The sequence below is a fragment of the Gymnodraco acuticeps genome, unplaced genomic scaffold (genome assembly GCF_902827175.1).
Source record: "Gymnodraco acuticeps unplaced genomic scaffold, fGymAcu1.1, whole genome shotgun sequence".
Classification (NCBI taxonomy): Eukaryota; Metazoa; Chordata; class Actinopteri; order Perciformes; family Bathydraconidae; genus Gymnodraco; species Gymnodraco acuticeps.
Window position 1 is genome coordinate 1 of NW_022990951.1, and position 72,089 is coordinate 72,089.

General features: G+C 41.5%; 1 protein-coding gene and 1 long non-coding RNA gene across 3 annotated transcripts; both read left to right on the forward strand.

The window, feature by feature from the left end:
* Positions 1-2,780: 2,780 nt before the first annotated feature.
* Positions 2,781-40,291, forward strand: LOC117558721 (contactin-associated protein-like 4). Of its 2 annotated transcripts, XM_034235080.1 has the most exons (11): positions 2,781-2,924; positions 3,292-3,421; positions 7,484-7,654; positions 10,889-11,107; positions 23,149-23,388; positions 24,353-24,577; positions 26,118-26,251; positions 27,596-27,683; positions 31,541-31,759; positions 34,587-34,658; positions 39,342-40,289. In XM_034235080.1, the coding sequence occupies exons 2-11, from the start codon at positions 3,412-3,414 to the stop codon at positions 39,536-39,538; spliced, it is 1,575 nt and encodes a 524-aa protein (XP_034090971.1). In that variant the 5' UTR covers positions 2,781-2,924; positions 3,292-3,411; the 3' UTR covers positions 39,539-40,289. The 2 variants fall into 2 exon arrangements, with proteins under 2 accessions (XP_034090971.1, XP_034090972.1); XM_034235081.1 differs by lacking the exon at positions 34,587-34,658 and having other exon boundaries at positions 39,342-40,291.
* A 19,968-nt stretch (positions 40,292-60,259) lies between these two features.
* LOC117558724 lies at positions 60,260-68,025 on the forward strand. Its single transcript, XR_004570857.1, has 4 exons — positions 60,260-60,432; positions 61,204-61,365; positions 66,334-66,447; positions 67,717-68,025. It is a non-coding gene; the product is annotated as an uncharacterized LOC117558724 (long non-coding RNA).
* Positions 68,026-72,089: the final 4,064 nt, after the last annotated feature.

Below are 72,089 nucleotides of genomic sequence, written 5' to 3' on the forward strand. Positions count from 1 at the left end.
CGGAAGTCGGGAGTTGGGGACTGGCTTCAGTAGAAGCTGCTGGGACTCCCAGCAGCTTCTACTGAAGCCTTCCGAGTAAATCGCCAGAACGCCGGCACCTCCTCATCTCCACCACTCCCATGTTATTTTGTTTGTTGCCATAAGAGTTCTCTCTCCGTTGGTGCGCGGGGCTAATGCTAATAATGCTAATGCCAGCAAATAAAATGGCAGCTTCACAAAAACTTTTCTGAGTTTTATGGGGCGTGGTTTGTAATTCGCCCAGCCAATCAGAAATTGTAACTTTTTTCTCCCCAGGAAAGTACCACCTCTCTAGCAGGCACTGAACAGGGGGGAAAGTCCTCATGAACTAATTCTCTTTTTGGTGTGAACGCAAAATCCCAGGAACTATCGGAACTGGGAACGGGAAAAGTACTCCGGTGTGTAAGCGCCTATGAAACTCTTTGCAGATATGATCCTCTTACTCTTCCTTTAGCGCCACCATGTGGTTGCTTTTAAATGAAATTGCTCTACGTCTATCAGATGGATTGCCATGAAATAAGGATTTATTTGTCGGAATTATATTATAATCTTTATTGAACAAGGACCATCCATAAACACATTAATGTCAAAAAGAGAAGAGATGCTATATGCCAGATTATAGCTAACAGCTCATTTCCATGTGAAATCGGAATGGGAAGGATTTGGAAAACATCGTAATTTACATAATTTGACCAATACTTTTATGATTAATACCTGAAAACCAATGATATTTAACCTCGGCTTTAGTTTGTATTTAGTGCTCATTTTTACATTTCAATGGGCTTACAGTACATTCTTATGTTAAAGATGGTTAACATGGTGTAGACAGTATACCTGCCAAATATCGGCATTTTACTTATTTCATTGCGAGCAAATTAGCATGCTGACATTAGCATTTAGCTTAAAGCACTGCTATGTTGTAGCTTCTTTCTTGTAGGTTGTAGGTGTTGCTGTTATTTGTATTTGAGCAGAAATTGTGTGTAAATAATTGATATTAGTCAGAAGAAAATCCCCCATAACTGGTTCAACCAATAATGATTTACAGAAATGTGTCTGACCTAAAGTTATCCATGCAATATTTATTAAACATCCTCAAACTTCTCTCTCTCCTGTGAAACTACTAAGACTACACACACAAAAGAAAATGTGTGGCTAAGCAACTTTTTTTGGGGGGTGGGTAATAAACTGATGGATGAAAATACTGGATGTGGTAGCAAATGAAGAATGGGAGGAGAGATAGTTTCCATTATAAACCCCCTGCTGCTCTCTGGGAAAATAAAAAAAGTGCTGACTCAACAAGAAACCTTTACAATCACCTTCTCTCACTCCTGTGCACCGACGCTCTCTCACAAAAATATACTGTCACTGTATACCATCATACCCTCCACTCAAAAACAATGTATGCAGCGTTGGGGTACGAGCTGGCAAACGTCCCCTTCCTCAAACTCTGGATTCATCTCTGGAGGATGAGAGATGGGAACTCTTTCCAAGCAGCAAGAGTTTTCTTTGTTCACAACATTGTTCATCTGAGGTCACCAATAGGGCTTACAGTGTTTCCATAGAGAGTCTCTGTGTTGCTTTTGTCTCCTGCAAGCATCTTTTGTGTGATTACAACCGAGGGCAGGAGGCTGCCGTTTTATTAGCAATGCTCTGGTTTGGACCAGTACAAAATAAATGAGCAGCATCCCCCCCCAGATACTTTCTGTTGCTTTAGTTTCACTTTTATTAACTCGTTTATTTTTGAAAAATCAAGCTAGCTGGTGTGCAGCAATTGCATTTCATTTGTTACCAGAGTGAACGGTCATATTTGACTGACTTCAAAGATACGGGAGGCTGTGGCTCAGTGGGTGAGTGTGCTGGACTTCGAATCGGGGGGTAGCAAGTTCGAGTCCCACTGCAGTCAGCATGTCGTTGTGTCCCTGAGGACACTTCACCCCAAATTGCTCCTGTGGGGATTGTCCACAGTACTGAATGTTATGGTAAGTCGCTTTGGATAAAGCGTCTAAACAAATGACATGTAATAATGTAAATACCAACAGCTGATGAAGCCTTTCTCTGGGTTTCATTTTTACTTGGCTGTAATCAATTATTGTAAACACTTTCAGAGAGACCATGGAAACTAAATAGCTACATTCGTTCCCTCATTTGTGGGAGGCTGTGGCTCAGTGGATAGTGTGCTGGACGTGGAATCAGGGGGTAGCAAGTTCGAGTCCCACTGCAGTCAGCATGTCGTTGTGTCCCTGAGACACTTCATTGCTCCTGTGGGGACTGCCCACAATACTGAATGTTTGTAAGTCGCTTTGGATAAAAGCGTCTAACAAGTGACATGTAATGTAATTTGATTTCCATTTAAAGTGGAAATATAATGCTGGTGTATTGAGTCAGGTTCATATCAGTATGTAGTGTCTCTACATGTCTCCATGCCTCAATGTTCACAAAGCTCTTTATTGTTCTCATCCTGCCTGTGCTGCAGCACCTCTTTTCACCCTCTGTCTGAAACCAGAGCCCAGTCCGCTCTGATTGGTTAGCTGGTCGGCTCTGTTGTGATTGGTCAACCGCTTAAAGATGTCCCGCCCCTTAGCCTATCACGTACAATGTGTTGGAGCGCTAGCCAATAGAACCGCGAGTGTTATGTTATCAAAGGAACAAACTACAGGAAAGGGAGAGCCCCAAAAAGCAAGGCCACATGCTTACATTGTGGGACATAGAAAGGTTAAGTGTGTGTTTACTGTGTGTGTTTCAGAGGGCTCTCCGTTCAGCTGGTGGCTCGGGGGTCCCGCTCCCGGTCGTGTCCAGTCTTATTGGGGGGGGGCTCAGCCGGGCAGCCAGCAGTGTGTGTGCGGGCTGCAGGGAGACTGTGTGGATCCTCAGCACTACTGCAACTGTGACGCTGACCGCACCGAGTGGTACTGAGACACAGCAATACTTACAGACGTGGTTATTAATACTGAAATGTTCCCCCTCTCTATAATGCCTCACCTTGGGTTTGTTTCTTCATCCTCTCCTTATTATCTCTCCTTATTGTTCTACCCTCCTTTGCCCTTTGCTTCCTAATCTTTCGCCCTCCTCCTTATTGCCATTTTCTTCCTACTCCTCCCCTTCTATTTCTTCTTCTTCCTTCTCCTTTCTGTCTTCCTCCTCATTCCTCCTTCTCTTTTCCTCCTCTATCCTCAAATTATTTCTAATTCTTTCTTTAATCCTCCAAATCCTAATTCTTCTTCCTCCTCCTCCTCTTCCTCCTCTTCCTCCTCTTCCTCCTCTTCCCTCCTGCAGGACTGAGGACTCTGGGCTGCTCACCCATAAGGAGAGCCTCCCTGTCCGGTCTTTGTTGCTAGGTGACGTCAGGAGGCCGGGGTCAGAGGCCGTCTACAGGGTGGGAACCGCTCAGTTGTCATGGGAGACAGTAGAGTCAAAGCTTTAATTGCCTGGTTACATCATGACAGAATTCTCTCCATTCTGGAAAATTACAATTTGTATTAAAGGTCACCTATCAGACAAAATCCACTTCTTCATGTCTCTTCTACATCAACATGTGTCCCCTCTTCTTCACGTCTCTTCTACATCAATATGTGTCTCCTCTTCTTCATGTCTCTTCTACATCAACATGTGTCCCCTCTTCTTCATGTCTCTTCTACATCAACATGTGTCCCCTCTTCTTCATGTCTCTTCTACATCAACATGTGTCCCCTCTTCTTCACGTCTCTTCTACATCAACATGTGTCTCCTCTTCTTCATGTCTCTTCTACATCAACATGTGTCCCCTCTTCTTCATGTCTCTTCTACATCAACATGTGTCCCCTCTTCTTCACGTCTCTTCTACATCAACATGTGTCCCCTCTTCTTCATGTCTCTGCTACATCAACATGTGTCCCCTCTTCTTCATGTCTCTTCTACATCACCATGTGTCCCCTCTTCTTCATGTCTCTTCTACATCACCATGTGTCTCCTCTTCTTCATGTCTCTTCTACATCAACATGTGTCCCCTCTTCTTCATGTCTCTTCTACATCACCATGTGTCCCCTCTTCTTCATGTCTCTTCTACATCACCATGTGTCTCCTCTTCTTCATGTCTCTTCTACATCACCATGTGTCTCCTCTTCTTCATGTCTCTTCTACATCACCATGTGTCCCCTCTTCTTCATGTCTCTTCTACATCAACATGTGTCCCCTCTTCTTGATGTCTCTTCTACATCAACATGTGTCCCCTCTTCTTCATGTCTCTTCTACATCAACATGTGTCCCCTCTTCTTCATGTCTCTTCTACATCAACATGTGTCCCCTCTTCTTCATGTCTCTTCTACATCAACATGTGTCCCCTCTTCTTCATGTCTCTTCTACATCAACATGTGTCCCCTCTTCTTCATGTCCTCTTCTACATCAACATGTGTCCCCTCTTCTTCATGTCTCTTCTACATCAACATGTGTCCCCTCTTCTTCATGTCTCTGCTACATCAACATGTGTCCCCTCTTCTTCATGTCTCTTCTACATCAACATGTGTCCCCTCTTCTTCATGTGTCTTCTACATCAACATGTGTCCCCTCTTCTTCATGTCTCTTCTACATCAACATGTGTCCCCTCTTCTCCATGTCTCTTCTTCATCAACATGTGTCCCCTCTTCTTCACGTCTCCTCTACATCAACATGTGTCCCCTCTTCTTCATGTCTCTTCTACATCAACATGTGTCCCCTCTTCTTCATGTCTCTTCTACATCAACATGTGTCCCCTCTTCTTCATGTCTCTTCTACATCACCATGTGTCCCCTCTTCTTCATGTCTCTTCTACATCAACATGTGTCCCCTCTTCTACATGTCTCTTCTACTTCAACATGTGTCCCCTCTTCTTCATGTCTCTTCTACATCAACATGTGTCCCCTCTGTGTAAAGAGACTCTGAAAGTTCCAGGAAAAAAGATTCTCTCTTTTTGTCCTGATCCATTTCTATAAAAACCTGTCTGAAAATGAGCTGATCAGATTTTGGCCACTTTATGATGTCATAACGATGTTTTGTCTTGTGTAACCATTAGCCAATCAGCAACCAAGGTAACCCCCCCCCCCCACCTTATCACCTGCATCTCCTCCTAGAGCACCATTGAGTTCTTTGTAACCAAATGTCTCTCAGAGGGGCGTGGGGAGGGGCTCCTTATTTTCATCTAAAGTCACAGACAGAGAATCAGCACTTTGGAAACAGGGCTGAAACAGAGGGGGTTATGGGTAATGCTGCCATGATCTGTTTGGTGTTTGGAGCCAATCAGAGACAGGTTCTGTAGACCTATAATATATTGATGAGAAACAGTATAATATGAGACCTTTAAAGTTTATTATGCATCGTTTTGCCCAGGGACACAATGACATGCTGACTGCAGTAGGGTTTGAACCTGTTCTCCCCTGATCCTTTGATCCGAACACCAACGCACTAGGCCACTGCGCCACAGCCCAGCCTATACAAACGTACTCACACCGTTGCCTACTGTTTTTTCCCCACTTTCTTTCAGCTGTATCCACATTGTTTGTAAACAGAAAATATATAAGAATTTAACCTTGACTTACATTTAATACATAATAATAATAATCATGTCCTGTTCCCTGTTTCGTCGAACTTACAGAAGGACACAAACTAACAAACTTATTTTGACATTCAAACCAATAAGCCAGCGTTTATTTCTTCAAGCAGCAAATAATTAGCTCATTATTTCTGAGGGATGAATTGTTCTCAGGTCTATTGAAATGGAAATACAGGATTAGGTGTTTAATGCGATGAATAAATTATCCTGGGTACAAAACCCAAACATCTAGAAGCTATTTATCATTAGCAGAACTGCTGCTAATGCGCATTTCCGTCTCAAATTTCACACTCTGATTCTTATATCTAATGAAAATGAAAAAAGCAAGTTTCCAATTATTCACAATTACAGCCGTTCTATATACCGGAGTAGATGTTTGGCATGATAAATCAAACGAGACCACGTAACAGTAAACCAAAAGATACATTTGTTGTATCATTTGTTTCCCTGTGATTTCCATTTAAAGAGGAAATATTATGTTCATATTCAGGTGTATATTATAATGTAGTGTCTCTACTTTAAAGAGTCCTCTCCTGCTGATGTTCAGGTGTATATTATAATGTAGTGTCTCTACTTTAAAGAGTCCTCTCCTGCTGATGTTCAGGTGTATATCAGTAGGTAGTGTCTCTACTTTAAAGAGTCCTCTCCTGCTGATGTTCAGGTGTATATCAGTATGTAGTGTCCCTACTTTAAAGAGTCCTCTCCTGCTGATGTTCAGGTGTATATCAGTATGTAGTGTCTCTACTTTAAAGAGTCCTCTCCTGCTGATGTTCAGGTGTATATCAGTATGTAGTGTCCCTACTTTAAAGAGTCCTCTCCTGCTGATGTTCAGGTGTATATCAGTATGTAGTGTCTCTACTTTAAAGAGTCCTCTCCTGCTGATGTTCAGGTGTATATCAGCATGTAGTGTCTCTACTTTAAAGAGTCCTCTCCTGCTGATGTTCAGGGTGTATATCAGTATGTAGTGTCTCTACTTTAAAGAGTCCTCTCCTGCTGATGTTCAGGTATCAGTATGTAGTGTCTCTACTTTAAAGAGTCCTCTTCTGCTGATGTTCAGGTGTATATCAGTATGTAGTGTCTCTACTTTAAAGAGTCCTCTCCTGCTGATGTTCAGGTGTATATCAGTATGTAGTGTCTACTTTAAAGAGTCCTCTCCTGCTGATGTTCAGGTATCAGTATGTAGTTTCTCTACTTTAAAGAGTCCTCTCCTGCTGATGTTCAGGTATCAGTATGTAGTGTCTCTACTTTAAAGAGTCCTCTCCTGCTGATGTTCAGGTATCAGTATGTAGTGTCTCTACTTTAAAGAGTCCTCTCCTGCTGATGTTCAGGTGTATATCAGTATGTAGTGTCTCTACTTTAAAGAGTCCTCTCCTGCTGATGTTCAGGTATCAGTATGTAGTGTCTCTACTTTAAAGAGTCCTCTCCTGCTGATGTTCAGGTGTATATCAGTATGTAGTGTCTGTACTTTAAAGAGTCCTCTCCTGCTGATGTTCAGGTGTATATCAGTATAGAGTGTCTCTACTTTAAAGAGTCCTCTCCTGCTGATGTTCAGGTATCAGTATGTAGTGTCTCTACTTTAAAGAGTCCTCTCCTGCTGATGTTCAGGTGTATATCAGTATGTAGTGTCTCTACTTTAAAGAGTCCTCTCCTGCTGATGTTCAGGTGTATATCAGTATGTAGTGTCTCTACTTTAAAGAGTCCTCTCCTGCTGATGTTCAGGTGTATATCAGTATGTAGTGTCTGTACTTTAAAGAGTCCTCTCCTGCTGATGTTCAGGTGTATATCAGTATGTAGTGTGACATGCACAAAAATCGATATAACACACTACAGGAAATGGAAACCCCATCAAATAAAATAGGGCCCATTCATAGATGATGACGAGCATTTTTCATTTCCTTTTCTCAGAGAACTTCTGGAACGCTGCGTTTTTCGACAAGGAGACGTCGTACCTCCACTTCCCGACCTTCCACGGAGAGCTGAGCGCGGATATCTCCTTCCTGTTCAAAACCACCGCCTCCTCCGGTGTGTTCCTGGAGAACCTGGGCATCAAAGACTTCATCCGGATCGAACTGAGCTGTGAGTAAGAGCTGAAGGGCGAGGATTTAATCCGGATTAGAGTGATGTGTCAGTGAAACCTGGGAGTCAAAGTCTTAATCTGGATCTGTGTAATACCTGGAGGTTAGAGACTTAATCTGTTTCAAAGTATTCTGAAGGTAGAAATTGTTTATTGAAGGTTGAACTCGGCTGTCTTGACCTTCCTGTCCTGACATCAACTGTGAATGCTACACAAAGTTTAACAGCTCAGGGAAACCGAGAAGCCTTTTCAAAATGTTTTAAATCTGGCTGCAGGGATTTGACCCAATTTATCCACAAGAGCGTCGATGGATGGTTCAGTTTCATCTAAAATGTATTGCATGAGGTCAAGCTCAGGGCTCTGTGCAGGCAGGTCTTCCACACCACGCTTTGAAAAAACTGTTTTAATAGAGCGTGCTCTGCAGCTAAAAGTCAGGAAAGGGTCTTCCCAAACGGTTGCCACACAAAGCCTGTGAAAACCCGCTTTTAAACTAAATCTATAAATATCAATTATTAAATAAGCGATCATTTAATTGAAGTTAAGAAAGAAACATTCATACATCTATATGTGTTATTTATGAAATGTTTAAACTCATCTCTTTGTTACTGTGGTGTGATCTGATTGGATCTCATCTATCATCACACATGGATTCAAACAATGCTTAATTCTGATGGTGATACCACCTTTTACCCACCCATCCATTGCCACTCGCCCTATACGGTGGCCCAGCTGGGACATTTTACTGTTGTTTGAATAGCTTAACATAAGGACTGATAGCTACGGAAACAACTGGGCTGTTCAAATAGAAGAAAATACAAACTAATTGGGTATAGTAAACACTCTTATGCTGCGGCGTTAACCTGAACACAGAAATAAACACATTTCTTTCCTCAGAGTTATTTGCTTGAAAATCTGACCACATCTAAAGGGCCTGCAGCAACGGGAGACTTTTATTTTGCTCTGCTTCTACTATGGTTTAGTTTCCCAAAATGCGAGCGCACATATTAGTCTTCTTTAACTTCACTTGAGCTTTCTGTTTTCATTGCTCGGACGATATTTTCTGTCTCTGCTCTGTGTTCTGCTTTCTAGCCGCCGCCTCACTGCATATTATTCAATATGACAGCAATAACCAAGAGGGTGTTTTATACGTTATGGGTACAACAGTGCAGTGCGTATGTGTTATACCTTTACAGCCCTCATTGGTGTGTTTGCATTTAAAACATGGCAGAAACACCTAGGAGGACCTTAACTCCCAGCGGCTCAGGAAGAAATCCCTCAGGATTATAAAAGACCCCCATCACCCCAGCCACAAACTGTTCAGTCTGCTGCCGTCTGGCAGGCGGTACCGCAGCATCCGGACTAATGCCAACAGGGACAGGGACAGCTTCATCCCGCAGACAATAAGACTGTTAACCAACTGAACTGCTGAAAACAATTTCATAACATTCATCTGCTACTTAGTAATTATCTATCTATTATCTAATATATATTCCAATAACTTCTATATAGACTCGTATTGCACTATTGCACTTTCTCACTTTTTTTAGAACTATTTTTCATTTTGTATTACTTTTAATATAATATACTTTAATAGTGCTTCAATATTGTCTTCAATATCTGTATTATTGTATTGCATTGTTGGAGAAGCCTGTGACCTAAGATTTTCAACGACATAATTACTCTGTAGCTATGTTAGTTTGACAATAAAGAACCTTGAACCTACAGGTCTGTACTCTATGGTTATGCAGCTAGGTGTCATATTTGTGTAAATGGGAAAACAATCTTCCAGGTATCAGAGCCTGCCTTTTGAAGCTCAATCAGCCCCGTTTATTTTTGCCGTGTTGTTTCGTGCTGCATTTGGCATTGGGATTTGACGGGACACACAGAATCAGATGCAGGGACACTGCTGCTCCAACAGCCTCGCCCCTCGGGGAAATCATCGTCAGTGTTGGTTGTTCCCGCTCCGAATACTGCTGCTTCCTCTGAGAACAGTTTCTTAATGAAGTTACCCGTGTGATGCTGGGTTATTGTTTCATCTTGTTCTGTGCTCTCGGAGTGATACATCTTCTCCTTGGAAAACACAAAGGATGAGATGTCTTTAGGCTCCAAAATCGACTCCTTCTCTTGAAAGGGGGGCAGTGGATCTGGTCCGTTCCATAACTAAGAAAACCTCATTCAAAGTCTCATTATTATGTGTTACAGTGCTTGTAACTATAAATCCAGAGCCTTTCTCAGCACTATGTTGTGTGGCTCGCCTTATATGTCTAGCACGGACTGTAGATTGTTTTGTCTATTCAATATTTAAAAAATGTTGCTGTCTTTTGCAAACGCAATTCTCCATAAGTTTTAGTAGTTCAAGAGCAAAAACATCAGGGCTTGACAAAGTAAGCAAGTTCATGGCGCATCAAGGGTTTGCAGTTAGTTTAAGTTAGTTAGTAGTTTTGTTGTTATATGTTGGTAGTTTGAATGCTGGTGAGTTTTTTTAGCTAGCTGCGAGATTACAGCTAAAAAGTTGGAAATAGCCATTTTAAGAGAGAGAATTGGTTCATGTTATTGATATGGATGAGTCTTTGCCTTTCCTTCTTTTTCATAGGAGCTGTTGTTACATTTTTGTAAAATCACAAAGGATTAATTTTCTCAATTGCTATAACAGATGTGGCAAGACACAAATTAGGAGGACAAATTGCTTAAAACAACCTAAATAAATAAACCATATTTAAAGTGGGAAATATCTCCGACATTTAATGCAGTTGCAGTTTTGTTTACAAGTGACAAATGTAAGTTGAAATTGTCATATTTATATAAATATGAGGAGCAACTTTAATGGATTATATTCAAGTTAATGTTGAAAAACCTCTACAGAATTAGAGACCAGTATATACAATTACAAAAATGCTAACATAAGGCAATTGATATATATATTTACTTATTACACTACACTACGTCAGTCTGAATCTGAATCTGAGAAAGTGTGAGATTATTTACGTGATGCAAAAACATGTTTCATAATGAGTTTTTCTGAAATGATGTTCAAAGTGTTGTCAAATTGTCTCCAGGATTTTCTCTTTCAACCCTGACCCATATTTCTAATCTGTTCATTCTTCCGTTTGCATTTGTCTTCCCCATGACCGCTATCCTGTCCATAAATCTTACCTTTACCCCTCCCTCTCTCCCCCTCTCCCCCTCTCTCCCTCTCTCCCCCTCTCCCTCTCTCCCCCTCTCTCCCTCTCCATCAGCCTCCACTCGGGTGGTTTTCTCCTTCGACGTCGGTAACGGGCCTCTGGAGGTTCATGTGGAGTCGATGGTGCCGCTGAACGACAACCGGTGGCATCGAGTTCGAGCCGAGAGGAACGTCAAAGAGGCGTCGCTGCGGCTGGACGGACTTCCTGTCGCCACACAGGAAGCTCCGGCTGACGGACACCTCCACCTGCAGCTCAACAGCCAGCTGTTCATAGGTGAGGAGGAGACACATGGGCCAAACATATATTCATATAACGTTTATGCAAAATAAGAATATGCTTGATTGGCCAGGTGTGTGTTCAATCAAAGGAGTTTGACTCAGGTTTGAACTGCTATCAATTTACTCACACAAAAAAGACCAATAGCTTATAAGAAGGACAATAACGAAGATAACACATAAACATTTGACAACTAAGGAATAACTAACATACTAAACAGTAATGTATATAGTTACTACACAATTTAAGTGTCAACAGTAAGACAATGGTTCAGAGTGAAAAGAAGTGCTGAAATAAATGTGGATAAATAATGTAAAAGAGGTAGGTGGATATTTCAATATGCACAGTATGACATAGTTAGGGTTATATTTAACAATTATTTTAAAAAAATGTAACCCAAAGTATAGATTAAAAACGATGTTATTGATTTAAATAATGATTTAATTGCTACTTTTTTTTAAAGTAGTCCACTAGCTGTGTTTTGGGATCACTATGAAGTCCTTGTCAGCGGTCTGATACACAGAAATAACGGACTGTGGAATGCAACAATTGACCAATCAGAATTGAGGCTATTCAACAAAGCTTTGCATTAATAATATATCATGAATTTGTTAAGAGGATAGTGCAGAGAGATTGTTCCTCACACTTTGTTCCGGTGTTTAATGTTCATCAGAGTGACGGCTGTTTTTGTGTCGGATTCTTTGGGTGTAGTTTTCTGCAGCGCCTCTCATGTTGATACGTGTTGATAAGTGTCCAGTGACTGTTTTGTCTTTCCTTCTGCAATTTGCCGTGGTTTGACATATTTGTTCATTATTTCTGCATGTGTCATCGATGCTCCAACAGTTCAGGCAGCAGCGCTCTGGGCTGTGCATAACAATGGAGTCATTTTCATTTGACAGCCAATTAGCATCATGTGTCAGCTTTAACAGAGCTCTGACTTCAAACTAACTCTAACAATTTGTATTACGTGTTTGCACATTGTCATTTAAATAATTCAAATAGGTACTTTCATATAAATACTTAGGTGTAATGATAACTCTACCATCCTAAAAAGAGCACAGTAAATCAGGGTGTTTCTCAATGTCGAGGAAGGATGCTCCAGAGCCACTATTTCAAGGATGTCATCGAGTCCCGCCGAAGGACTGTTCCAATGTCCAGGATACTTGGAATTCTACCGAGGCTGGCGTCCTTCGTAGCGAGACATTTCGAAGCTGCACATGTGTATCCTCCGCGGTCTTAAAATCCCCACAATGCTTTGCGCACGGACCAATTTCCAAATCTTTGGCGGAAATCGCGCTCCATTTAAGGCGGGGCCTCGCATATGACCTGTTTCACCATTCTTCGTTTTCCGAGGCTAGGAAGGATTCTTGCCTCGCTTCTGAAGCAAGTGACTCGGAGGTACACGTGCTACCAAGGAAGCGTCCTCGACATTGAGAAACACCCAGTGAGAATGGGAGAGAAATAGAGAAGGACAAACCCAAAAAGCAGAATAGGGCCTCTTTAATATTTGCTCTTGTTGATGTTGTAAACGGAGCTGCTGCAATGCGACAACAAATTCAAACTAGGAACTGACAACAAAGAATTATCGTAAGGTTAAATCTGTTAAAGTGTATTAGACAACAATAGCTTTTAGTTCATTAATTACTCTTACATGCTAACTGGCTTTCCAGAAGAAAAGTACAATCCTGCTTTTTATATCACAGCCTACAGTCTGCTAAACTGTTATTGATTCAAGTGCTGCTAGATATAGAAGACACCGACCCGACATGTATCCTCTCCCTCCACAGCTAAAGCACCCAACGTGAGGAATCAGTGGCAGGATGTGCATCCTCAGATAAATGCTAAAAATATTCTCTCTTCTTCCACGCAGGCTTATCTGGTATTGGCTAAACCCTACTCTTTTATCAGCAGTATTGGATGTAAAATGTGCCGAGGAAGCACATCCATTCAACACTGCTTCCACTTCCTCTTTGTACAGATGCCTACCATGTTACTCCTGATAGACCATAATCCACTATACAGTTATCCGGTCTGATCTCCTTGAGTCCTACTTACTCTAAAATAAGAAATATACTGTTTAAATGCTAACTTGCTGTTCTGCTATCCGCTGCTCGGCACTTTTGAATATGAAAGTGCCGAGTCGACAGCATGCGAGCATGAACAATGATCATGTTTAATAAATACAGCATGCATCAGGGAGAATATCGTGGAATGGGATTTCCTCCGGTGAAGGTCTTTAAATAATCTGTAAAAGAAGTTTATTCTGTAAATGATTCATCAGGCGACCTTGTAATTAACCGAACGTCCAATAGAAACGTCATCAATACTCTGATTATCTGAACTCTAATCAATACCACAATCTGAGATCTCCACGTCGAGCTAACGGGGAACATAATAATGAAAATCCTTCATATAAGGCGTTGTGCAAATATCATGAATGTCATCTCACATCAGTGAACACACAGTGAGGGAAAACAAACACACAGTGTTGGGATTGGATGCAGTGAATGGAGGGAAATATTGATTAGAGGAATAATCCACTCTAAGTCACCAGCATCAGACTATGTTTGTTTGCCTCTGAATTACCATAACACACACTGGAATACGTCTGTGTGTTGGGATGGTCCAGGACTTGCCTCCAGATTGTTTCTGTAATGAATGTTTGTCGTACAATTTTCGGACTTATCTGGCTTTTCTGTTTTGAGAGGAGCAGTGACTTGCTTGTTGTCGTTTATTTGATCTTCATCAGCACTATTTTTCTGTGACAGTGACAGTGTCCTCGAGTGAAACACTAAGTCCTGAAGGTTTGAAATCCGAAAAAGCAGGCACCAGTTGGCGGTGTGAGTGGCCTGACAGGATGATAATTAGGGAGCAGAAACAACACTGGTTTTGTGTGAATATATCAATGTGTAATTAATTTGCAAATTAAACCTCTTGATGAATATTTACAAACTATCTTAATTATCTCTGCAACCAAATTGAAAAAACTACACACACTAAGTGATCGCTAAAGGTAGAAATCAAATTTGCAAGTATAACACAGTAAAAAAAAATAATAGTTCTTGTACTCTTTGTTGAATGCAGTTGTGGAGTATAATTAAGTACATTTACTCAAGTCATACCTAAGTACAAAGAGCGGACAGTGTGAGCTGGATTACTGGTGTGGTTTCCTGGTTGCTGCGTGGGGACAGCGAGACACCGCGGAGCTCAGCCTGAGCACACACAGGTGAGTGTGTGGCGAACTGTGAGTGGAGAGCTCCATGGAGCCGCGGCTGAGAAAAGATAAGGCGGAGAGTGTGTGTGTGTGTGTGTTGTGTGTGTGTGTGTGTGTGTGTGTGTGTGTGTGTGTGTGTGTGTGTGTGTGTGTGTGTGTGTGTGTGTGTGTGTGTGTGTGTGTGTGTGTGTGTGTGTGTGTGTGTGTGTGTGTGTGTGTGTGTGTGTGTGTGTGTGTGTTGTGTGCGTGACCTAGGTATGGTCACGTCACTATAGGAAGAAAACAATGGAAAGAGAGAAATGTCCAACGAGGCGTTCTGGGGCAGCACAGACAGGTCTTCTCTGTGTTAGAGTTGTACTCGCTGCAGGGTGTACTTTGAGGGTTTGTGATTCTGCAGACCGTTTACATGCAGAAAAAGCTTCATAACACAAGGGGACGGGTGATAACCGGAAAAGCATGACATGTCACCTTTAAGGTACTCAATCATTTCCACATTCTGCTACATTATACCTGTAGGAGCCATATGTTAAAATTAGGGCCGGGACTTTAACGCGTTAATTAAGATTAATTAATTACACAAAAATTAACGCGTTAAAAAAATGAACGCATTTTAATCGCACTTATTTTTGCACCGCGGAACGTTTCTCACTGGATGAGTTTCAGGCGTACCGATTATACTGGAGCACCAACTAACGTTCATGACTTCAGACAACAACAAACCACAGTGAACAACAGTGGGAAATGTTGTTTTAAAAAACGGACGGATGGAAGCGTCGATAAGAGCACGGTTGTGTGCAAATTATGCAAAAGGAATTCGCATATCACCGCAGCACATCAAGCCTCAAGTATCACCTCAATGCAAAACATATAGCAGCTAGCGTGGAAGCTAGCGTGGACGTTAGCCTCTTTTATCGCGTTCACACCAAAAAGAGCCGGTACTAAAATTAGTTCATGAGAACCTTTTTACCCCCACGAAAGTCCCTGCTAGAGAGCAGAGAGCTGCTAGAGAGCAGGGACTTTCGTACGGCTCTCTTGTGAGAAAAGAGCTATATTTCTGATTGGCTGGGCGGATTGCAAACCACGCCCCGTAAAACTCGCAAAAAGTTTTGTGAAGCCGCCATTTTATTATCCTCGCATTAGCATTATTAGCATTAGCCCAGCGCAGAAACGCAGAGAGACTAACTTATGGCAACACAAAATAAAACATGGGAGCGGTGGAGATGAGGAGGTGTCGGCGTTCTGGCGATTTACTCGGAAGGCTTCAGTAGAAGCTGCTGGGAGTCCCAGCAGCTTCTACTGAAGCCTTCCCCAACTCCGGGGACCTCCGGCCGGGGACTTTGGGCGGCAGTATACGCCGTGAAGTGGTTTGCGGCCTGCCAGTAAACCCAAAGCAGAAGAAGAAGAAGTGACGTCAGCGGCTTCATTTGCCTAATCCACCCCCAGGTTCAAAGAGTTCTCATGAACTAAATTCTCATGAACCTTTGTGGGAAAAGTACTGCGGTGTGAATGCGCCTAATGGTATACTAAAATCCATGTGAAAAAAAAATTGCTTCTCACTGTTCTTAGGTCAAATATTTATATGTGATTAAAAATGCGATTAATTTCAATTAATTAATTACAAAGCCTCTAATTAATTAGATTAATTTTTTTAATCGAGTCCCGGCCCTAGTTAAAATGTATAGTTTGATATATTTGAATATTATAATCCTTTGTTGTTAGTGCTATCATATCATTTATTTGAACCAGCCGTGTGAAATTGACGGCACAGACGACCGCAGCTGCTTGTGATTACGAGACGTTATAGCCGACGGCAGCTGCTGGTGATTGTGTGTGAGAAGGAGAAAGAAGCACAGAGCAACATCGTTTTTGACCTGCGAAAATATGTGTTTGTATTTGATACCTTTTTGCTGAAGTAAAGAGTCAAGCAAACTATCCTGAGACGTATCTTGTCCGAGTCAAGCTTATTTGCTATCTGTCAATCGAATTTTGGATTACTGGAACTACAATACCTTTACTCATCGACATCTCATTTATTTAACTGATTGAATGACTTTACAGACCAGATTATTTATTCAAAAGTAAAATCCACTTTTGAATTAGAATGTATTATGGCTGATTAAACTACCCAAGATTTGATAAAATAGTTGAAATGAAAGTTAATGATATGAATACCACTGGTTTTGAGCTCATTTGCACATGTTGACACGATAAGCTAACATGGTGCTTAGATGCTAAATATTCCCTGGTTAACATCAACATGTTGTTATATTTATGATTAACATCTAATGTTAGCAGTTCTCTCACACCATAAACACAGTGTTTTAAATCATGGAACATGGATGAGGACTTGTTTTCATTCGGCCCCCTGATTGGTTAATGCTCATGTCAATCAAATACCCTCGTTTGTATCACCATTTTTTGTAGTTTCTAAACCCGACATTAGATATTTTCTGTTCCTCCAGAGCAACAGAAGATATCATTTCAGTAACTAAACAAACGTTATATGTTTACGTAGGAGTTACATGTCTGTGTCTGGGTGTTGTTGGCTCTGCAGGACGCACATGTCCAACATCTTTCTGTGTTCAGTTAATTCATGAGCACACGCTCCCTCCCCACAGTGTTGTTCAACATAGTATTGAATGATTATAGTTAAAATTCATGACGCATCTTCCAACATGCATTGTATTTACGAGTCTTGATTTGTTAAGCAAACTGTTCCATTGTTTGAATTACAAGCCGCTGCGTTGGTTTCTATAAACCATATTTCAATATACACATTGTATTTATGAGCCATAACCCTGCCTTGGCGCTGAGTCACATTGTTCTGATTAATAAGCCGTGTTATTGCCTCGCATGGATTTATAATCCACACCATTGTTCATTTTCCACTTCCTTTATTGCTGTTTGTATTGTAAGTGCTTAAAGTCCATACGCAGCCATTTGGAGTGAGCTCAGCGATGAAAGCAGAAATCACTTTCTTTAGTGCAGGTTTATAAGTGATTGTTTTGCCTTGTTTGGGTAGTTATGCCTTTGTTTATTTGGGCTGCAGTGTCGTCTGAGTACACAGATTTGATTCCTCTCTGTGAGAATGAGGCGACAGCGCCCTCCTGTTCGAGGATTTTGAAGATTCCTTTGATCTCCGCTTCAGGTATTCCTGGAAATGCAGCCGTACCGACGTCAGATTATTCTGTAGTATGTGATGTAAGCTGTAACCTGACACGTCAAACATTAGCTGGTTGTCTGTGTTACTTTATGTGTTCTCTAGTTGTCTTTGCAGTGGCACTAATCACAGTGTAGCTGTTTAAATGTCGAGGTTTAAACATCACCAATTAGTCTAACTTTATCTCCCGGTTTAAGCATTGTCCATAAAATAATGACGTGGTCCAAAATGATTGAGAAGACAGTATAGATACTTTTTTTTTAAAGGTATGCGTCCTTCCTTCAAAGTTTCTTTTTGATTTGAAGTTCACAAGTCCTTCATATCCTACATTAGACATCATGTGGAAATAGTGTATGTTATTTAAACTGCTTGATGCACAGATGTGTGCTGCATCAGCAAACCTCACTCTCCGTATCACACACATCTCACATCTCCTCCTATAAGCCCCTGTCACACTGTCCCGAAATTGACACCCGATGGACACACGATAAAGGAAATGTTCAAATTCGGCTGTGATCGTAGCAACATCGGGCCATTCGTGAGGGCATCTAAGCCGTCGTATGACCGCCGGTGGAGTTTCTCAGGCTCCGGCAGCAACTTCGTGAGCGGCAACTTCGTAAGGCACTCGTGAGGGCATCTTGTCAAATCGTGTCATCTTCGTGTTATCATCGGTGCATTCACCCTCACTCTGATCGGGGCGAATGCCCGATGGCACCGATGATAACACGATGCCCTCACGATGGCCTTACGAAGGGCACAATTGACACACGAATTCAACACGAAAATGAACCTTCTCAAGGTCCTTCGGCAATTTTTTGGCATGCCAAAGATTTTGCCACCGCTCACGAAGTTGCTGCCGGAGCCTGAGAAACTCCACCGGCGGTCATACGAAGGCTTAAGATGCCCTCACGAATGGCCCGATGTTGCTATGATCACAGCCGAATTTGAACATTTCCTTTATCGTGTGTCATCGGGTTGTTTTTATTGCACAACAAAATCATGTAAACATATTATGTAAATAACCCAATTTGTGTTCTGTGAAACTGAAAAGGATATAATATATTATTTTGAAGGACAGTTGACAGGAAGTTGTTGTTGCTATGGAAACAACAACATTACGGAGAAAACGTAATATTTTCTACATATAACGACGGATAAAGTAAAGAACAAAGTCTGAAGATATCAGTACAGTATCATAGTACTGTAACATAATTGTTTTTGGTACTTTCGTTGCAGTTGTATGTCTTAAATGTAATGTAAATGTTGCCTTCGTGTGTGGTTCGGGCCATCTTCGTACGAAATTCACAATTCCATATTCGTGTGTCCATCGAGTGTCAACTTCGGGACAGTGTGACAGGGGCTATACTGTTTAATCTGCCATATTTTATTATTTCATGTTGAGATTCGTACTTCTTATCCAAGCTTTGGCTGTTCTGTCGGACGTGTGTTTGAATCTCACACATCGCTCCTGACTTTTAAATTCATTATTTATATGTCTTGCTCGCCAAGCATGATGTAGAGGCGTGCGCATGCTAAACTTTGATGATAACTGATATTAATTGTTTCCCACTCGTGTGCAGATTTCACGCTGAGACATTAGAGGTTGTGCTGTTTTGATATGATGTCTTGAGGGTGGAGTCTTTCTGTGTTTGAACTCTTTGATGTTATCTTTGATGCCCACGCCTTTACTTTACTTCCTGGAAGCATTAAGTCTCCATTTGATGTGCAGAGAGCGTAATCCTGGTGGCTGAAGAACAGCAGGGTGTGTGGTTAAACCCTCACCCCTCTGATAGCCTCTCTGTTAGAAGAGTTTGTTCTCTAATAACCTTTCCTTGCCACTGTTGTGTTGCTTTGATCAGCCGTGGTGTTCCTCAGGGATCTGACTTTGATCCCTGCTCGTATTACAACTTTTACGCAAGCTGCCATGTTACCCTTTACATGTACGAAGCAAATTGTTTCTCCCTGTTGTTGCCATAGAGATGCAAAGGAGTTCTCTCAAAAGTCTTCAATATTATTTTTTTTCTATTAAAATTTTTATTACATTTTTCACATTTTATACATAAATGCAGAACAAACAATTATTCTCTCACACACAAATGCCTGCATACACCCGCGCACACATTCATATATACATCAACGTAAAGCATGTAGATACACATTTACAACAAATGCATCATATACACGCACATGTACATTACACATATACAAATATACTTCCTGTCCCTCCCTAGGACAGTGTCCCTTTGATATAGGCCAAGAAGATGTGCCACACTCCATTAGATTTGCTTGGGACATTATTTACCCTGGCGATCATAATTTCAACGGCTGCAGTCTCTGTCATGAGTTTAAGCCATTCTGTAAACTCTTGCTTACAGTGTGTGGGCTCTTCCAGTTGCACAGAATAAGCCTGGCAGCTACAATAAAACCTGTTAAAGTCAGTCTAAGTCCTGCTTTAGTCAGGCCTGGTGGCACAAGAGATTTGTCCCCCAGCGAACAGAGCTGTGGCGATTCTGGTAGAGGTTTTCTGAGCCACCCTTCAAGATTTTTTAATACCACCTTCCAAAAAGGCAGTACCCTTGGGCAATCCCATAGACTCTAGAGCAGTGGTTCCCAACCTGGGGGGTCGCCAGGCCTCAGATGATTTGAGGCCAAATATCATATTTAGACTTTTTTAAAAAAAAAAATATTATAAATGTACATATAATTGTAACCCAATACATGATTGTCACTAAAAGCCTTGTCTCTACATTACAATATAAAAAATTATTGATTAATTAATTTTAATAAAAATTCAAGTTAGTATTAAAGGCATAAAAAGACAGAAATGTATAATTCTTTCTATAGAAAAGTTTCTTCTGCCCGTAAAGTGTCCAAGCCGGGCTTTTCTGGATAAGCGCATTTTTAAAACATAGTCATTGTCCATGCCGGTTTCAGTTGGATTATTTGTCAGTTGCTCCGATCGGATCGGTCTCCTCCATTTTGTAGATTATTTACGACTTTTGAATCCACATAAACACATCGGCAAAATCCGGCTTACTTTGAGCATGTGTTTTAAACAGTTTAATCCCGTTGTGAATTGTTTTCCACTTGCGCCGTCCTTTAATTTCTTCATACAGCGGGAATCCAAATGAATTCATCCTGAGTCCAATAACCATCAAAGTCACTCCAATAGTGCTCCTTAATTACGCTTTCATCCTCCTTTAACAAAATACTTCACATTCATCCAGTTTGTGACAGTAGTTGTAGCATTTTTGAGACTGTTAAACTTTAATTACCGCTATTGTGCTCCCCCCCCCCCCCCCCCCCCTTGTGTGTGTGTGGGGGGGGGGCGCAACTTCCAACAGGAGTCATTTGGGGGGGCTCTTGGGAAAAAAGGTTGGGAACCCCTGCTCTAGAGCATGAAGAGATGTGCCCATTTCTCTATTACATTTCCGAAAAAGTCTTCAATATTAATAATATAAAACATTTCTACAATATAACAGTAGATTTGGCATACTTCCAAGGCCGTAGAGAAGGATGAAATATCAAGACATCTGATATCTAAATAAGAAATGTCAACGATGCAAGCATACAGTATATAGAACAAAACCTAAGGAAAGAATCAACCATGAGTCCAGTAGATAATTACAGACAGCGACATTCAACCACCTAGCTCAAAATGATCTTCTGTGGGGTGCTAAAGTCTAGCTTAAGCTAACATTTGCACTTTGTAGAAATCCCCATGACATGTTGAGAAGTTTATCCTTTGCCTGGAGGTATTAACCGTCCTTATTATACTCTTTACATTTTCAGTAGAGGGCGTCTCAATGATATTCAGTCCCACCGGTGAGGCTAAATGTTTCCTTTGGGTTACCCGAATTAAGATGTAAATTGTATTTGAAAAGTAAAAAGATGAAGAGCTCTTGTGTTCTCTTCTTGTGGCGCCACCTACTGCTTATCTCAATAAACCCACCCCCTTTTTTTCACTGATTACCGTGTATTAAAATGACATGACAAACAATCCACTAATAACTACATAACAATACTAGACACAAATATACTTTTATTACATTTCCTTTAGATAGTGTTCTACGATATCCGGTTAAAATGTGTCCTACGTTTGGACGGTGAAACCTGGCTAGTGTGTTACTAGTAGAGGAACTAAGGCTCCTCATATCCTATGTACCTCTGAAAATAATGATCCGAATGTCACACAATTTGGACTAGATGTTCACAGAGAGGCAAAACATACAATAAAGCAAATATAATATCAATACCTTTTACCATCTTTCTAATATTAACACTTAAATACATGAATCATAGGCAGAAATGTTATTTATACAACCATCCGTTTCATAAACTAGAGTAGACATATTAAAGTAATGAAAAAACATGGTTGTGCTTTGCTCTAGCTCGGGTAGGGGTATCTCGAAAGCCTTTTTGGGGGGGTTGTTCCTCTACTCATACCCCTATAAATGATTATTCAAAGATTGGAAATTCAAAGAAAATAATTCTGTTTTCTAGTCATTTAAAGTTTCCTGGATTTTAATACCTACATTTTGAACAATGACTTTCGGTAGATTTAACGAGGATGAAATATTATACTTTTCGTTGTGTTGTGTCGGAGGAAATGTTCAGGCAAGTTTTATATCCTGCGTTTCTTTGCTGGTTCAATAATTCATTCGAGTCAGAGAAAGATAGAGGGGGCCTGGAGGAGAGTCTAACAGTGATGTATTGGTGTGAAAAGCTGCTGCTGCTGCTGAACAATAGCAAGTTGTCAGCTTCAGACTCTGAGAGCAAAGAGCTGCCAAGTCTGTGCTCTGAACACAATAAGACTTTCTCTTTGTGATCTTTGCAGAAGTGGGAGGTTGTCTGAAGTAAGCAACAACATGTGACCGTGTTCATGGAGAGATGTTGAATGCAGAGTGTGATCTGTTCTTGCTGAAGTATTAAACACTAAAGTGAGCATATGCTGCATGCCATCCACTCATCCAGCGGCGTCAGATGGACAGCTGATGAAACCTTTGTCCCCGGTTCAGTTTTCCACCTTGTTGCCTCATTGCTGTTTCATCGTCGTGTCACTTCACGAGAAGAGAGTTGACAGCGTGGAGCTTCTGGGGGAGCAGAGGTGAGGGGGGGGATCTGCTGTAGATGACAGGAGGAGGAGAATGAAGAACTAAAGAGAGAGGAAACATTCTGACCTGTCAACACTCAGAGAAATAAATGAAAGGCTGGGACAAAAATCCGACCTCTGCAGCTCATCCAGAATGTTGTGTCTTCCTGGTCGAATGCACTTATTGTAAGTCGCTTTGGATAAAAGCGTCAGCTAAATACAATGTAATGTAATAATGTAACAAAGAGGACAGACACTGGGGGATTTGTTCTCTCAGTGCTAGCTTTGATTCCTATAGTGCAGGGGTATTCAACTCAAATTCAACGAGGTCCGCCTGTTGCCGACCCCTGCTGCATGACACTGAATGCTGATGATATTAGTCACATAGTCATTTTAGACATTTGATATCTCCACAGAGATACAAATGAGTGCTTCAGGCTGCCCTTGTGAACCCTGAATCTTCTATCAGCTGAACGTGGGTGGGATCATGATGTTTGGTGAAATGATGGACAGCTCCGAGATGTTTTGGAGGATGGATGGATGTTTATTCAGTGTGCTTCTGTGTTTCTCAGGAGGCACAGCGTCCAGGCAGAAGGGCTTCCGGGGTTGTATCCGCTCCCTGCAGCTGAACGGCGTCCCCCTGGACCTGGAGGAGCGGGCGGAGATCACCCCCGGGGTCCAGCCCGGCTGCCCGGGTCACTGCAGCAGCTACGGCTCGCTCTGCCAGAACCAGGGCCGCTGTGTGGAGAGAGCCAGCGGCTTCCACTGCGACTGCGACCTGTCGGCGCACACTGGAGCCTTCTGCCGCACTGGTACACACACGCATATGTTTTCCTGTGGCTGGTGAAGCCACTCCACCAGCTACGTTACAGAAAACCATATAAGGTTCTGCAGGTTACATAAGTCAAGGGAATGAAACTGTTGTCTTCCTGTCACTGTGCAACGTTTGTCCTGGTTTGACTGTTTACAACGCATCATCACACAAATCTGTGTTTTGAGTCAGTGTTATCAAAGAGTTGTTCATGTCAAAGTCAGGTCTGAAACAGACAACAGAACATAACAGCACCAGGTGCTATATATTTATATAAACCACACATCATTCAATGACATTAGTGATTATTTTTCTTCCAGAGAACTCTATCCATGTTATTTTGTTTGCCAATTAGATCAAATAAGATGTTATACCGACATACATGTTTTGGAAACGGGTGCGTGTTGACCCGAGGACAACAGGAAGATTCAAGCATGGAGAAAAAAGTATTTGACATTGAAAGTTGGATTTTTGGAGTTGGTTTGCCTTTAACGTTGCCCACTGCCTGGACCTCTCTCTAGTAGACCTGTCCAACCACTTTACAACATGTCATTTTCCATCCCCTTTCTCTGCTTTGCAATTCCTGCATTCACTCCTGATTCATCTCAGCAGCTGAGGTTGAGTCTGTTTTGATGTCTTGTAGTTCCCGTAGCAAACGAGTCTCTGCAGAATATGTTCTGAACAGAGCCTTGAGCTTCTGTAAATATGACTTCTAATAATCATGTTAGACAATAGGCGGTTGAAACAAGATTCATTCCCTTCAAGCACATTCAGAAATACAAATAAAATGTCTGGGTGTTTATCTGCTGTTGTGTAAAGGATAAGGATCTATTACTATACTCTACATTCATCATATACAGTCTGTTTTAGAGCTTTTCAAATAACGATTTAACTTGAATCAAAGCCCCAGTGGCCAGATGGTCTCCATGATTCAGATCCTGTATATTCTATATCTCTTTCCTCAGAGTTGTCGGCCAGCTTCCAGTCGGGCACGTCGCTGCGCTACACCTTCAAGGAGCCGTACGAGTTGAGCAGGAACAGCAGCGCCCTGCCGTCCTCCATCTACTCGGAGCTGACGCTGAGAGGAGAGAACGTCTCGCTGACCTTCAGGACCAATCAGAGCCCGGCTCTGCTGCTCTACGTCAGCTCCTACTACACCCAGTACCTGGCCCTGCTCATCAACAAGCACGGTGAGGGGCCGCTCTCATTTTCAAGGAGCTTGTGATTGGCTCTCAAAGCTCAACATAGAGAGTCTTCAATGATCTCTCTTCCTTCCTGAGTTGCCTCATCCCATGCCTCTTATTTTCTTCTCCTTTGAGGGTTTCATTTATTTACTTTAGAACGAGGTTATTCAAACTCATATTCCTCACATCTCATTTTCCTCCCGTCTGCTTTGCCTCGTTATTCTCTGTTTCTCTTGTCTTTTTTTATCCACATTTTTCAAACCTCTCGTCTATTCATGAAATGTTCTCCTTTTCCAATTCCCGTCTGCATCTCCTCCGAGCCTCTCGTCTAACTTCTCCTCCTCTGGTTCTTCCTCTCTCCTCTTCCTCCTCTGCAGTTGTACCAGATCAGGCTCTGTCAGATCTTTCCTCTCTCTGGTTTCACCCCGTCAGACTCGACTGCCTTTTAATCCGTGCAGCTGATGCTTTGTCTCAAACTGAAACTCCTCTCATACTGAGGGATGAAAGTGTTATATTCTGCTAATGGGTGGCAGAAAACTTGCTGATTTGTTTGACAAACTTCGTTGTTAAATAATTATGTTGTGAGTTTGGCTTTTAGGATTAGTAGGAGCCACTTCATTTGAAATTCCTTTTAACGAGAGCCCGACAGAGCTGGCACTTTGCTGCATGATTGGCAGTAAATTGATTTGTTCTGGCGTTAATGAGAGGAAGCTGATGGACAGCGTGGCGTTAAGGCTTCCTGCTGACCGTGGAGTCGTCAGTTAAATGCACTTAAACTGAAAAGACAAATTAAATCCCTGAGAGCTTTCTCTCATTCGCTCTGAGACGCCTCATTTCTTTTTACCCTCAACTGCAATCGCCCCTTCAGTCCAAACACAACGCCTCTACTGAAGGCACCTTTTGTCTGCCGCTCCTCCTGCTATAACTACATTCTCCTTCAAATGAAACTGTTTATGTATGCTACTAAAGCACATGCTGTATAAATAAATCAAATGAAGGACACAATGTAACGTCTTATCGCTCCTTTTCTTAAATCTGCACTTAATACTTTGATATTAGGAGATTTCATTAGATTAGCTGTGGTATTGAGTCGTTATCCTTTTGATACAGAAATCCTTTTTTTTAAATAATCAGATTTATCTTTGAAGGATTAAGTGTGTTTACCCTGAGAGCCAAGATTACAGGACATGGCGAGGCCATTTTCAGGAAAACAAAATATCCACCTTTTGAAATAATGGTATTTAAAATGTTCATCTGTCTGTTTGTAAGGTCGTTTGATTTATTGTGAGAACTTTAATGTAACCCTATATTTGTGTGTGTGTGTGTGTGTGTGTGTGTGTGTGTGTGTGTGTGTGTGTGTGTGTGTGTGTGTGTGTGTGTGTGTGTGTGTGTGTGTGTGTGTGTGTGTGTGTGTGTGTGTGTGTGTGTGTGTGTGTGTGTGTGTGTGTGTGTGTGTGTGTGTGTGTGTGTGTGTGTGTGTGTGTGTGTGTGTGTGTGTGTGTGTGTGTGTGTGTGTGTGTGTGTGTGTGTGTGTGTGTGTGTGTAGATACGTTGGAGGTGAGGTACAAGCTGGACAGCAGCAGAGACGCTGAGGTGTTGAAGAGCAAAGTGAAGAGTCTGGCAGACGGAGAACTACACACCGTCACCCTCAGGAGACTGACTGACTCTGTGTCTCTGCAGGTAAAATAACTACTAACTAAAGTTGTCAAATAAATGTAGAGGAGTAAAAATGACAATATATGCTTCCCAATTGGAGTCGACTAAAGTCAAAGTCAACTTTAATGTCAGACAGGGAGATTGAAACGCTACCCTGATACATAAGGACATTCTTAGCCATTATAACCTCTCGTGGGAATGCATCTGTTATACACATGGTTAAATCAAGCACCCCGGCACGTCCACTTCACTCTGCATCGCATCGCCACTCCCTCGTTGCGATGGGATCCAGTTACACCTGAACAAAAACACTCCTGTTTGCTACCCTGGCTTCAAAATGGTGGAAGGAGCTCCCTTATTGGTATCAGGACAGCAGAAAGGCTACATATCTTCCGTCGCAAACTGAAAATGCACCTGATTCCACTGCACCTTGGCCATTAAACCACACACACACACACACACACACACACACACACACACACACACACACACACACACACACACACTCACTAAAAATCCTCTACTTATGGGTGCACACTGGACTTAGTTGTTTTCAAATACGTAAATGAACGCTTTTACAGCTACATTATAACGTGTTATAAACCCAAATCTGTTTGGTCTTAAGCCTGTTTTACTTTTCTTTCAATGTACACCAAAATACTGAGTGTTGGAGTACAGGTTTAAAATGAGGCACCGATCTCAAGGGCAGATGCAATGACGCTCACACAGACGCACACACAGGCAATCCCTTTCCTCCCTGGGTGTGTTATTGTGATAATGGTCTATATGATAAAGCCCCCGTCAGCGCTTGGCTGTCCAGCATGCAGCTACACGGGGCAGCACCGAACAATAAAACGGCTCCAGGTGAAATATGAAGCATTAATATCATATCTGGATCTACTGAATGTTATCTTGTTAACAACAGCTTCAGATGATGTATGAGGTTAACTTCATCCAACCAGCTGCCAGCATGCTGTATAATTATCACCCTTAATCGAAATACAAGGTGACCTCTCCTTGAAAGGACTCTTGATTCAGTGGAGTGAGGCTCCTATGTTCATAATATGAGCTGCATCTGCATGGTGTCAGTTTCCATCATCATGACTCATATCTGAAAACCTACTCTGTGGAAATACGGTGGCAGTTTAGACTGTAGGAAGATATCTCAACAACTTGAAACAATATATTGAATTATATTAGGGTGTTTTTTAGTCGCCAGATCATCAATCTTAATATTTGTTTGTACGCTTCCCATTGCCATCTTTAGAGCAAACTTAAAATCTTTGCATGTAAGACATCTTTGGCTAGGAGTAACCAAAGTTAGACATTTTAAAATTCTAATTTGGAAAAACAATGATCCTCTTTCAGATCGACCAGAACCCCAGAGAAGACTTCAACCTGACATCAGACGGAGAATTCAACGGCATCAAGTCGCTGGTGCTGGGCAGAGTGCACGGTAAGAGAGAGGCAGAGTAAAAGCAGAGGCCTGTTTAATTAGAGAGCACTTTAGAACTGATGTGACGCTCAGTCCAGGAATATTTGGGGGAATAAATGCAAATGATATAATTCAAAGAAGTCTGAGGCAAAATATAAGAGAGGTTTTTATTTTGCTTCATAAGAGTTTGAGAAGTTGATTTCAGAAGATCACAGCTGCTGCAGGACTTCTTCTGCTGTCTCTCATCTCCAATACAACACATAGTTTACTGCAAGGTAGAAATGTGTCTGTGAAGAAACATCTTCATCAACGTTGTGCATGGCCAACTTTGTAATCACTGGTTTGAGCTTCCTGCAGTTATAAATACTCAGAATTTAGTTTTGTATGCAGCGCTTTCAGGGAACTCTGCGCATGAGTTGTCAAGTTGGAGAAGATGTTCCTTCCTTTGCATGTGTTTAGGGATGGGTATCGTTTGAAATGTATCGATTCGATTCCGGTTCTTATCGATTCCCCGTTCCGATTCCAAAATTGTAAAAGAAAGAGGTCAAACGTTTAGATAGTAAAAATATCTTTATTCTTTTAAGCTTTAACTGACATTTTTACAAATAAAAAATATACATGCAATATAAATGTATTGCACAATAGCTGTGCTTTACTTTAACTGAGCTATGCCTGTGGCAAGCTGTTAACAGGCATTACACTGTGCCTTGTCTTTTTATTTTTTAGTGTAGTGGAGCCTCACTTCAGAGCGTTTACCGCGACCCATCTTTGGTGTTATGAAGTGACTGAGCTCGTGAACTGTCTACGGGAGGGCGGGGGAAGCCTCGCTGCGGGGAAACTCTGGACCTCTGTCAGCGCAACTTACATGATGCCGTTTAAAGGGTGGTGCCGGCTGTCAGCGAACCGACCCGCTGACGACCGGCCGTTCTGTGATTCTCCAGAACACACAGACGGCCAGTCCGCCCTTACCCTGTATTCCACCGGGTCGCCGCGGCGCAGACGGACCCGGTGGAATACAGGGTCTACCGCGTTTAGGAACCGTTAAGCAGAACCAAAATTGTGTATTTTGTATGGGTACCCGGTACCCGGCATTTTCTTATCGGTTCTCATCTGGAACCAAGTTTCGGTTCCCAACCCTAGTTTTGGCACATTGGTGTTTTTTTTATTTGCATAGTTTCTGGAAGGGCAGCGCGTTTTCTCCCAATGGAAAGGGTTGGGGCATTGTAGCGCATTTTAACCTCTCAGCCACCGTACATACCAGTGACTATTCCACAACACTTTTGTTACAGTCCCACACACCAAATATCCTACAAATTATTAGATATATTTTATATTTTTGGTTGTAAAGCATGTCGTAACTCAGCTCGGTGTTTTAACCCCGTCATGTCAGCGTGTGAGCGGTCCGCCCCTCTGTCACACCACAGGAGGCTTAGAGTCAGATTAGCATCAGAACAGCTGCAGGAAAGTGGATCTTCTGTCGTTTACTGGCAGCCCGTCATCCGTCATCCTAACTAATCGACCCGGAAGGAATACAGAGAGTCAGAGAGGTGGCGGAGTGAAGAGTGTTTCCACTGAGAGCGTCTTACAGGCTGCGGTAATGCTTCCTGCTGCTCTCATCAACATGCAGATGTGTCACCTCTCAGTCATGTGACCAGACATTGATGCAGCTGCTGACAGCGCTAATGTGGGCTTCACAGCTGCTGTTTACACTGCTGTGAGGGAGAGGAGGTGAATGATGAACAGATCTGAGTCAATAAAGTGAACAGATAGAGGTGAGGGTGCACATCTGTCTCCAGGAGTGATGGATGCCCACTGGAAGCTGAAGCATTCACTGTAATGTGTGTGTGTGTGTGTGTGTGTGTGTGTGTGTGTGTGTGTGTGTGTGTGTGTGTGTGTGTGTGTGTGTGTGTGTGTGTGTGTGTGTGTGTGTGTGTGTGTGTGTGTGTGTGTGTGTGTGTGTGTGTGTGTGTGTGTGTGTGTGTGTGTGTGTGTGTGTGTGTGTGTGTGTGTGTGGCCTAGCATTACTATACTTGTGGGGACCTAAATCTGTTTACACAGTCACGTGTGGACTCGCCTCCCTTATGGGGACAAATTGGAGGTCCCCATGAGGGGCATCATTAATTTTAGGGTGAAGACTTGGTTAGGGTTAGGGTAAGGTTAAGGGTTAGGCATGTGTTGGTTATGGTTAAGGTTAGGGTAAATCTCCAAGAAATGCATGTAAGTCAATGTAATGTCCCCTGAAGTGATGTATACATGGTATGTGTGTGTGTGTGTGTGTGTGTGTGTGTGTGTGTGTGTGTGTGTGTGTGTGTGTGTGTGTGTGTGTGTGTGTGTGTGTGTGTGTGTGTGTGTGTGTGTGTGTGTGTGTGTGTGTGTGTGTGTGTGTGTGTGCGTGCGCTCATCATTAGAGTCAATAAGCTCCCTGCTCTGATAACAGGGAGAGGTGAAGCAGAGTCGATGAACCTGTCAGTCTGTCGTGTTTTTATTGAACGAGTCGTCCCTCCAGTTCAGAGATTAAAGCCTCCAAGCGAAAGGTTAAAAGTGCAGTCATTAGCACGGATAAATAAAATGTTAACTTTAACACTCGAGGGGTCCAGTTAGTTAACCTGTGCTCTGAGAAATAACACAAAAAAACGTTCATCATTCAAATGTTACTTTTCTGTTAATTAAACAATAATCTACCCGTAGAAATATATCCAGTTGTTAATGATTAAATGTTTGTTGTGATATCAATTACCTTCATTAATAATTGACAATGTAAGCTAACATTTCCAGCAATTATCTTTTATGCAGCATCAATACAAATACACCATTCTATGTTTTTTTAATGTACACATTATTTGCATATTTATTGTAATATAATTTATCTGAAATTGAGCAACTAAAGCAATCAAATTAACCCTGGAGTAAATAAAGTATTCTGAGTATCTCAAAAATGTAATACAGGTTGCTGCACTTGTATTAGGAATAGTTTCGTAACTAACGTAATTCGTTATGACTCAAAGTTATCTTTTAATTGTTGTTAAAAGTTTTGTAACTATTCCATTTCATAATCATTGTGGACTTACACTAACTAACTTAAGATTCTATCTCATGATACCTTAATTACAAAGCTATATTCAGCACCTATAAAACCACAATGCATTGGTTTTATGCTTTGATTTATGTACTATTTATTTTTATTTTTGGCAAGCATTTTGTTTATTTAGAACAGAATACCTGATAGCTTTGTCCCCTGTTTGCAGTCCCTTCATAATACGCCTAGATGTGTTGAGGGCCGCATCGTTATGAAACCTGTGAAGTTTTGTTCCGTTTGAAGCATGTTAACCGGAGTTATGAAAAAACCGTGTTTCATGACGGGTGATCTGTCGCCATGGCAACGAAATTTGATGACACCCCATAATATGCTTAGATGTGTTGAGGGCCGCATCGTTATCAAACCTGTGAAGTTTTGGGCAGTTTGGAGCATGTTAACTGGAGTTATGAGAGAACCGTGTTTCACACCGTGGTTTTTTCACATTTTACAAATACCTCTTGGCAAGAAAGTGAATAAGCATATTTGTCACGTGGTTCTGAAAAAGAACGAAACAAATTGAGTTGTTTTTAAAAACATTTGGGATTCACTCGTGCAAAGACAATGATTCCTTGTTCCAGAGCTGGTTTGAACTGTCAATAGGAAACACATTGCAAAAAAAGGAATACAAATAAAATACGAAATCTTGTCAGAAAACACAGCAGTAATAATAATAATATCTTTAATTGATATAGCGCCTTTCATCAACCCAAGGTCGCTTAACAAAGAAACATATAAGGACAAGACATAAAACAGGTGGCAGAAATGGAAGTGTTACAGTACTCTTTTATCCTTCCCTCTCCAGACTCTGAGGATCTGGATCCAGATCTGTCCAGGTTGGCGTCTCTGGGTTTCTCCGGCTGTCTCTCGGTGGTCCGCTTTAACTCCATCAGCCCTCTGAAAGCTGCTCTGCTGCACCCGGACAGCAGCCCCGTCACCATCTCCGGACCTTTACTGCAGTCCAGCTGCGGCTCCTCGGCTGCAGCCAATCCCTACGCAGCAGAGAACACACACCACCTGTCAGGTAGGAGAGGACCACGTGGTTAGGTTCATTTAGTTTTACTGGACACGTGCAAGATTGTTGGATTCATTCAGTGTACTATTTGTTGTTTTCAAGTTTGGCTTCCATTAGTGCAATTGGGAAAGAGATACAAAGGTTTATATTGTCCGTTTACATTTCGATTGCTTATTATTACATGTCTCTTCGCTGACTATTTCATCCAGAGTGAATTACATACACTTTAAAACCATTGACATGCATCTAGGAGAAAAGTAGGGTTCAGTAATCTGCCCAAGGACACTTTGACATTTTGCCGTGGGTAGAGATCGAACATCCAGCTGTTATGAAGCACCATTAGAAGTCACTTGGACACATGTTTCAGTCCATAATAATATCCTGTAACTTTTATTCTTGGCCTCTTCCGACTCCCGAAGCTGCTCAGCTGCTGATTGCCCCACTGTTTATCTGCTGAGTCACTGCAACTCGGAGGGAAAGTTTACTTTAATACACAACAGGGGCTCAACAGTGACCTTCTGCTCATTGCAAAACTTAATTGGGCAATGGCTGTAAAGTTGGTTGATCCAAAAAAAATCCACATAATGAATGCAAGAATAAATGCATCCCTCGAGTCACCTGACTCACAGCAAATAGATTAAAACACAGAGGATATTTCTTATTATTTTAAAGGTCACTGCTCTTGTCTTTTCCCAAAAGCCCAATCATTAATTGCTGACTTTCTTTTAGCACCGACAACAGCTTTTTAGCGCTCTCTATCAGTCCTTTTCCCCACCTTTTGCCGAAGGAGGCTGAAAGTTGGCACGGAGGACGGCTCATGGTTGTGTGTGCTTGAATTCATGATTGTGTCATATGAGACGATATGATGCCATGTTGTTGGAACAATCTGACATTTTTCTTGCATCACAGCAGCTCCGTTTGTGACATCAACAAGGGCAAATACCAAAACACTAAAACAAGGAAACAGACTTTTAACATAACATTATTTGATAGACTCTGCATTCAGAGGATTTAATTCACACCTAATAGTCCGCTCTCTGGTGCGCACCAGACGACAGTTCGTTCCATTGTTTCATTTTTCAGAAGGTTCGGTTTGCGTTCACACGGCAAAACTCAAACGGACTATAAACTTTAAACACAAGTCATGTGCACGGAAATGCAGTTCAACCATTGGTCAGACATTAAGGGGGTAAAAACGCAAATCCCGGCAATTTCTACCGGAGCCTCCGCCATGGAGCATCGGCACTTTCGGCAGGTTATTCTCATGCTGCTGTTAATCTGGAGATCAACAGACACTAGCGGCCCGCGCATATGATTATATAATCAGACAACGTCCGTTAAAAAACATGATAACATAATGAGAGACGTTCTGCAGTAAGGAGGAGGTTTCACCGACGACAGGTGTTCTTACTTTTATGTAGCTGACGGAGAATTTTTACTTTACACGACACTGTTCAACACTTCATTCTGCTTCACTCTTTAACTAAACAACCGCGGATGTCTTGAAAGACTCTTTCGCTAAAGATTTTTGAAGACATCCGCGTTCTTGTGACTCGTAAATACTACGCTTCCTATGTTTTGGTGCGGACTGCGTTCACACCAGCAATGAACCGCTCCAGAGTTCACAAGCAAGCGCTCCGAGACCACCTATTTTAGTGGACCAGAGTCCGGTTGTTTAGTTCACTTAAGAGGTCTCGGATTGTGTTCACACCGACCCAAATGAACCGCACCAAGCGGCTAAACGCACCAGGGTTCGATTCAACCGGACTATACAAGGCAGGTGTGAACGCACCCGTATAAATCCTGGGACCCTGTGTATGTTATTTGATGGCAACAATTCACATTCGCTGCTCAAGACATGGTTTGGGCCAGAAGAAATGTTGTTGGCCAGCTCTAATATGTAGCTATGGCAGGCTGATTCATTCATTCGAGTTACTTGTTTTGGTGGAGCAGCTTTCACTTAAAAGACAAACACTTGTATCTTGTAAAAGCACTTTGAATTGCCTTGTGTTGAAAAGTGCTATATAAATAAACTTGCCTTGCCTTGCCTATCATGTGTTATTGCAATACTGTAGAATGCTTATAATCACAGGTGTAAAAAACAATAAGGATTTGTCTACTCGCCCCAAAGGACCTAAGGCGGCGGAGAAAATAAAATCGTTGTTTTGTCCTTTTAGAGATATATTCAATGTGCTTTTCCCTGGATAGCAGATGGTCTATCATTATACCAAAGTACTGGATTTGTTCAGTATGGATGACAATAGGCACTCTGTATGGATGCATAAGTTTCTTTAGTCAAAGGAATTTGCACTGGTTTTAACACTATGTTGTAGTAAATGTGTGGTTGTAGGTTGGCTGAAATAAAAAAAACGACTAAATGATATGTTGAACCGTGCCCCTGAAATGATGTTTGCTTACAAATCTGCAAGTGTGCCATTATTTCCCCTTTGTTTGTTTGTGAGCTTATCTTCCCTTGGTAGGAGCTGCTGTTTCTCACTGTGTAATGGCCTCATTAAGTATGCACACGTTGTTGAGGAGACTCATGACAATGTGCCTGATGAGATAATTAATTTTGACACCAGAGGGGAGTTCCCAGTGCCTCTCCTCTGAGTCGTCTTCCTCCAGCTTCATGTTGCTTCCAGAGCTGCTGCTGTTCCTCCTGTCTGCTCTGAATGATGATTTTGTCTCTAAATGTCTCTCTTTTCTGCTCTTATTTTCCCTCCATATCTTCTTACATTATTTCTGCTTTTCTGTTATTCTTCTCACATCTCCTCTTTTCATTCTTGGTCACTCATGTTCCTTCCTCAATCTCTCCTTCTGCCTTTCTCTGCCGTAGATCATTCTGGTGTAGTGGCTTCAGGTCAACCTTTAGTCAATGCCATCAGGACTGACTCGGCTCTAATTGGAGGTACTGAACCTGTTTTTTATTGGACTTCTTTTAACTGTGAGAGTCAAAGATTACACTCAATATTTCATTGATGAGCGATACCCTGCTGAAAGCCTGCAAATGTGACAATATGGGTAAAGAAAATCCATCAAAAAGAAAAAAGTTTAGATTATATTTCTGGCCAGACAGATTTATTTAAAGCGAAGATTGATTGGTTTCTATAAGCGTGAAAAAGTCATTTAAAAGTGTCCGTTAAATCTCTGTATTTCTGTGTCTCAGCGCACAAAAGACTAATTAAAGATCCACTGAAAATTACATGCTGATGGAGAAAAGTTCACACAGTTATCTCAAAACGCAGTGCGAAATAGAGTTCAGTTTTATTTCAGGACCGCAATTAAATGAAACTTTCTCTGGAAAACGAAATGTGCAGAACAGAAGAGTCCAGCTGAGTCCGAAAATATGAAAAACCTGTTCACAGTGTGTGGAAGTCAGATTAGGAGAACAAATCAGACTGCAGGGGGACAGATCTTACAAACCCAGAGGAGGCAGGGATGTGCAGAAATCCTCTCTCGGTGGTTTCACAAAAAGCTCTGCGACCAAAGTCCACTGTGATGGATTTATTCCTCAGAAACTCAGCGAGACAGTCAGCGAGACAGACAGTCAGCTAGACAGTCAGAGTGACAGTCAGCGAGCGAGACAGTCAGAGAGACAGTCAGCGAGACAGTCAGAGAGACAGTCAGAGAGACAGTCAGAGAGACATTCAGCGAGCGAGACAGTCAGCGAGAGAGACAGTCAGCGAGAGAGACAGTCAGCGAGCGAGACAGTCAGCGAGCGAGACAGTCAGCGAGACAGTCAGCGAGACAGTCAGCGAGCGAGACAGTCAGCGAGACAGTCAGCGAGACAGTCAGCGAGACATTCAGCGAGCGAGACAGTCAGTGAGACAGTCAGAGAGACAGTCAGAGTGAGACAGTCAGAGAGACAGTCAGCGAGACAGTCAGCGAGACAGTCAGCGAGACAGTCAGCGAGACAGTCAGAGAGACAGTCAGAGAGACAGTCAGAGAGACAGTCAGAGAGAGACAGTCAGAGAGACAGTCAGAGAGACAGTCAGAGAGACAGTCAGAGAGACAGTCAGAGAGACAGTCAGCGAGACAGTCAGAGAGACAGTCAGAGAGAGACAGTCAGAGAGACAGTCAGAGAGACAGTCAGAGAGACAGTCAGCGAGACAGTCAGAGAGACAGTCTGAGAGACAGTCTGAGAGACAGTCAGAGAGACAGTCTGAGAGACAGTCAGAGAGAGACAGTCAGAGAGAGACAGTCAGAGAGAGACAGTCAGAGAGACAGTCTGAGAGACAGTCAGGGAGACAGTCAGCGTGCAGCGCGGCTTTCAGAGAGAGGAGCACACATCAAAATGTTGGGTTACGATATGGGCTCTACTCAGTCGGTTGCCAGCAAAGAAGTAGTCATTTACCCGTGTAAAAGTAGGAAAAACACAATGTAAAACTTTAACATAGCAAAAAGGTGCTATAATGGCCCAAAATGCCATTAGGAAAAATGCAGTTTGAAAAACACAGCTGAGAGCAGAGTGCTTGTGACATGCGGGGATTATAAAGTTGGCCAAGCGTCGCTGTTAATTGAACGTTTTATCGGCTTATTTTAACATTGTGATCACATGATTCCTTCCAATGTGACGAGGTTAGCTGAGTTAGCTAGCCTCGATAGCAACAAGCACTCAGGCAAGCCCCCAGGATGAAAATATTCTTTGTGTCCAAACGGCGGTACTACAATTTCCGTATCAGTCCGTGACGTCACTGGGCCCAGAAACACTTTTCCCCATTGACTAACATGGGGGAAGAGACGTCTGTAAATCAGCGGATAATTTTTTTTAAACTAAATAAACTACCCAGTATGAACTATTTTATAGCTCTTATTAGAATCATTTGGTCCTTAAAATGCACTAAAAGCCGAATCTAAATGTATTTTCTGTCTCTATTCATTCTACTGAGCCGAAAGTGGGAGCTCGGGGGCGGGGCTTAAGGGGCGCATGCTCTGTGAGCGCACATACGGGTTTCTCTGCTCTGAAAGCCAGGCATGCTGGGTAATCTGTGACGTTTCGCTCTCTCAAAAGTTGGGCCATTTTGTCCTCATGCGCCAATGAGCAGCTCTCATAGGAAAGAACGAAACCCCGCCTCCCACGCTAAGTCCCGCCTATCTACTTCCGACCCATGGGACCTTATTTCGGAACAATTATGTATTGAAGTCAATGGGGAGAGAAAGATTATCTTTCGATCCCGTTTGAATTGTGCCATGAATTACACATATGATGTTTGTCAATCTTAAAAAATTATTTCCAAGTCACAGTTTGTCGTAAAACTGTTGAAATACAAGACTATGGAAAATACGCAACTAGAAAGACTACAAATCCTAGAATCCCGGTCGAGCCAGCATGCGGGGAGTTAGTAGGCTTGTTTGAGACGCGTTGCGGCTCGCCTCGAAAGTAGACGAGAGTAGCCGATCGCAGCCGGGGGAGGTCTCAAAAAGCTCGCCTGAAGTCGGACAGCTCGGAGTCGGCTTCGTCTTCTTCTTCTTCTTCTCTCGGTTTTTTGGCGGATTGCAAACAGCTTGAAGGTGCATACTGCTGCCTCCGGGGTCGGTTTGACTCGGTTTGCATTTATAAAGAATGCACACATGTGTTTAATCGTTAATGTCAGATATGTACTAAGTAAATACATTTGTTCCTGCTCAAGATTAGATTCTACTTTATTGTTATTGCACATATTACAGGTACTGAGACAACGAAATGCAGTTTAGCTTCTAACCAGGTGCAACAAGCAGTAAAGTGAAAAGTAATGTACACAATCTACAGAATAAAATATAGAATGAATTGAATAATGAATAAACAGTGAGGGGTATGAATACACTAGATATACACAGCAGCCTGTGAGCAGTATGAACAGTGTGTATGAATATGCTAAGATATATAAAGTATGAAAACGGTAAGCAGTGCAAGTATAGTATAAAATATATAGATATTAATTTCATGATGATAAACATTGTGGAACAATGATGAAAAATGGGAATGGATGTGGCGACGTAAAACTGACACAAAACAACAACAAACTTTTGCCCAGCCAATTGGAGAGTTTCATCAGCAGCACGTGGTAAAAACCACCAATGAGCGCTCAGCTCGAGATACCAGCGAGACGTTTCCCATCAAGCATTTCGCTTCCGCAGCCCGTGGAGAGCAACTGCGCCGACTCGCCGCGCCTCGCTCTTAAGGCTGCGGGCGTCTTTGTCCCGCGAGATTTCAACGTCTCATGTAGGCGAGCCTCCAGAGCAAGTCGGACAAAATGACTAACCATCATGCAACGCACTAGCAAGACATTGATCGCAACTGCGCAGGTCTTGCTTGTCTCAAACAAGCCTAGTCGCTTCGTAAGAGTCTTACGAACCGACTAACTCCCCTTGTGTGTGTGCACAGCTCTCAACATGCCCAGACTTGTAGTGATTTTCACCTCTTTTAATACTTTCCGCCTCATTCTGAAAGAAAGAGCTGAAATGTTTCAACGTGACGGCCGTCTTGGTGTGTGGTGCGGGACGGGAGATGTAGGTCATTGAGCGGTTTCACACAAAAAATGTGTTACTTCACAGTTTTACGACACATTTTGATTTTTTTGACTTGCAAAATTATCTTTTAAATTGAGAAACATCATGTGTGTAATTCGTGGCACAATTCAAACGGGATCGAAAGATAATCTTTCTCGCTCCATTGACTTCAGTGCATACTTTTTCCGAAATAAGGTCCCATGGAGCTCCCCCGGAAAGGGAGGGACTTCGCCTCTCTATACATCCATGCACTCAGGTCCCAGCTGTGTGCATCACTTTTTAGCGTCCCCATTTTTTTACAGAGTTTAGTTTATGCAGCGCTTTTAGTGATTTAAAATGTTTTCTATATGCTGCACATGTGTTGTGAAGTTGGTGAAGATGCATTGTTTCTGACGCTGCATGTGTGTTCTCCTCATGGAAATGTGTTGTGCTGTTATAGCGCGTTATTATCGTACCTGTCCTCCATCGTACATTACAGGAACATTTCCTGCATTCAAAATATACTTGAAGTTAAGGCAGGGCATTATATCGATATTGTGATATAAGACTATACATCGTAATGTTTTGTATTTTCTGCTTTGAAAGGCTGAATTACAGTAATGTGATGTACTTTTCTGAAATTATAGGACTTGTGCAGTTGTCAAGAAATCTAGCTGTGATTATTATTTATCTTAATTCTCATTGTGTCAATATTTTATGAAAGCATTGTTTTGAGACCCTACCACATTATAGCAATAACGATATTGAGGTATTTGGTAAAAAATAAATATCGTAATATTTGATTATTTTTCACATTGTCCAACCCTACTTGAAGTATCAAAAGTAAAATTATTTAAATTGCCTAATGCATATTAATGAGGGGATACTGTCAGTGTTAGTGTATTATTTGTATTATTATTTTTAATGTATCTATATCCAAGCCGTATTGTAATGTCATCAACAGCGAAGGTGGAGTTCATTTTAAAGCTTTATGTAATATATTTTTAACGAATTAATCTTATTTTATGACCTGATCATATGTTTCAGATCTAAACTCTTCTTTATTTGTATTTAATATGTTGTAATAACATCTAAATACGAGTAAATGTCCTCTTCCCTGCAGGGGTCATAGCGGTGGTGATCTTTGTGATTGTGACCGTGCTGGCGATAACGGCCAGATTCCTCTACCGGAGAAAAGAGACGTACCGGAACCAGGAAGTGAAGGGAGTCAAACAGGAAGACAGCCAGGACTTCCATTTCAACAACCAGACTGACCCCCAGAACGTCTCCTCTGAAAACCCAAAGGAGTATTTCATCTGACCGACGGCCTGATGACCCGGGACTCTGCTCTGTACTCAGAGACACTCAGAGACTCCACTGGAAGGCAGAAAAAAGGAACAGTTCCCACAGATGTTTCTCTCTCTGTACATATTGTAGAGACTGGACTTAATATGTGTTTATACTCTTGTAAATATTCAAAAATCTAAATGTCAAAGTGATGGCTAAGGCCGATTAATGTCCTTTCGAAAAGGTTGCACATGATCGAATATATATATGATTTACAGTATTTAAACCCAACTTTATTTCAGTGAATCAGGGCATCGTGGCTGATGCACGTTTCTATTAGGATAAGAAATGGATGTTAGCTTGATTGGAAATGTTTGACTCGTAATGAGGAAGTTAAGAAGATTGCTTCTGTGGTTTTAATGTCTTTTTGTGGTGCATCAGGAGCGAAATGGCATGCCTGCAAACATCCACCAAACACCGGGACGTTTTTTGATGATTTTTGAACCCAATTCAGCGCCTGAATTAAAAAAGATTTTCCTCCAGCAACATCTTGCTATCATTACATTTAGCTGACGCTTTTATCCAAAGCGACTTACAATAAGTGCGTTCGACCAACAAAATACAAACTTGAAGAAAACAGAATCATATAAGTACATCAGGCTTCATAGAGCAAAAACATTTCAAGTGCTACTCAACTGGCTTTAGATAAGCCAGTCCTTTATTAGTATATAAGTGCTTTGTTAATAGTTCCATCGCTCGAAGTGGAGTCGAAAGAGATGAGTTTTCAGTCTGCGCCGGAAGATGTGTAAGCTATCTGCTGTCCTGATGTCAATGGGGAGCTCATTCCACCATTTTGGAGCCAGGATAGCAAACCCACATGTTTTTCCTGATGGGAACTTGGGTCCCCCTCACAGTGCGGGTGCAGCAAGTCGTTTGGCTGATGCAGAGCGTAGTGCACGCGCTGGGGTGTACGGTTTAACCATGTCCTGGATGTAGGAAGGGCCAGATCCATTCGCAGCATGGTACGCAAGTACCATTGTCTTGAAGTGGATTCTAGCAGTTACCGGAAGCCAGTGAAGGGAGCGGAGGAACGGAGTGGTGTGGGAGAATGTAGGAAGGTTGAAGACCAAACGAGCCGCTGCATTCTGGATGAGCTGCAGAGGTCGGATGGCACATGCAGGTAGACCAGCCAGGAGGGAGTTGCAGTAGTCTAGGCGTGATCACAGATCTTTGGTGTTAACAAGTGACGCCTTCAAAGTCAAAATGGCACTCTGCAGTCTGGCAGCGAGAGATTTGAAGACCTTTTAAGCAGGAGGAATTATTTTCCATTTATGTTTTCACTCTTTCTCTTTCTCATTTTCTTTCCCTTTTAACACCATTTCTCATTGAAAAAAACAGCATGGAAGAGAGGTACACCCATAATTAATTGCAGTTGTACAGGTTGTTTTAAAGTGTTCTCTTCCTTGCTGTGTGCCGCCTGCTGGGAGCGTCCTCTCCCCGCTCTCTAGATGCCTCTGAAGCTTTTAATGCTGACAGACTCTATAGCTCTGTGGCCCTCTGTCACCTCTTTCCCTGCACACAGAGACAGCTCATGTGTTTCTGAAATGCTAATTTGCTGCGCTCTGACAGCTGGATTGTGACTAGATAATCCAATAGAAAGTGTCAGGCTGAACACGATGAAAACAGCCTGATATTTACACTTCAAAATGGAGCAAACCCCCCCATGTGTTAATTCAACTCATTTGTAAAGAGAGACACTGATAGAGGGAGGAAGAGGAGCAGCTGCTCATCAAACTCACCTCTCTCTGAGACCTCAAAGCACAGATGGGATTTTAACGACAGAAGTTGCCCAAACTTCAAAGTGCATTTATTAATCTCTTTGTGTTTCTCGTTTGTTCCACCTCACAACAGCTGAGGCCACACATTGTTGTCTTGATCCCAGAGAGTCCTGGTGAGGAAGCAGCGATGTCCTTCCTCCTGCAGCAGCACACTGCACTGCAGCAATTTAGAGAGGAGAGGAAGTCCACAGGTAACCTTGACACTGAGATAATCCTGCACACTGAGCACCTGGAGCGCACTGCAACAGAAACACAGCACAGATAAAGAGTTCATTAAGATCCAAGGTGGAAAATGTAGACTTTTAAGACAGAATTAACTGAGTACAACTTTAGAGTGATGTGTGCAAACAAGAAAATAAACATGTTTCCCCTATACACTGTGAACTATCAAAAAAACTAACGGCACCAAAACATTAAATTCACAGTCAGATTTATACATTAAACCCTCCTTATTAGCTCATGCATCTCAGCATTTTAGATACCTCAATTTTAAAAGATAAAGACACGGTCACACTTCATAAGGAATGCAACAAAATTCCTCCAGATGTTTTTGATTAAATATTTTTGCTTCGGAGGCTTGGTGACATTAGGACTAATCACTAATCACATACTGTAATTGATAAGCTAAACGCTAACTCACTAGCCACCTGCCAGAGCTTCTCTCCATTTCTATACTCTCCGTCATTTCATCCCCTTTTCATTTTGTTCTCCTGATCATACAACATTTAATAATAATAGTAGTTGACATGGGAAACTGTCATCTAAAAAGCTGTTTTTCTAAATGAACTCCTGTCTCATAAGTCTGTAAACCATTTATCTTTGGAGCAGTTTCAGCCACGGTTCAATCAAACTGGAGGGAAACAGAGATAAGAAAGGACAGCTTTTATCCATTTGAGATTCCCCAACTCTCCCTCCGAGCTGCTGCTGGTCAGCAAAGCAAACATGTCAAAGTCCATCAAAGTGAACTCTATGCTAATGGCTCATTATTACATGGTTTAGTTGAATACTCGATTCTGATTGGTCAATTCAGAACACGTGACACGTTGTTAATCCAGAACAGACAGACCGCTGTCAAGGATTTATTGACCGTTGTTAGGGACGCTCACATCTGCACAAAGAAGTCCGTTCGATTTAACTGTATACAGTTTTCTAACTGACAAGACAAGAGCGACGAGAAAACAGCGGAGAAGTAACGGGCAGAAACCCTCCTTTTTACGCAGCGGTCCAGACATAGACATCAGACGGCGACACATATTCAGTTGGCAGTTCCTTTGGCATTAGGGCAGGGATATCTAGATACTTCCCAAGGTTTGACATCATGAATTGTGCTACTTTTAAAGCAAGCAACGATGTTTTCAAATCTGTAATCAAAAAGCTCCTCAAAAACGCTATCGAAGCAGTTCCTCCGTTGCTACGTTAGTTCAAACAGTAACAACGGACTATTTCTCTTAGCGGATGCATGTCAATTTAAATCAATACATACAACTATTTTTTAAATCAATAAAATCATTTTCTAAATCCATAAAAGCATTTCAATTAATATTGGGAGTCATGTCGTTACTTTGTTGAGAATGTGGCCATGTAATAAGCGGGATAATTATCCCTTACTTATTACACGCTTTTATCCAAAGCGACTTACATACTCAACACTGCAATCCCCACAGGAGCACTTTGGGGTGAAGTGTCTCAGGGACACAACGACATGCTGACTGCAGTGGGGTTTGAACCTGTGCTCCTGATCCGAACACCAACGCACTACCCACTGCGCCACAGCCTCCCGAAAAGCAGTTAACTTCCACAATATTAGTGAATCCTCCAGACCTGGTCCTTTCACAGGGGATGAATTCATTTTGCCTTGAATTTTTGAGTCGATGAGACGACATTTCATTACCGTCCTCAAATCCAACAAAAAGAAATAACAATGAATTGCCCATTCTAACAAATAGTATCTCTGCGTCCAACACTTCATGTACCTTAATGATCTGTGCCATGAAGCTCAAGTATTGTATATAAACTATTTGTAGTTCCTTTATTGACACGAACAGGCTTCAGTTTGATTTGCATCCTGCTGCTTTAAACACAACGTGGAGATACATTCATTCCTGAACAGTGTACATCTGTTGGAGTAACGTTTGCTTAAAACAACTGTGATTTTGGGGGGAAATAAGTGAGATTTCCTTTAAATTAGAATATATATTTGTGACTTTCTTTATATCTAAAGTATTTGGGTTCAAGGCAACAAAGAGGGAAGTTGTATTTGGTCTTTTCATGAGATTGTATGACTACAGAATAACAGCCTAACCTTGTGTTGTTTTTTCAGTGCCTCCTCTCTCACAGTGCGCTGGTTGACGTGTGTTCAGTGTAACTGTAGCGTTGGTGAATAACAGTGATGTTGTGCCATTTAAATATCCAGATCTCACCCACTCTCTGACTGTTTCAACAAAATCCTGTTTGATGAAAATAAATAAACGATGCTTTTCTAAAAGAGAACTGCAGGTTGTTGTGCTTTGCAGAGGAATCACACGTTCATTGTGCCTGTGATCCAGCTTGTGTTTACATCGACGTGCCAAGGATGCAGAGATGACGTGCCAGCAGCCGAGTGAAAAGAAATCCCCCGTGTTTTGTTATTCTTTTCATCCCTTTTGTTTCTTTGTGAAATGAAGATGACACATATCAACCAGGACAATTTAGATACGTTTACGTCTTTTATATGAGCTCCTTTCAAATCCACAGTGTGGGAGGATACACATCCGTCAGCGCTGACATCTCTGATGGCTGTTAGCATGTATAGCTGCGAGGCTGCAGGAGCACATAAGTGACTCTCTGTGAAAAGACACTTAGCCTTTTCTGCCCGTTTAAACACTCAATACGCCCCGAGGTGATTCAACGGATTCCTGTTTGATTATTTTCTGTGATCACAGACGAGATGTGAAACTGACATCTTCAGCACGATCAGAAACTCAGTGAAGAAGGACCAACTAAAGGGGGATATTCAGTCTCATCAGAGTACAGTTAATGCGGTTGAGCAGGATGATAAATGCCACTGGGACTCGCTCCCTTTTAGAAAACTCAAATATATCCTTCTAGGTTAACGCCTGAAAAACCTTTGATGTGCTGAAGCCACACATTTCCTCTGCTTTGCTATTGCTGCAGCTCACAGGATTATATGCAGCTCACTACTTTGTGTTTCTATCTTGAGTCACAGCGTGGTGGAAGCTGCAGTAAACATGACGCTGCACCTTTTTAAACTACATTGAAGTGTTAAAATGTGCAGCCAGGGCTCCTCTCTATTTCATGCTGCTTGACAGTGGCATTCAAAAAACATTTTCGCTTTGCGACGACTTTTAAATCCAGAAGTCTTTGTACTGATGTAAATGATTGTAGTTATTTTGGATAGTGTTCTGCTAACAGGAAACGTTTCCATGCAGATATTTATTTATGTTCATCTCTTTTTATCCCATGTGCCAGTTGTGTTTTTAGTGATCAGCTTATCACTTATAATGCATGCACATTCATATGCCTATAGTGTGGTTGAGCCACGTTCACCTACTTAGTTTAACATGCTAACATTTGCTAATTAGCGCTACACACATGTTGCACCTGGTTAAGCTAGGCAGGCAGCAGTTTACTACAGAAGCATTTTTTGTTATTTTTGTTTCAGTTCTCTTAAAATCCCGACAGCAATCAATACATCGAATGCTCTGAACAAAAAACTAAAATAAATGGTTGCTTTTGCAGCACTGCAAATATCCATTATCCAAATCAAACCTGATTTATTAAGCAGTTTTAATAAACAATAGGTATTACAAAGTGCTTCATTCTGCAGGCACCAACTATTGTATTTTTATTTATTTATTATATATATTTGTTTTCATTCATATAAAAAACGCTTTATTTAAGGCATGTTTATTTGTTTTGTTTTACTCATACTGTAGAGCAGGGGGGTCAAACTCAATTTCATCCCGGGCCACATCAGCATTATGGTTGCACTGAAAGGGCCGGCTGTAACTTTAAGACTATATAAAAATACATAAATAAATATTTAATGTATACAAAATAATGTATTATATTACATGATTGCCTCTGCATTGGATTATTATCGGATAGGGTAATAACTTCATAATTAACTACGTCTGAAAGCAGAAGTCTAGGGCAAATAATTGCAAGTCTCTTCAGTGCGAATGTCACAAAATGATTTAAAAAGAAGTGATATTTTGAAATAAAAAATAACTTTTAAAAAAAAAATCTAATTCTGAGAACAAAGGCATATTTTGAAGAAATGTCAAATTCTGAGAAAAAAAATCAAATTTGAGATGCATTGTGGGACATGTAGTTCATGGGCAACATGCTTCTGTAAATTGGCCTGTAACCGCATAATAAACATATTATGTTCTTTGCAAGCTCTTGTGGGGCCCCAGAAAATGAAGTCACGGGCCGGATTTGGCCCCCGGGCCTTGAGTTTGAAAGTTTGAAACACGTTTGTATTTCGAGAAAATAACATGTTTGGGCAAACCAACTGGATAAATAAAAAGTCGAAAATCAATAATATGTTGTATCTAATGTTAGCACTGAATATAAATCAGGAAACCCCCAAATAATCAGGACTTATCTTCTGAGGAACATGAACACAATTAGATGGCAATCCATGTTGTAGTCCAAAAAAGGAGCTGACGCTGTGGATCTTCCCAAAATATTCTGAGCAGGACAAACAGAAGCATGGACCCTTCAGGACTGAGAGGTGTGAGACCCGGCAGATAAAACATGGAGTCAGTAACCTTCTTGTTTTCATCCAGCTTGTCTACTGTTTATCACCAGAGTGAATACACAACACTGTCCATTTGTTTTACAGCGCTGGATAGAAGAGTTTCACCCCGATGCAGCTGGCGGATGCAGAATCACCACGGAAACACTCTTTGGGTTTGTGTCCAGGCTGATGCTCGGACCCCGCTGAGATCAGAGACCTTCATCCTCTCCTGTCTGCGTCTCCTTCGTCCTCCTCTTGGCATGCTGCCCATTTGAATGACTCGTATCCCTTCATTATTCCACGCAGCTCCTCCTCAGACAGCGAAGAAGCTTTAAAAGCTGTAATTACTGCAGCATCCAGCCGTGTCTGTTTAGATCAGAGGTGAGAGGGACCTGCATGAAGAGGAGAGCAGCTGATCGTGCAGGAAGGGTCTGCTGTGGTGATGGTGATGATGAGGAAGATATGTTGTGATTTTAACCAGACACTTTGCGTATCAAAATGTGCATGATGTGATCAACATCAAACAGAAATATATATATGCACATAATTAACTTATAAATGTTTTGTTGTCGCTACACAACTTCTGCTAAGAGTTCAAGTTTGTCATGATTATAAGACATTGCAAACTGTTTATAAGATATCCAATAGTCCCGTGAGTTTCTATTTAACTCTAATACATGTTTGTATGCACCAGTTGGTCAAATGGATGACTGATGTCCCTTTGCTGCTGAAGGTCATGTGATTGAAAGCTCCAGAGAAGCTCATAAATGGACCTTAAGGTGAGATTTTTCTTTTATTCACCGTGAGGAAACTGTCTGCATGTCTCTGGGGAAAACTGCTTAATTCTCAAAAACTAAATATTAAGCATTCTTTACATATTTAAATGTTGGCAACTCGGTAGTATTGAGACTCCCTGTATTTCTCTCCTTCCATATAACCGTCGTCTTTGAAAGTATATATTTGACTTGATTTGAGTCCATGATGCCCTTCTGTTGGCTTGTGTCTGTAGAGATATCAGAGCATCTCGTCTCATCACACATTAGCAGAGTTATATTAAAGTCTCTTTCTGCTCTGACTGTACGTGTGTTGTCATGGCGCTCTGCTGGAGACGACAGATCTCTTCTCTCAGATCAGAGCTGATGGTAATTATCCCGCCCACCGAGCGTTTATAATCTGAGCGGCTGTGGAGTCTGAATTCAATCAGATGAGTAATTATCGAGTTATCCCACCTACAGCATGTAAGAGAGAGTCGGTCGACCATCTCCTCATTCACAGATCTGATGAACACACTTCATCTCATTCACGTGTGTTCTTGTTAATTGAGGAAATATCTGAAACAGACGCCTCGGCTGAACAGCATCAATTAACATGATGTGTTGTCTTTTCCCCTGAAAGACAGGACTGCAGCATCTTAAAATAAGAATTAGGTCGTTCCTAAATTGATCGAATCTTTACATATTTGAGTTTCGATTTTAACTGTTTCCAACGGGCAATACCTATTTTGATGTAGTTTCAACTGTAGAGTCCTTGTGTGAAAATACCTGTGCACATTCAGCGTGGTACTGTGCAGTGATGCTCAGGCAACTCATGAGCTGCCAGGTCACATACATTCAGCTGGTAATGAGACAGCAGCACAGAGGAGAGGCTGTGAATACATTTTATTTAACTGTAGGTGTTTGCAGAGACAGGAACGTACCTTTTTTACTTAGATTAAGCCAAGACAAGTCAAATGTGTGTTTATTGGGGATGTTGTGCCTTTGTTGGGAAACAGACTGTAGAAAGTATTTAAAATGTAAGATTTCTGTTAGGACTTCTCAACAGGGATTTTTCATTTTTTGTCACAAAGCATACATTGAAGATATTTAAAATAGTTCCTCCTGTAAGATTGTTGCAGTTGAATCTCCCCCATTGGACTCCTTTGTTTACTTCCGGAACATAGTGACATCACTATGTTGTAACAACCAGAAATGTAAACACCGGTAGTCTCTCACGGTAACACCCACCCAGCCAGTGGTTCGCTGTTGGTTGGCGCCTCCATTCAATTCTCCCTATATATTTAGACAGAGTGTGTGTGCAGCAAGAGACATCGTCGGAGCAACACGCTCATCCGTTAGAAACCAACAGTAAGGTCGTTTAAAGTCCGTGTTGCCGTTTTGTCAGATCCGCCGTCCACCGTCATCATGCCCTTCTGCCGCTTCACGTTTCCGGATTATTGTTTACAAATCTGAAAGGAACCGGTTCATCTTACACCCTGGTAAACGAAAAAATACACTCGCGCATCTATTGGCTAGCGCTCCAACACATTGTACGTGATAGGCTAAGGGGGCGGGACAACTCTTAGCGGTTGACCAATCACAACAGAGCCGGCCAGCTAACCAATCAGAGCAGACTGGGCTCTGGTTTCAGACAGAGGGTGAAAAGAGGTGCTGCAGCACAGACAGTATGAGAACAATAAAGAGCTTTTTGAACTTTAAAGCATGGAGACATGTAGAGACACTACATACTGATATACACCTGAACATCAGCAGGAGAGGACTCTTTAAAGTAGAGACACTACATACTGATATACACCTGATCATCAGCAGGAGAGGACTCTTTAAAGTAGAGACACTACATACTGATATACACCTGAACATCAGCAGGAGAGGACTCTTTAAAGTAGAGACACTACATACTGATATACACCTGAACATCAGCAGGAGAGGACTCTTTAAAGTAGAGACACTACATGCTGATATACACCTGAACATCAGCAGGAGAGGACTCTTTAAAGTAGAGACACTAAATACTGATATACACCTGAACATCAGCAGGAGAGGACTCTTTAAAGTAGAGACACTACATACTGATATACACATGAACATCAGCAGGAGAGGACTCTTTAAAGTAGAGACACTACATACTGATATACATCTGAACATCAGCAGGAGAGGACTCTTTAAAGTAGAGACACTACATACTGATATACACCTGAACATCAGCAGGAGAGGACTCTTTAAAGTAGAGATACTACATACTGATATACACCTGAACATCAGCAGGAGAGGACTCTTTAAAGTAGAGACACTACATACTGATATACACCTGAACATCAGCAGGAGAGGACTCTTTAAAGTAGAGACACTACATACTGATATACACCTGAACATCAGCAGGAGAGGACTCTTTAAAGTAGAGACACTACATACTGATATACACCTGAACATCAGCAGGAGAGGACTCTTTAAAGTAGAGACACTACATACTGATATACACCTGAACATCAGCAGGAGAGGACTCATTAAAGTAGAGACACTACATACTGATATACACCTGACCATCAGCAGGAGAGGACTCTTTAAAGTAGAGACACTACATACTGATATACACCTGAACATCAGCAGGAGAGGACTCTTTAAAGTAGAGACACTACATACTGATATACACCTGAACATCAGCAGGAGAGGACTCTTTCAAGTAGAGACACTACATACTGATACACCTGAACATCAGCAGGAGAGGACTCTTTAAAGTAGAGACACTACATACTGATATACACCTGAACATCAGCAGGAGAGGACTCTTTAAAGTAGGGACACTACATACTGATATACACCTGAACATCAGCAGGAGAGGACTCTTTAAAGTAGAGACACTACATACTGATATACATCTGAACATCAGCAGGAGAGGACTCTTTAAAGTAGAGACACTACATACTGATATACATCTGAACATCAGCAGGAGAGGACTCTTTAAAGTAGAGACACTACATACTGATATACACCTGAACATCAGCAGGAGAGGACTCTTTAAAGTAGAGACACTACATACTGATATACACCTGAACATCAGCAGGAGAGGACTCTTTAAAGTAGAGACACTACATACTGATATACACCTGAACATCAGCAGGAGAGGACTCTTTAAAGTAGAGACACTACATACTGATATACACCTGAACATCAGCAGGAGAGGACTCTTTAAAGTAGAGACACTACATACTGATATACACCTGAACATGAGAATAATAGGGCCGCTTTAAATAAACAAGATGTGTGCTGAAGATTAAATCAACCCCAAAGGATCTGATGTCTTCACTCTTTATCAGATTTAAGTTGTTACCCTCTTATCAGGAGGATTTGAGTGAGATATTTTGGAAACAAAAGTTGGTAATAATATTCGAGGCCATGTGAATTGTGCCTGTCGAAGGCCTCTTCCTCTTCCTCTTCCTCACAGCTCTGCACCCGATAAGAGCGCGCAGAGGGGAAACTGCACACCTGTTTTCAGAAATTCAATTTATTTTTGGATAGCGAGGCTGTAAGGTGGCTCGGCCGCGACGGCTGATACGTATCAGGACTCCTCTGCTCTGTGGAAGCTGGACATGTTTTGGAGAGGAAGGCGCTGAGTGGGAGGATAATCCTTTAAAAGTACACGTCGTCTGCAGGCAGCCATGTTTAGAAAGTTGTCCTTCGCTGCTGCCATTTCTCAGCCACAGATTAGCTCTGTTTCTTCCGGTTATTTCTCCATTAGAGATTAGAGCGTTGTTATCTCCTATTTAAGAAGCAGAGGTGGGAAGAGTCAAGGTGCTCTTAAACTGTGCGACTGTACAGCATCTGATACGTTTCCTCCACGGACACAAAATCAGACTTTTCAATGCCTTGTAGCTTCCTCTGTCCTTCCTTTTTCTAAAAATCTTCCACCCACCCTCTTTAATCCGATGTCATGTGACAACCATTCAGTTAAATTAATTTCATTTGTTCATAAGCAGTTAGACATACAAGTCCAATCATGAGACATGATGAGATATGGATGGCTGTGGCTCAGTGGATATTGTGATGGACATCGAATCAGGTTATAGCAAGTTGGAGTCCCACTGCAGTCAGCATGTTGTTGTGTCCCTGAGACACTTCACCCCAAGTTGCTCCTGTGGGGATTGTCCACAGCACTGAATGTATGTAAGTCGCTTTGGATAAAAGCGTCTATCAAATGTAATGTGTGTAAAATGGGGAACCCTGATGAGCTCCCTGAAGTTGAGATGAGCAAAATATTTTACATTTTCCAGCGGCAATGGATTCTAGCTGACCATTGCTCTGTACCCTGTTTACTGTTTCATATGTATTTAAGCTTAGGGAAACATGAGCCTCCTTTCTCCTTTCTGTCGTGTTTGCTAAGTTATCGTAACTTAATAAACCTGGAGATTGCACTACAAACGACGATGTTCATTTTTTTTGGCGATGGCAGTAGGAGAAGTTTCTCAGTATTATGAATAGACTCGTGTCGTCAGAGCAGGCAGCCGAGATGTAACTGTATCTTAGAGAAAGTGCTGGTTTGTTGTTTTCCTGTTAGCATCCTCCATTCATTTAAAGGGGGTTCCTTGCATCAGTACACCAAGCCCACCGTTACGAACCTTGGTATTAAAATGGACCGTGAACTCAAACTTGAGAGTCAGATTAAGTCGGTGGTAAAAACGAGCTTTTATCACCTGAGGCAGCTAGCCAAAGTAAAACCTTTTATCTCCAGACAGCAGTTTGAGACAGTAATCCATGCCTTTGTCACCACCCGGCTGGATTACTGTAACTCTCTCTACATGGGGGTCAGTGGGTCCTCCCTCGCACGACTGCAGCGGGTGCAAAATGCCGCAGCAAGGCTCTTAACTGGCACACGGAAGTATGACCACATTTCCCCTGTTTTAGCTTCTCTCCACTAGCTGCCAATTTATTTTAGGATCCATTTTTAAATTCTTTAATTTACTTTTAAGTCCCTAAATGGCATGACCCCACCATACCTTGCTGAGCTGCTACAGCATTACACGCCGAACCGCCCTCTCAGGTCAGCGGACCAACTGCTCCTGAATGTGCCTAAAACCAGGTCAAAGCTCAGAGGGGACCGTTGCTTCTCTGTAGCGGCTCCCACACTGTGGAACGCTCTGCCCCTGGAGATCAGACAGGCCTCCACACTGCCTGCTTTTAAATCGCTTCTTAAAACCCACCTCTTCTCCTTAGCGTTTTAACATTTGGCGTTTCAACATCTTTCAGAGTGTTGCTTTTTTGCATTTAAATTGTTTTTTGTTTTTACTTGTACTTGTTTTATGGTGTGTGAGCTGAGCTGTGTTACTTTTGTGTATGCTTTGTTTTATCTATTTGCCTGTACAGCACTTTGGTCTGGAGGTTTAAAGTGCTTTATAAATAAAGTTGTATTGTATTGTAAAGCACCATCTCCCTCAGCTCTACTACAATGTAACGTCATTCAGAAAAGATGCTTCCAGATGCCTACATTTCACGTTCCCCCTAAATGATTTGGTCTCGAGGCGATATGCAACGCGCCCGACGCCAAGTTTTTTAGATGATTGTGTTTTCACTCATGTATAATTATCCCAGCAGGAAGCCTTTCCTTTTCCTCCAGGTATCACCTAAGCTGCCTCCATTAGAGTGGATATCACGAGTGTGTCCTTTACCTCCCACTTTACACACACCTACAGGCTTTCTGTTTGCTATTCTCTGCTCAGCGGGGAGCCCCATCTCATTCCCGCCCAAATGACTCCCCCCTTTTTTTCCATCTTCAATTTGCTGCTCCCGTTGCCATCGTGCCGCTCTTCAACTGCTTTTATTTCATTTTTTATAGCTCCACCAATTTCATGACATTTCACCAAAATGACACTCAGCAGCAGCGACGGTACAATTGCTCAATTTAGCCTCAGTTAGCTTTAATCCAGGCGGAGGGACAAAGATGCTTTGACACGGTGTGTATGGACCGCATTAGCGTGCAATCTGTTGTGTGTTTTCGTGCCCGATAAGACTCTCGGAAAACCGTTTTTTAAGCCGTGCTACACAGGAAATAACTCAGAGGTAAACACGTTGTTTCCCCTGTTGTGACAGTGGGATTTATGCCAGACCCACAGCAGAGTAAAGAAGATTATGGTCAAGAGATGCAAGAATCATTAGCGGCTTTAATGCTTTAAAAGGGTAATGTATTCACTGAGCAACAGAAATGTTTCCGAGGCAGTCTGAAAGGATCATGAATAATGCATTTTCTAAAGTCTAATTTCCCCAACGTACGGAGTTAGCTTTTTCCTCTGTTTTCATTTATTTTTCCGCAATGTAGGCGTCGTGAAGGCAGAACAAAACCACTTGACTTGTAAGGAAATATCACGTACGAGGCTTCATGGTGAGTCTTTTCTATCGATAAGTAGAAACAGAATTCACAGTTTAATCCAACCTCCTCTTACTGACCTCCACCTTGACCCCCCCCCCTCATCGAAATGCAGGAGTGTTGTGGATATTAGTGAGAAATTCTCTGCACATACAAAGTGACAAATTGAAGTTTAAGGGAGGGAAAGAAAACAGCCGTGATTGAACGCTCTGTCCAGAGGAGGCTGCGTTCACCGCGGCTCATCTCTACTCTCCTCCTCACATTTATAAAAAGTTGTTGTGAACATGTAAACACAACTCTATGTGTGTTCTTTAACCGACTTATCAGATCATGTTTAAACTAGTTCAATATCATATTTGTTGGAGCTGTTGTATTTTTCACAGATGTTTTACTGTTTTAGTATTGCCTTTTCTGCACAACCCTCCAAATATGTTACACATTAGTACACAAGCTTCCTCTCATCCACCTCCATAACATTTTTTTTCCCCAAGTACTTTGCAACAGTATGCTGCACATAGTTTTTAAGTATATCCAGATTTCACGTAAATAATTGTCTTTATCTTAAAGGTGGGGTATGTAATTCACTTCAGAAACACTTGTTATATTCCATGGAATGCTCTTAACTGTCACGGCCCGTCCACACTACAGCGTCGACAGCTTCAATCTGCCCATTCATTTTGAATGGGGTGACGTCACGTTGCCGCTTTTTTTCGTCGAACTGAATTGTGGGTAGCATAGCGGTCCGTCTCCGGCGACATTGTTCAACTTCTGACGCCGGAGACGCCGGAGTAGCCAGCGCCAGCCAATCAAATCCCGTTTCGGAAAATCTGACAGATCAAGCCGTAGCCAATCAAACCGCGTCTAAACTGGGAGAGATATCCCGCCGTTCATTTCTATATTTCAAAAAAAGATGGAGGAGAAACTAATTATCGCCGTAGCCAATCACCCGGTTTTGTATGACCAGACCCTCTTCACCTACCGGGATACAAACCGGAGGCATGGAGGGAGGTGGCAGAGACAGTGGGTGAAACTGTAGGTTTTCGCCTGTTTGGGGAGTTTATATATATATATATTGCTCCTATAAAATCCCCGGGGGTTTTTGCTTTGTATGTCGGGGGCGGGAGATACATGTGATTGGTTGTTGGTCGCGTTGGCTTGAATAAAATCCCCAAGCTTCAGACACGCCCAGCTCCAAGCTTTTTTTGAAGCTGTAGTGTGGACGCTCCGTTAGGGCTGGGTCAAAAGTTCAGGACCTACAATGGCAGAGACCAGATGGATAAAGGAAAAAAGGAGCAACTAAAAAACAATCCACAAAATGAAGGTGGATCTAGTTCACGCTGGTGGCGGCGGCAGGACTCAGGCTGGCTCGAGCAGACACGACGAGTGAGACGGAATTATCTGGCACTGGAGTGTGAACATGACCAGGGTTTTATGGAGGAGTTGATTAGATGAGTACAGGTGCTCCTCATTGTGAACCAGCGGAGCCTTCTAACGATCACCACACTGCACAGGAGAGAGAGAGAAGACAGAGGGGAGGAGGAGAAAGCAAAAACACCTAAACCCTAACACTTAACATCCCGATAGCAATGAATATCTTAAGTGCTTTGACAATAAATACATACACAATGTCATCTGTGGAAGCCGTGGCGCTGTAAAAAGCACGACCAATCATCTGAGCCGGCCCGGCTAAAGTAACTGGATGGCCTACCTGCCTGTCAGCCTTCCATCTGGGCACAAACTTATCTCGTGCCCTCATTGGTCATGTGCGCGTTCGTGTGTGTTGGAGGAGGGGCTCTGTAAGGAAGTGGCAGATTTTTTCCGGCTGTGTATTTTCAAATTCTAGCGCACTCGAGCCGGTTTCTCCAAAATTACCTACCCCACCTTTTAACGTATAATAGTTTCAATTGTTTTTATTTTATCTTTTGGTTGTCTTACTTCTTTAACTGTGTTTATGTATACACCACGTACAAAAAAAGGGGGAGTCATTTGGGCGGGAATGAGATGGGGCTCCCCGCTGAGCAGAGAATAGCAAACAGAAAGCCTGTAGGTGTGTGTAAAGTGGGAGGTAAAGGACACACTCGTGATATCCACTCTAATGGAGGCAGCTTAGGTGATACCTGGAGGAAAAGGAAAGGCTTTCTGCTGGGATAATTATACATGAGTGAAAACACAATCATCTTAAAAACTTGGAAGTGCGTCGGGCGCGTTGCATATCGCCTCGAGACCAAATCATTTAGGGGGAACGTGAGAATGTAGGCATCTGGAAGCCAGTCCTTTATTAGTGTATAAGTGCTTTGTTAGCAATTATTTGTTAATAATTCTATCGCTCGAAGTGGAGTCGAAAGAGATGGGTTTTCAGTCTGCGCCGGAAGGTGTGTAAGCTTTCTGCTGTCCTGATTTCAATGGGAGCTCATTCCACCATTTTGGAGCCAGGATAGCAAACCCACGTGTTTTTGCTGATGGGAACTTGGGTCCCCTTAGCAGTGCACACACACACACACACACACCGTTGGCCATCGGGTGCAACTCAGGGTTCAGTATCTTGTTGACTGCACCGGCTGGGATCAAACCCACCACCTTCTAGTTGAAAGACGACCTTGCTCCAGAAGACCTCAGAAGTGCAAGAAAGTAGTGCCACAATGATGCTAAAAAGTGCAGGAATAGGTAACTGAACATGTAATTTAGAATACCACGAACGGAAAGTAAATAAAATACTTTACAGTGGAAAGAAATACTGTTTATTGTAATAAAATATAAATATGAGGACTCTTTCCCATATGTGATTAATACTGTATATCTAATCTAATCTCATGCGCTAGACATATGTAAGCAAAGACGCAGTGCATTCATATTAATAATAACATCAATGCTGAATCCAGATTATTCTAATTACTCCTTAATGATATGGGTATTGCACGGTATCTGATTCATGTGTATATTGACCTGAAACACATCACTGATGCAGTTGCTGCCCCCGAGGTCAGAGTGATGGATTATTAGTTTACCAGACTTTGCACTGTGTGAGACAGAGACAGATCTCAGTGAATCGGGGAAAATACCGTTTTCCTTTTTTCTGAAACAGAGTGGAGGGATGAGAAACGAGCTCAGTTTCCTCCTGAGCGGGAAGTTAAACCTCGATCTGTTTCTCTTTCATCATCGTGTGCAACAAATGTTCAGGAGTTTGTCTTCTGCTGACACTGAGCAGAATAATGAACCGTAGCACGTCACAAGCAGCCTGACAGAAACACACTGTAATGATAACCGTTGATATAATGCAATATATACAATATGAAGAATTGCAATTTAATTATTTAACTTTACACACAATTTCTCAAATTCTATTGCACACGTTTACTTAACCCTGCATTGTTTTATTGGACTTTTTATTTTTTAAAGTCTTAAGAATAGGCATATCATTGATAAGATAAGATAAGATGAACCTTTATTAATCCCCGAGGGGAAATTCAGTTGTACAAAGTAGCAACAGGGTAAGCGTGAAACAACAGGACAGCAAAGATTCACAGATTAATAAAATCAAAAATAAATAAAATCAAGAATTATTTTTTTTTTAAATAATAATAAAAGACTGTGAAAAAGGGGATGATTGTTGGAGGAGTGTAGCTGTTGGGCGTATGACAATAAATCCTTTAATTCTTTATTATTTTAATTTCTAAAGTTCAGTCATGTGATGCTGATGAAATGCTCTGATTTGATTCGCTGGTACTCAAATTCTGTTTGTGTTTTTAAAGTGAGTATAGAGTATAGATTTTATTTTAACATTTTAACATTGCACACTTTGACGGATTCTTTATTGAACATTCGACCAACAAACTCATCGACCGCTGTCAGTTGTTGACGTGTTTGTTTCTGCTCGTTACACCCTGTTTATTCTAAATAACATTATGTGTTCACAACAACAACGTCATAGTTTGAAGCATAGAGACAACAACAAAGCTGCAGAAATCCACTAATGTGATGAAATAATCATGAAATAAATCCTGACCATGGCCACTTTATTCACACGCTTTTATAACTTCTGACCCTTTAAAAACATCACTTACGACTTTTAGTCACAGGTTGAATATGTTCAGAGGTTTAGTAGCTTTGGAGGGATGGTGGGTTAAAATGTGCATCAATTAACCAGGAAAAAGCACATATTTAGGTCAAAGAAATATGTAAAAAGACATCTTAATGTAAAGTGTTTCTCCCACTGAGAGACATACGCCATGCTTTAATATTAATGCAATAATAATAAAACAGAAAACATGTTGGAAACAAACGAGATGCTAAAACTCTGATTTTGCAAATCTTAAACATGTTTGGATTGTCTTGAGTAAATAATTTGATTTGCACCTTATCCTGAGAGCTTGTCTTGCCTCATTTGATTGTTATTCATGTCGCTTTTGGCTACAATCAGCTCTCTTTCGGGGTTGTTTTGTTGCAGCTCTCACCTGGGAAGAACGCGTCCTCCTGGTTTTGCTCTGGGGCTTTTTCATGTTCAGTCAGGGTTCAGCTGAATAAACACCGGCAGAATAAAGCGTCTTGTTACATCCATCCTCAGTGTGTTCAACACGCCCGCTGCTGTTTCACTGATTTCTGCTCCGGTCTCGGGGGTTTGATAAGAGCTGGCACCGCTCCTCGCTCCTCGGGGTCTTCACCGCTCTGAACACAGTTTGATACGAACAGAAACATGACTGCAGGATCAGAAATTGAGGAATATTTAGTCTCCATCTTCAAAATGCAGCAAATCCCCTCAAGTTTCTCAACAGAAAAGAAGATGGCACGCAGTACATGGAAAATGTATTTTTGTCAGATCAGGTCTAAAATTGTTATTGCATCCCAGCAGCGTTATTTACAGAATCAACAAAATGCTCCTGGTCACAGGAAACCACTTGGTTAGATGTAGGTGATACAACTGTAAGGCAACTATTAGAAACATCTCAGATTGAGTTCAAATGAATATATTTGTTAAGTATTTAAGTAGCCTACATAAGACTATGTTCGTACCTTAAGTATGTACAGTATGTTAGGTCACTAAACTCATGTAAATAACTTAAAATAAGTCAACGTTGACATTTGATTTCACACGGAGCATCATATGAACAGAAAAATGACTGCAGGATCAGAAATAGAGGAATATTTATTTTTTGCAAACATCTTCAGAAATCAAGCAAATCCCCTCAAGTTTCTCAAAACACACGAGGTCACGTGTCACGAAGCTGATCTTCAGAAAATAGTGAATATGATGTGATGATCCATTTCATATTTGATCACAGCAGCTCGATTAGCGACATCAACAAGGACAAATATCTAAGACAAGAAACAAGAACAAGTTCAAATAACATTACAATCACTAAGGAAACATTTTGAAGACCTTTTTAAAGTACATCTGATCTGGGATTAAACTCTGTACTTCATTTTAGAATTGACTGGGGCACAAATATGACTTAAGCTTTATTATTTGTTGTCGTTATGAAACATGGATCATGCATAAAAATACATTAATTAATCATCTGCAATCCCTTGGCAGGTGCACTCATAACAATCAACTAAAAAGCATGACGTACTTTAGTCTCTATCACACTAACACCTTTTATTATTAAATCACGGGACCCTTTATCTCCATCTAGCCTGTTCAAAAATGTTGTAACCGTCGCAGGGGTTACCTCCTGCTACGGGTTAGGAAGAAATATGACCCTTAATATTTCAATCTTTGTGTTTTCTGATGTTCTCTTAATAAGGACCTTGATCAAAGAGGCAGAACTGCAAAAATGTGGTGGGTTTATTTCAAGAAAATGTTTTTTAAGACCTCATATGTAAACAACAAAAGTTCTAGTTTCAAAGGAAGTTTATTGAACATTTTAACAATTTAAATTGCAAAACTGTGGGACACAAAAGAAAACAAGATAAGCCAAACACCAAAAAGAGCAATATATTAATATGTGCAATGCCCACTCAAAAACACATGCAGTGAGAGACCGGGTGGCTTTCGCCAGGCGGTCAGCTGTTTTCTCTCCTGTTAGTTTACTCATTTATTTGGGGAGTTTTGCATGAGCAGCGATGGCCGTCTCATTAAGCTACAGAAGCAGCTGTTTAGGGCCACACCTGCTGCTGGAAATGCTGCATCCTGGAATAATCGGACCACACGCTGCGCACATCTGAGAGCCCGGTCCCACTGCTGCCTGCTCACAGGGAAACATGATTAATAACACACAGGTGAGATCATTAGTGGCGTTAGAGCAAAGCTGTAGAGATGCATCATTTAATATTTATTTTACTCTTTTTTTCCCCAGACCTACTTTATAGAGAGGTGCAGTGATGACGTGTTTGTGTTGGCCGAACAGGAAGTTAGTATCGCAAAGGTTCCTTGGACAAAAATATATTGGATTTGAAAATATTGCAGTAAAGTAAGAGGATTGACGTGTATGATGATTGTTCAGCAGGATATTCTCAACATATTAACACCACTTTATGATTATTGAAGTCAAAAGCTAGCGTTAGGCTAGGAACTACAGCACGGTCACATGACTTCACGTCACCACCGCTAAGCTAAAGGTGGCTAATATTGGGCTATAAAGGAACTGCAGCACGGTCACATGACTTCACGTCACCACCGCTAAGCTAAAGGTGGCTAATATTGGGCTATAAAGGAACTGCAGCACGGTCACATGACTTCACGTCACCACCGCTAAGCTAAAGGTGGCTAATGTTGGGCTATAAAGGAACTAAAGCACGGTCACATGACTTCACGTCACCACCGCTAAGCTAAAGGTGGCTAATATTGGGCTATAAAGGAACTACAGCACGGTCACATGACTTCACGTCACCACCGCTAAGCTAAAGGTGGCTAATGTTGGGCTATAAAGAAACTACAGCATGTTGTTAAAGCACTTTGAGCTGCACTTAGTACATGAAAGTTCTATAAAGCTTTATTCTTACTATTACTAAAACATAATTGCTCCCTCGGAAAAATTAAGTATTCTGATTCTGATTTAATTTCAGTTTATCACAATGTTTTTTACTGCTTATTTTCATTGTAGTTTGAGTTTCAGTTGACATGAATAACCCTGCAATGCAGTGAATGAGACAGCCTTGAACAGGGCTAAAGCAGTTTTAACACAGCATGTTGATCTCAACAGGCCATTTAAATCCTGTCTGGTTTCATTTCCAGACGACCAGTTGATCCCTCTGTGCCCGGCGCTCTGTGTTTTCAGGTGAGGAGGTTTCATTACTTTGATTACCCAGCAGCCTCACAGCTCCTCACTGCGTCCCTTTGTTGGGATATGTCTGCTCATTACTCTGCAGCCAAATAACAAAACAAATGAATCTCCAGCTCCATTTATTTTTATTTTACAATTGTCCTATAATAAATGTTCTGTTCCAACAATTGGTGCAGGAATGAGTCCTGTTTACCACTTTCGGCTCCCACAACTCTTACTTTTCTTGAAAGTGTTTTTGGTTAGAAGCCTGAAATAAGGTCTGTGGTTAACACAAGCATAAGAGATTTCATATTTTGTTCTATAATATACAAATACGTCAGTCAATACCCCACTCGTAAACGTCCAAAGCTTCTATGTGTCTTTAAAACTGCAGTCGTTTGGTGGCACAAGTTTGTAAAGGAGACGACAAAAAATCATGATGCCCAACATTTACTGCCTTTAGCTTAGCGTTATTGACGTTTATAGCTTAACGTTAGTTTTTGTACTTCTGCCGTTTGCATTTAAGCTTAAAAAAACATAAAGCGGTGTCTATATGTTTGGATTATCCTGTTGAACAAAACGTGTAAGTATCATAAACGCCACAAAGCTTATTTTCAGAAATATTCCAAAATCAAATGGACAAATCCTATTGGCTTTTTGTTGAGGTAACCATTGTGATGCTAACTTCAAAGTCGCTCTGCCAAAAAATCGTCCGCCCTTCACCACTTTAAACCCTCTTCTTTTCTCCATCCTACACCATTATGGCCTTTTATTTTCCTCCACCAGCAGCCATTCATCACGGGTCTGAGCGACTGTCATGGCCGCCTCTTCCCAGAAGGCCGTTGGCTCACAGCTTGTTAACGTGTCGACTCGCTGACCGCCCACGACTCTGTCTGCATGTCTCCGCCTGGCCCAAGAGGCTAATGGGCAATCTCTCATCCACTGACTGTGAGTAAACAGAAGTATCTTAATCCATCAGTAGACGCCGCCTCGCTCGCCTCGACCTTAAATGAACTCCAACTCAATTTGAATTAGCTGTTTTATTTTTCTAGTGGTCCAAATGTATTATTAAAAAAGCTCTTTGCAGCATTCAAGAGGGGAATTAGTGTGCTAATTTAGCTTAGTGAAAGTCCTTTCGTAAATGACAACTATAGGTCAAATATTGTGTCTAACTGTCGTTTTTGAAGGATGACATTGTCCAATCTTGACACTTCAGCAGTGTATGTTTGCTTCATGTCTTGTCTTCTAAAGTGTCTCTTAATCACCACTTTACAATGTCACAGAACAACAGGATGATTGGGTCCTTGTAACGCTTGTGAGTGTGAATTAATATGAGCAGCTTAGAGGGATCCTATCTACTGGAAATGTTGTTTCAAGTTGAGCTGAATGCTGTTTTGTATCCTCTTAATATTAAAGCGGCCCCATTACGCTTTTTGGGGTTTTCCCTTTCCTCTAGTGTGATATAAAGGTTTGTGTGCATGTAAATGGTCTCCAAATGCAAAAATCCCTGTGTCAAGAGGCTTGAAACCCCTTCATTGGACTCCATTGTTTACTTCTGTAACATGATGTCATCACGATGTAACCCTAGCGCTTCTATAGAGTGCCACAGTAAAACCCGGAAGTAAGCTGCGCATGGGTTCCTTCGACAAAAATGATTTTTGAAAATAGCTTGAAATAAGGTCTGTGGTTGACACACATTTAAGAGACGGATCACGTTTTGTTCAGTTTTATTCAGTACTTGATCCGTCTCTTAAAGGTGGTGTAGGTAAGTTTGAGAAACCGGCTCGAGATACACTTTTTGTTATATTCCATGGAATGCTCTTAACATCCCGATAGCAATGAATATCTGAAGTGCTTTGACAAAAAATCAATAAAAAAAATTCATCTCTGGAAGCCGTAGTACTGTAAAAAGCACGACCAATCATTTGAGCCGGCCCGGCTAAAGTAACTGGATGGCCTACCTGCCTGTCAGCCTTCCATCTGGGCACAAACTTATCTCGTGCCCTCATTGGTCATGTGCGCGTTCGTGTGTGTTGGAGGAGGGGCTCTGTAAGGAAGTGGCAGATTTTTTCCGGCTGTGTATTTTCAAATTCTAGCGCACTCGAGCTGGTTTCTCCAAAATTACCTACCCTACCTTTAAATGTGTGTCAAACACAGACCTTATTTCGAGCTATTTTCAAAAATCCTATGGAGAAATTGCATTGTTTTTTTGTCAAAGGAACCAATGCGCAGCTTACTTCCGAGTTTTAGGACGCGTCACTGTGGCACTCTATTGGCTAGCGCTCCAACACATTGTACGTGATAGGCTAAGGGGCGGGACATCTCTAAAGTTGTCCAATAACAACAGAGCCGGCCAGCTAACCAATCAGAGCAGACTGGGCTCTGGTTTCAGACAGAGGGTGAAAAGAGGTGCTGCAGCACAGGCAGTATGAGAGAAATAAAGAGCTTTGTGAACATTAAAGCATGGAGACATGTCACAGGAGAGACACTACATACTGATATGAACCTGAAAATGTACATTATATGTCCTCTTTGAGAGGATTTGCGTAATCTTGACACCTGAAATGTTCACTTCCTAATCTCCTGCACAACATAACCTAACATTATGCACATTGCAAGGTCAAAACGCATCCATTCTCCGCCTTTAATTCCTCTTTCATGGACATTGTAAGCGTGGAGATTATCCGGTGGCTAGGTCAGAAGAATACGATTCTGTGCATTCAACATTTTACTCTCCTAAAAAGGTGAGCTACAGTTTCATAAGGCAGCATGTAGTCTCATTACAAAGCTTTCTGTTCAATTAGGAATGTGAATATTGTGTGATTCAAATAAACACGGACACAAGCTCAAGGTCGAAAACAATCGTGCTCCCACATGAAAACAAATAATAAGCCCGTCATCTTCTTTCCTGCTCCAGAAACTGTGATCTAAATCAATAATAATTCTCCGTGTGTGCATAAGGCAATCCGAGGGCCACATTTCTGTACATATATTATGCTAATATAAGATAGTACTTGTAATTTCTGCAGCTGCAGCCCGAGCATTGTTCTGCTGATTACAAAACACAATGTAGATGTGCTGTGTGGGAAAGAAAGCTGTAAAAAAGGTCAGATGGAGATTAACGCGTTCCCGAAGAATTACAAAACACTACAGCGATAAATATTCAACAAAGTACTCTTTCCATTAAGGATGATTTAAAGTTCTAATTAATCGTATATCCCCATGTGTGATTTTCATAAACATTTGGACAAAATATGTTAATGAAAAAACATTTATTTATTACAGCATAATTAGTTCATTCCAGTAAGGAGTGGAATAATAGAAATATTCTGCATGTGGAAACATTATTTTAGACCAATTTAAACTCAGATTCATATTTATACACCAGACGTAATAAACAACTTAAATATTAAAAGCATGTGTGTTATTTTCCTAAAAAGAGCCACATAATTCTCACTTTAACACCTAAACAGGAATATGTACATTTTTACATTTAGATCAAATAAGATGAGGTTCTGAGCCTGGGTTGTGACTTCCTATCTGCTTCACTTTGGGGTTTTTGGGAGGTTTTAAAAAAACGTTTCCCTCTCTTCCAGAACAGGCTGCAGCCGGCTGATAGCAGCCTTCAGTCAGAGCTCAGATATATCTATCAGCAGACATAACAAAAATAAATGGACGAACATCCAACTGTGTGTGTGAAGCTTCCTCCTCCTCTTCCTCCTCTTCCTCACCTCTGCCCTCTCACATCCTTTCTCCTGTCAACTCTTCCCTTTGTCTCAATTTGTCTTCTTGTCTCACTCTGACTCCTTCCTGCTCTTTTAAAGACCCCTTGTCACTCCTTGAGTTGTGTTTTATTCCTCTATCCGCCCCTTTTACTCTCTCCTCTCTCATTGTGTGTTGCAAGAGCCGTGAAACATTTCCTGTGAACTCGGCAGAATCCCATTAATCATATCAGGGTTGTGAGGTTTGGACTTTGAGATAGTGTTTAGGGGGTGCTTCCCACTTGTATCTCCTCAAAGGAGTGCTGCAGGAATGAATCACAAGACCCACACATTTCAACATCTGACCTTGTCTCAAAGTCAATGGGAGTGTGTGGGAGAGAAACTCCCTAGAACACAGGGATTTTAACCTCTGCAGACCATTTACATGCACCAAAACCTATATAACCCTACAGGGAAGGGAAAACAAACAAAAAAGCATAATAGGGACTCTGTGAATCTTAAAGCAGTTTGTTAACAAGTGGCTAAATGACTATATGGACTTTAGATGTCATCACGCAGAGCACGTAACTCATCTCGGTGTTGTTTCAAGTTAATGTGATGTTGCCATCTGATTAATTTCACCACTAAAGCATCACATATTCGAAAATGGTTGCATTGACTTTACAAACTTGGACTTAGAGTTTTCAGTTTGTACGCTCATATTAATGTCAAATCTAAAAGAACTGCGTTTATTATGCAGTTTAATTATCAGGGGAAATCCCTATTCCACCATCAATCATTCACAAAACTGACGTGAACATGTTGCAGATTATTGCTCGTCGTTACTTTGCCTTCATTTGTTTTGATGTGCCTGTTAGTGGAGAGCTTCGGCAGATACTCCCTGGTTTCCCCGTGGTTCCCACTTCTCTGATTCAAAGTAAAAAGACAGAGGATGCCGCATCGTCTTTGTTAAACGGAGACAAACACACAACATCAAGTCATGCTGGCCTCTCCACTTGAGAACCTCTCCTGTTGTGTTTGCAGAAGTGGAAACTTGTGTTTTCCAAAATGCTGCTGAGCTGAATGACTCATTAGAGAACGATAAGAACATGTGATGCTCTAATAACAGACACATGCTGCGAGAGGAGATTAACGGCTTCAGAAGAGTCATTTGTGTCTGCTCTCGTCTTAATTTAGGAGTTTCACACAAACTCTGCTGGTAGTTTTGCTGCGAATGCAAAGATAACATCCTCTAAAAGATTTCTTCTGTGTGAAAATGAAGTCAGAATCTGCTTTATGGGGGAAGATAAACCTCAATAGAGACTTGAAGTATTGTTGGAAACACAAACAAGGATGATCATGATCTGATTTGAGCAGTTTGGAGACTAACGGATCACAACATCACCGAGGCTTTCTCTCAGGGTCAATGAGCGAGCTGTTGGTGGTCACAGGGAGGAGGAGCTAAAAGCTGAGTTTGGGAAGTTGAGGAGAAGCTCTGCAGCCGACTGTCAGAGACACTGATTGGTTTTGCTGCCCGAGGTGGAAAACAGAGGGGTCGGTCTGCAGGTGATTGACAGTTTAAGGGTAAAAGATGGAGCTCAGGGGGCCGGGGAGAAACGGGGGGGGGGGGGGGGGGGGGGGTTAAGGTTTGTTTGGTGACCAGGAGGGTGCAGGAGTCTGAGGCCGGGGGTAAAGGGTGAGGACAGGGAGGGGAGAGGGTCAGAGAGACGAGCCAGAGAGAGGCTGTCGGAAAACTAAAACTTCAATTTGAACTTTTAAACATAATTCATTGTTAATTCAAACGAATCAAGGCACTGCTGAGTGTTCACTAAACCCGTCCGATGAGATTTTTTACAAATATTTTTATTGGGATTTTATTTTACCAGCAAAAATACAACAAGAAGTTACAAACAAATAGAAAAACATACAGAAATATACGAGAATTAGGAGTAAATAATGTCAACAACAATGACGTATTGAATCTATTGATAGGAAATGTATAAAAGTACAATCAAGGTACAGTAAAGGGAATTCTTAAAGGCAGCAGTCAAGGATTTAATGAAGGAAGATGCTGGAAAGAAGATGTTTAGGAAATGAAGGGCGGGAAATAACCCTGAACAATCAAGAACAAGGAAGAAATCTCTCTTTTAAATGTGGAACGAGAGTCATGCAGGGAGTTGAAGAAGTGATCATAATGTTCGCCCCTCCTCTGCAGCAGGTGGCGGCGTTTACATTGGTTTGTAGCGTGGAATAAAGACGACAGAAGGAGAAGAAGAAGAAGCACCTGTTTGGCAAACCGACATTAGGAAGCATCACGTCTTCTGCTCCGGTAAAGAGTCTTATTGTTATTTACATGTTGTGATGAAAGCATTGAAATGTGCTGCTTCTAACTGCATTGTGGTTCTTAAAACTCTTGTTTGTATAAGAGAGCATGTGCACAGGCTCGTGAAGAGACAGTGTCAAAGCAACACAGAGCTTCTCCTGGAAAACATGTCTCTTTATTGTGGCAGCAAACACCCTTTCAAGCAGAGAGCACTGGGTTCCTTCCTCTTTATCACTCTCCGAGTTTGAAAGCCTTGACGTCCAAAGAGTTTTTCTCAAAAAGACACCAAAGCTAGGTCAGTGTGTGACTTTGACACCACTTTGGGAAACGTCTTGATGGGAGCTCTCCGTCTTCATCCTCCATTTGTTTGGGGTTTTAAAGAAAGCTTTGACAGAGCGGGATTCATTTGGTGACTCTAAACGTTTTTTGGAGGTTGCCCTCCATCATGTTACAGAAGCACTTTCTGTCAATGTGTGTCTTTAAAAAGAAGCGGTCGAGGTCTTCCTGTCTTTTCATTTTCTTTCCTTCCAACAAGGAGTTCAACAGACGGGAAAACAGAGCTGTGAGGGCCTGGAGAAAACACCTTGAGAGGACTTTCTGTCCATCTCTAAACCAGGGCTTTTATTTTGAGACCGAGCTCTAGTAGATGACCTGGCTTTGTCTGTTTACTTCTCTTTTTAAAGACTTGTTTGCTCACTGTTCAGATCGCCGTGTCAGTGCTGCTTATCGTGAAACAAATACAGCTTCACAAATGCAGCTTTGGTCTCGCCTCAGGCTGCGTTGTAATACTCATCTCGCTGCGCTACAATCAAAACTTTCCCTCTGGTAACAAGAGAGATAACACAGTAATTACTTCAGTTATTCATACTCCAACACCGATGGTTCACTACAAGCTTAAACAGTCAGTGGTTTAACATTTCATCCAAAATAAGCTTTTTTCAAATCCTGGAAAACAAAGATATTCAATCATTATACAAAGTTCCCTGAAGGGTCACGACTAACCGAGATGAGAGATGCAATGATTAGCCAATCAAAAAGAATCGGAAACTATTTTGATAATTTAGTAATTCATTTTTGAAATGGCAGAAGGTGGTGTTTCAGCCTCTCAAATGTCTATATTTACTGTTTTGTATCTGTTTTTATATCATATGTAAGTACATTTCGTTGGGTTTTGGACTGACAAAACAAAAATAAACAACAATTCATGAAATGAATATAAAAATATTGTTGTAACTGAAACCTTGAATATTGAAATGTTTGGTTATTTTTTTCAAGAACAACCCCCCTGATGAGTATCATCTGCAGGATGCTGAAAACACGGCTGATCTGAGTTACATTGTGACTGAGCTGGAGAGGACAGGAAGGGGATGAGGGATGAAGAGGAGAGATTACAGAGCTCAGCGAGCATTTGATAGACTGTGGCGAAAGATATTTGGGACTCAATTTACTAAATGATGCAGGTAAGAACAGAAGATTACAGAAATGAAATCTGGGGAGGCTATGAGGCCAAATCTTTTATTTTAATTTCCCTACAGTATCACTACTTACTTTTATCTACTTATTATGAAGGAGCAATCTTTTTATTTATTTGTATTGTGCAGTCCTGATTCTCATGCCTGTTAATATCAGTATGTAGTGTCTCTACTTTAAAGAGTCCTCTACTGCTGATGTTCAGGTGTATATCAGTATGTAGTGTCTCTACTTTAAAGAGTCCTCTCCTGCTGATGTTCAGGTGTATATCAGTATGTAGTGTCTCTACTTTAAAGAGTCCTCTACTGCTGATGTTCAGGTGTATATCAGTATGTAGTGCCTCTACTTTAAAGAGTCCTCTCCTGCTGATGTTCAGGTGTATATCAGTATGTAGTATCTCTACTTTAAAGAGTCCTCTCCTGCTGATGTTCAGGTGTATATTAGTATGTAGTATCTCTACTTTAAAGAGTCCTCTCCTGCTGATGTCCAGGTGTATATCAGTATGTAGTGTATCTACTTTAAAGAGTCCTCTCCTGCTGATGTTCAGGTATCAGTATGTAGTGTCTCTACTTTAAAGAGTCCTCTCCTGCTGATGTTCAGGTGTATATCAGTATGTAGTGTCTCTACTTTAAAGAGTCCTCTCCTGCTGATGTTCAGGTGTATATCAGTATGTAGTGTCTCTACTTTAAAGAGTCCTCTCCTGCTGATGTTCAGGTATCAGTATGTAGTGTCTCTACTTTAAAGAGTCCTCTCCTGCTGATGTTCAGGTGTATATCAGTATGTAGTGTCTCTACTTTAAAGAGTCCTCTCCTGCTGATGTTCAGGTGGATATCAGTATGTAGTGTCTCTACTTTAAAGAGTCCTCTCCTGCTGATGTTCAGGTGTATATCAGTATGTAGTGTCTCTACTTTAAAGAGTCCTCTCCTGCTGATGTCCAGGTGTATATCAGTATGTAGTGTCTCTACTTTAAAGAGTCCTCTCCTGCTGATGTTCAGGTATCAGTATGTAGTGTCTCTACTTTAAAGAGTCCTCTCCTGCTGATGTTCAGGTATCAGTATGTAGTGTCTCTACTTTAAAGAGTCCTCTCCTGCTGATGTTCAGGTGTATATCAAGGCAAGGCAAGGCAAGTTTATTTATATAGCACTTTTCAACACAAGGCAATTCAAAGTGCTTTACAAAAAATGAAAGAGATTAAGAAAATGGCATTTAAAATCAGTCATTAAAAAGAAAAGCTAATAAAATAAACATTAAAAGAAAAAATACATGGATAAAAGTTACAGTGCAGTTTAAGATATGAATAGTTCAATTAAAAGCAGCGACAAAAAGAAAAGTCTTCAGCCTGGATTTAAAAGTAGTCAGAGTTGTAGCGGACCTGCAGGTTTCTGGGAGTTTGTTCCAGATATTTGGAGCATAATAACTGAACGCTGCTTTACCATGTTTAGTTCTGACTCTGGGGACAGAAAGCTGACCAGTCCCTGAAGACCTGAGAGATCTGGATGGTTCATAATTTAGCAGGAGGTCAGAAATGTATTTTGGGCCTAAACCATTCAGTGCTTTATAAACCAGCAGCAGTATTTTGAAATCTATTCTTTGACACACAGGAAGCCAGTGTAAAGACTTCAGAACAGGAGTGATGTGATATACTTTCTTAGTGTTAGTGAGGACTCGAGCAGCGGCGTTCTGAATCAGCTGCAGCTTCCTAATAGATTTTTTAGTGAGACCTGTGAAGACACCATTGCAGTAGTCGAGTCTACTGAAGATAAAAGCATGGACAAGTTTTTCCAAATCCTGCTGTGACATTAGTCTTTTAATCCTAGATATATTCTTTAGGTGATAGTAGGCTGATTTAGTAACTGTTTTAATGTGACTGTTGAAACTCAGGTCAGAGTCCATGACTACACCTAGATTTCTGGATTTATCTGTTGTTTTGAACATTGCACACTGAAGCTCAGCGCTAACTTTTATACGCTCTGACTTGGCTCCAAAAACCATTACCTCAGTTTTCTCTTTGTTTAATTGGAGAAAGTTCTGACACATCCAGTCATTGATTTGTTCAATGCACTTACTCAGTGTTTGAATTGGAGCATAGTCTCCTGGTGAAATTGTTACGTAAATTTGTGTGTCATCTGCATAGCTATGGTAACTTATTTTGTTGTTCTTCATTATCTGAGCCAGTGGTAGCATGTAGATGTTAAAGAGAAGAGGCCCCAAGATGGAGCCTTGAGGAACCCCACATGTCATATTTGTCAACTCATGTGTATTTACCTATAGAAACAAAGTTGTTTCTGTCCTTTAAGTAGGATTCAAACCAATTCAGAACTGTTTCCGAAAGTCCCACCCAGTTTTCCAGTCGGTCTAGTAATATGCTGTGGTCAACAGTGTCAAACGCAGCACTGAGATCTAATAATACTAACACTGAAGTTCTGCCACTGTCTGTGTTTAAGTGGATGTCATTAAAGACCTTTACAAGAGCAGTCTCAGTGCTGTGGTTTGGACGAAAGCCTGACTGGAACACATCAAAACAGTTATTTAAATGCAAGAAATTACTCAACTGTTGAAAAACAACTTTTTCAATGATTTTACCTAGAAATGGCAGGTTTGATATGGGCCTGTAATTGTTCATTACTGAAGCATCTAGATTATTCTTTTTTAAGAGCGGTTTAATGACTGCAGTTTTCAGGGCCTGTGGAAAAATACCTGAGTGAAGAGATTTGTTTACTATATGAAGTAGATCTGAGGCCATGCAAGGCAAAACATCTTTGAAAAATCCTGTTGGAATAACATCAAGGCAGCAAGAGGAGGATTTCAGAAGTTGAATAATGTCCTCTAGGTTTTTATCATTAATCTGATGGAATTGTGTCATGATGTTTGAATTGATTTTAAGTGGACACAGAGACAACACATTTGCTGTACCTGATGCAGAGGCACTGACTGCTTGTCTGATTTTCTGAATTTTGTCAGTGAAAAAGGCAAAATCATTGCACGCCCTGGTGGATAGAAATTCAATATCAGTATGTAGTGTCTCTACTTTAAAGAGTCCTCTCCTGCTGATGTTCAGGTGTATATCAGTATGTAGTGTCTCTACTTTAAAGAGTCCTCTCCTGCTGATGTTCAGGTGTATATCAGTATGTAGTGTCTCTACTTTAAAGAGTCCTCTCCTGCTGATGTTCAGGTATCAGTATGTAGTGTCTCTACTTTAAAGAGTCCTCTCCTGCTGATGTTCAGGTGTATATCAGTATGTAGTGTCTCTACTTTAAAGAGTCCTCTCCTGCTGATGTTCAGGTGTATATCAGTATGTAGTGTCTCTACTTTAAAGAGTCCTCTCCTGCTGATGTTCAGGTGTATATCAGTATGTAGTGTCTCTACTTTAAAGAGTCCTCTCCAGCTGATGTTCAGGTGTATATCAGTATGTAGTGTCTCTACTTTAAAGAGTCCTCTCCTGCTGATGTTCAGGTGTATATCAGTATGTAGTGTCCCTACTTTAAAGAGTCCTCTCCTGCTGATGTTCAGGTGTATATCAGTATGTAGTGTCTCTACTTTAAAGAGTCCTCTCCTGCTGATGTTCAGGTGTATATCAGTATGTAGTGTCTCTACTTTAAAAAGTCCTCTCCTGCTGATGTTCAGGTGTATATCAGTATGTAGTGTCTCTACTTTAAAGAGTCCTCTCCTGCTGATGTTCAGGTGTATATCAGTATGTAGTGTCTCTACTTTAAAGAGTCCTCTCCTGCTGATGTTCAGGTGTATATCAGTATGTAGTGTCTCTACTTTAAAGAGTCCTCTCCTGCTGATGTTCAGGTGTATATCAGTATGTAGTGTCTCTACTTTAAAGAGTCCTCACCTGCTGATGTTCAGGTGTATATCAGTATGTAGTGTCTCTACATGTCTCCATGCTTTAATGTTCAAAAAGCTCTTTATTTCTCTCATACTGCCTGTGCTGCAGCACCTCTTTTCACCCCCTGTCTGAAACCAGAGCCCAGTCTGCTCTGATTGGTTAGCTGGCCGGCTCTGTTGTGATTGGTCAACCGCTTAGAGATGTCCCACCCCTTAGCCTATCATGTACAATGTGTTGGAGCGCTAGCCAATTGAAGCGCAAGTGTTACATAGTGAAGTCACCTTGTCACACTAATATCTATCTACTTTCAACAGCACACGTTCCAGTTTAACATGAAACATATCAG

Excerpts from the sequence above, each read along its gene's own strand:
- LOC117558721 (XM_034235080.1), top strand. Across the intron at positions 23,389-24,352 it reads TGGAGCCTTCTGCCGCACTG|AGTTGTCGGCCAGCTTCCAG; the intron begins GTACACACACGC and ends CTCTTTCCTCAG. Across the intron at positions 24,578-26,117 it reads CCTGCTCATCAACAAGCACG|ATACGTTGGAGGTGAGGTAC; the intron begins GTGAGGGGCCGC and ends GTGTGTGTGTAG.